General features: G+C 42.4%; 1 protein-coding gene and 1 non-coding gene across 2 annotated transcripts; one reads left to right on the top strand and one right to left on the bottom strand.

Moving 5' to 3' along the window:
* Nucleotides 1-64,399: 64,399 nt before the first annotated feature.
* LOC133787633 (small nucleolar RNA R71) lies at nt 64,400-64,503 on the bottom strand. Its single transcript, XR_009872640.1, has one exon. It is a non-coding gene; the product is annotated as a small nucleolar RNA R71 (small nucleolar RNA).
* Nucleotides 64,504-65,463: 960 nt separating this feature from the next.
* Nucleotides 65,464-66,204, top strand: LOC133785419 (uncharacterized). Its single transcript, XM_062224659.1, has 2 exons — nt 65,464-65,728; nt 65,849-66,204. Exons 1-2 carry the CDS (start codon nt 65,464-65,466, stop codon nt 66,202-66,204), a joined length of 621 nt encoding a protein of 206 aa, XP_062080643.1.
* Nucleotides 66,205-72,089: the final 5,885 nt, after the last annotated feature.

Here is a 72,089-nt window from a genome sequence, read left to right as displayed (position 1 = left end):
CAAAGCGACGCTCCTAAGATTAACGATGATCCTAGAGTGATTTAGTCCGATTTTAATATCATGTTTTTCCTACGTGCACCAAATAAGCAAACGATTATCATCATTTCATTCCTCATTCAGAATCGTGTCCAATGACATATAATATTACCATATTTATATTTCATGTTTCGGAACCTTACCCAAGCAATGCACAATAGCGGTTGGTGGCGGCAGTGAGCGGTGTACTGGACATGTCGATGAATATATGCACGACATGTATCAAAATGATTCCATCAATGAGTACATCACTGAAGTACAGCTCCTTCAGCCAAATGACCTCCGGTGTCGCCAAAAAATTCTTCCAAAGGGACGAAGATACCCAAAATCTCACCATAGAAAAATGGCGAGTTCACTGGAATGACTTAGTGGGCGACATTCCTCCCGTGACGCTAATTCCAATGGTGCCACCCTCTCTCTGAACGGTTGTCGGAGTTCGCCGGAAAGTCACCACAAAGTTTCGACGGCAAAACTTCAGAGTCGCCGTACTGGTGCGTTCTTGCTCCGATGGTCACCAAAATTTGGGGTTGTTGTCATCGCCAGTCGGGGAAGCTGCAGCACCGACGCTTGTCGGAAATGGTGGCCGGTGAGGGTTGGGTCTAGTGCCTTTGCTGTGGCTTGCCAAGAGGTAAGCAAGGAAAGAAAATAAAATAAAGAAGAAGAAGAAGAAGAAGAATCACGGAGGGAGAAGAAAAATAGGGAAAAGAAATTTGAATATATAACTTAAATAAATTTTTTTTCCCTTCTATTTTTGACTTTTTCAACCTGAAAAGTCTTAGGTTTCACATTCTTCCCTCCTTAAAGAATTGTCGTCCTAAAATTTTCAAAGTACAACCTCAAGCTGAAAATTACACAAATGAGGATACCTCTCATACATCTCTGACTCTAACTCCCAAGTAGCCCCATCTTCTCTATGGTTCCGCCATAAGACCTTGACTACGGGAATCTCTCTATTCCTTAGCACCTTTTACTCTATCGCTAGAATTCTGATAGGTTGTTCTTCACATGTCATGTCATCTTGATGAGGTATAGCCTCATAATCAATGATGTGAGATGGGTATGGAGTATACTTCCTCAGCATCGGCACATGGAACACATTGTGAAAATGCCCCAACTGCACTGGTAAGTTCAATCGATAAGCGACCTCCCCAACCCTCTCGATAACCTCGAAAGGTCCAATATACCTCGGGGCTAGCTTACCCTTCACTCCAAATCTCGTCACACCAAGCATGGGGTTAACTTTAAAGAAGACATAGTCACCAAACTCAAACTCAAGTTCTCATGAAAGGAGATCGACATAACTCTTCTGACGACTTTGACCAACCTTAAGTCTCTCTTAAAAAAATACTTTGATCTTCCCAGTAGTACTAGCAATTTGAGATCCAATTGTGACATACTAATCTGGTTCTGCCCAACACAAAGGTGATCTGCATGGTCTCTCATATAAGGCCTCATAAGGAGCCATGCCTATACTAGCATGGTAGCTATTTTGTTATAAGTGAATTCCACCAATGACAAGTGTTCTCCCTAGCTACCCCCAAAATCCGAAAGACAAGAATGAAGCATGTCCTCCAAAGTTTGGATAGTCCTCTCAGACTGTCCATTTGTCTGAGGGTGGTGAACGGTGCTCAAGTTAAGTTCAGTTCCTAAAGAGTTTTTTTTTTTGCAATGCTCGCCAAAATCTTGATGTAAATCAAGGATCTCTATCAGAAAATAAATGCTGGAAGGCAACCTATGCAGTCGAAGTATATTGCCCACATAAATTCGAGCTAGTCTAGAAACCTTATAATCCTTCTTAATTTGAATGAAATGAGCAGATTTTGTCAAACGATCGACAATCAACCGGACAGTGTCATGCGTTAATGGAGTTAATTGTAATCCCATCACAAAGTCCATCGTGATCTTGTAGGTAAAGGTTGAAGCAACCCTGAAGGTCTCTGGTGCTCAACTTTAACCTACTGGCAAACCATACACTTACCTTCAAAGTTAGTCGCATCTCTCTTCATACCTTCCCCCCAATATTGTCTTTTCAAGTCTTGGTACATCTTTGTGCTTCCAGGATGTACAACAAACTTAGACCTATGGGCCTCGATCATAACAGACTCTCTATGATCAGAGATATTTACAACGACTAATCTTCCCTTATGGGATAAGATTCCTTCAGCATTTACCGTCCATCAATCTAACTACTCACCATTTTGGATTGGATTCCAGATAAGTCTCAATTTCTCATCTTGCCACTGACATTGCTTAACTTGTTGAAGTAGCACTGTGTAGCAACCACATTAAAAACACGAGCAATCTCCTTTCCTTCATAGTACTCCTATAATCACCCACTATGATCGTTCTTTTCCAATCCTCAATAGCCAAACTAGCCAAAGTGCCATGAGGTTTTCTACTTAATGCATTAACAACGACATTTGCTTTTCCAGGATGATATTGCAAAGTGAAATCATAATCTTCCATGTACTCGACCCATCTTCTTTGCCTGAGATTCATGTGACTTTGAGTAAAGAGATACTTTAAGCTCTTATGATCATAATATAATTAAAACTTTGCCCCATATAAGTAACATCTCCAAATTTTTAAGGCAAAAATCACTGTTGCAAGTTCCAAGTCTTGTGTAGGGTATTTCTTCTCATGTGAATTCAATTGGCATGAAGCATAGGCAACAAACTTTCCATCTGGCATGAGAACTCAACCTAAACCAGTACCAGAAGCATCACTGAATACCACATACGATTCATCACCATTAGGCACAGCGAGAATAGTCATCGTAGTTAATCTTGGCTTAAGTTCTCTGAAAGCTTCTTTGCAACATTCATCCCACATGAAATATAAATCCTTTTTTGTTAGCTTTGTCAAAGGCATAGCAATTCGAGAAAAATTCTCCACAAAGCGACGATAGAAACCTGCTAACCCAAGAAAAATTTGAATCTCAGTAACATTCTTTGATATTTCCCACTGCAAGATAGAATCTATCTTCGCATGAATCAACAGTAATGTCCTCTTGATATTTTACATGCCCTAAGAATTTGACCTCAGTCATCCAGAAGTCACATTTTTCTTCCTCAGCATTTAATTGATGGTCCCTCAAAGTTTGCAACAAAATTGTTAAATGTTCTGTGTGGTCCTCAGGTGTTTTGCAATACACCAAAATTTCATCAATAAAAACAACCACAAACTTATCCAAATACGGTCTAAAGATTCTATTCATAAGGTCCATAAATGTTGCAGGTGCATTCGTCAATCCAAAAGGCATCACCAAAAACTCAAAGTGTCCATAACGTGTTCTAAAAGTAGTTTTAGGAATATCGTCTTCCTTAATCATCAATTGATGATAGCTTGACATCAAATCAATCTTGGAAAAACACTTTGAATCTCAGAACTAATCAAACAACTCATCTATCATTGGCAAATGATAGTTGTTCTTAATTGTCATCTGATTCAATTTCTGATAATCGACACATAATCGCAAGGATCCATCAGCTTTCTTGGCAAACAAAACTGGAGCTCCCCATGGAGAAGTATTGTTCCTAATGTAACTTTTTTTCCATTTGCTCACCCAATTTCCATTTCAATTCATCCAACTCTGTAGGTGCCATGCGATAAGGTGCAAAAGAAAATGGTTGAGTCCCGAGAATCAAATCAATGCAAAACTCGATCTCTCTATCAGGTGGTAGTCCTGGCAAATCCTCAGGAAACACATCTGGAAAACCACTAACCACTAACATCCAAGAAAACTTGTCTAGAGGCCTAGACTCATCCTCAATTGCAAACAGACTCCCATAACACTCTGAGTTTCTTTTCCCACCTAGACATGCCGTAAGGATAGGATTCTACCTTACTGAATTCATGTTGGCTCGATATATAATGAAATCTCCACATGGAGTTAAAAGAGTCATCCTTCTGCGTGAGAAATCTACAATGGCTTGGTACTTAGACAACCAATCCATGCCAAGAATCACATAAAATTGTACCATTGGTAACACCATCAGTTTCCTAATAAATTATGCCCTTCGAACATAATACAAACTGATTTGTAGATGGTTGATACTTCACCATGCCCTCCCATAGGTACACTCAATTGCAATGTAGGACTAAAAGTTTCCCAACTCAAACCCACCATGCTAGCAAACATTCATGATATAAAGGAATGAGATGCACCAGTATCAAACAATACATGAGCCCAAGAGTGTGAGATAAGAACCACACCATCCACAACTCCCAGGCATGTTCCTCCTTGCACATCATCACCACCAAGAGCTTAGGCTTGACCAAAGGCTTTTTCCTTTGCTTTCCTTTTCCTTGACCAAGATGGCTTGTGCTTACACTAGAACCTTCTCCTTGATTGAACCCTCTCTAACTTCCAATAGAAATAGGAGTTTGAAAACTCTGCGAGTACCCCTGGTTGAATCCTGAACCTTGGGGCTTGAATTGATGTTGATATTGGGATTGCTGCCCTGGTGCGGGTGTGAAGCCACAGGATGAAGTCTGAGACTGGTTACTCTTAGGTTGTCCTCTGAAAGGAGTAGACCTAGCATAACTCCCTATGGGTCCTCGATGTGATGGTTGGAACCTCTGTTGTCGTTGTGGGTAATCTTTCTTCTTATGACCCTGTTGGCCACAACTGAAATACCCATACGACCCAATTCGAGTCTGTCCTGAATATCCACTACTATTTATACCCCCACTATCTTGTTGTCCTTGGGATAACCATCGCCCTTGGTTCTTCTTGTTCATTTTCCTAGCATTTCCTCTTTCTTGAGTAGGATTCTTTCTTTCTATTCCTTCTTGATGAGCCTCAGTCCGTAAGGGTGCTGTCACACACTCATTCAAATTTCCAAAGGTCATAGGGGCAAGTGGACCTAGTATTGAAGGGAGTAAATGACGGAGGAACTGCTCAATTAAATGAGGTTGATCGACCGTACTGGCATAAGTAGGAAGATAACTCTATAAACTTCATGTAGAATTCATTCACTCACATCCATCATTATCTAGTCATTTTGTGATCTCATCAACCTATCATTGATCTCAAGCAATCAAATGATCCAATCAAGTCCTTCTATGAGATGGGTTTAAATGTTGTTCTTCGAAAACTCATCTCAAAATTTCCTCAAGTCATCCCATCAGTTCCACTCATCCTACTTAAGGCTTCCTACCAATCCGATGCGCTCCTTTCCAACTTGGGCACATTAACATTAACATGATACTCTTCTTTATCTGCCTCGACCATCTTTCAGCAACCATGGAATCCTTTCCACCTTTACACTTAGGCATTTGAATCTGATGGAAGATTTGGAAGTGATTGCTCTATCGGGTAGCTAGATCCATCTGTTGGGCAGGAATACCTCTTAAACCCTCAAGAATGGCATTCACAGGGAATGCAACTGGCAGAGAGGGAATCTCAGCCTGAAGGACATCATCTGCAGGCCTTCTCCTTGTTGTCCATCCTTTCGGAGGCATTTTCTTAGGTTAGTAAATCAAAAGCTAACTAGTTAGTGAGGTTTTGATGCTATCTATATACATACGCCTTTATAGATCAAAATAATTTATTTTAAAATAAATTTAATCTACTTGGTGACATACTCCGAGGTATTTAAACTCAGTGCTCTGATACCATTTTTCTGTCACGTCCCGAGCCCTAGGTCGTGGCAGATTTGTAATATCCATAACTTGGGTGGCGAATGTCAAACTTTGACCTTTCTTGGAAAATAGTCTTTATAAATAATTATATTAAATCGTACTATAGTTATAAGTTAAAATAATGAAATAACTCCTATAATTATATATAAAAATATTAGTGATAAAAGCATGATCATTTATCATTATACATAGAACAATAATATTCCCACAGTTATGTAATCACCAAACAGTAAAATTTAATAAGTCACAAACACCCAAAAAAATACTTAGCATCCACCATTCCTCATCCCTAACTATTTCGTAGCTCATTCAGATATATCGATCATTGAATTCGAAGTCGAATACATATAATGTTCAAAAGACAAGACATAGATACTAAATAGAAATAAGCTAAACACATTGTATCCATTGATAATTCATCTTTTCCACATTCGCGTCACTAGGCTCCTGGAATGGGAGAGATAGGGGTGAGCTTATAAAGCCCAATAGGAAAGCAACTAATATCATAGGACGGAAAAAGTTAAATAAAACCCCTGCTTGGTTAGCTTTGAAAACAAAACTTATATCATCATGTATAAACCAAAATAGAGAGAAACCACAAATAATCATAAGAGCATAGCTACAAGTGCACATCATACCGTCCACTAGATCCCTAGTTCCCGTCTCCTACCATAGAAAAACCGACATCCTAAACCGGGTAGCTGGACCTGATAACCACCACAAGGGGAGGATCAGAAAACTTCCTGTATACAGATGTTAGGTCTTTGCACCTTCAGGTGAGTGGACACCTGATCTACCTATGATGACACAGAGACCAGGTCGTGAAACAAGAACATGCACAAATCATGATCACTATGGCTCTCATCGGTATAACCAAATGCAGGTAAACATGAAAAGAGAGAAACATATTCCCTTTATATTTTAGAAATTTTGGTAGCATAACAACTGCATTTGAGTAAAACCCAAAAATCATAATCTGCATAAATAAGTGAACAAAAATATATTTGGCACTCAGTGCCCTCCGAACAGATTAGAAAACATGCAGGTTAAGTTTTCAAATTTTCAAACATTTTATTAATATCAAAATTGGAATATGTTTAATGCAATTCAATACGAGTAAAAAAAGTCCAATAGTCAAGTTGAGTCCCTACCTGCTTAGAATTTTCAATCCAAGTCCAAAGCGACGCTCCTCAGCTTAACGATTATCCTAGAGTGATTTAGTCCAATTTTAATATCACATTTTTCCTACGTGCACCAAATGAGCAAACAATTATCATCATTCCATTCCTCATTCAAAATCATGTGCAATGACATATAATATGACCATATTTAAATTTCATGTTTCGAAACCTCACCTAAGCGGTGCACAATAGCGGTTGGTGGCGACGTCTAGCGGTGTACCGGAAACATCAATGAATATATGCATGGTATATATCAAAATGATCCCCTCGATGAGTACATCACAGAAGTACAGCTCCTTCGGCCGAATGACTTCCGGTTTTGCCGGAAAATGCTTCCAAATGGGCGAAGATACCCAAAATCTCGCCGGAGAAAAATGTCGAGTTGACCGGAATGACTTAGTGGGCGATGTTCCTCTCGTGACGCTTATTCCAACTGTGCCACCCACTCTCCAAATGGTGGTCAGAGTTCTCCGGACAGTCACCCCAAAGTTTTGACGGCAAAACTTCGGAGTGGCCGTATGGGCGCATCTTTGCTCCGATTGTCACCAAACTTTAGGGTTGTTGTTGTCGCCAGTTGGGGAAGCTGCAGCACCAACGCGTGTTAGAAATGGTGGTCGGCAGAGGTTTGGTCTGGTGCCTTTCTCGTGGCTTGCCGAGAGGAAAGCATGGAAAGAAAAGAAAATAAAGAAGAAGAAGAAGATGAAGAAGAAGAATAATCGGGGAGGGAGAAGAAAAAAAGGGAAAAGAAATCTGAATATATAATTTAAATCTATTATTATTATTATTATTATTATTATTTTCCTTCTATATATGACTTTTTCAACCTAAAAAGTCTCAGATTTCACATAGCCCCTCACGCGCCGCCTAGAGTCGTTCGAAGTCGCGATGGTGCTATTTTTCCCAAACTCGTCCGAGTGTTTTCGAACCACCATGAGCCACCCCGACCCAAACGAACACCACCAGTGCATTCCTTTGTTTTGGGCATCAAAACCCACTAAAGGATTGATCATATTCCCAAACCACCACTATGGAGTCATGGCGCCGCCGTTAACGTCGGAGCTCCAACAAGAGCTTTGGCTATCACTTAATTTAAAAAAAATTAAAAATAAGACTTTTTAGGACTCACAATGTGATTCTGAAAAAACCTCAGTTTTTAAGGCTCTCAAATAGAGGACTTGCGCCCCGCAAGTCCTAAAAACTATTTTAGGACTCTCATTTTTGTAGTAGTGCTTGCTGCATATGTACACATTGGCGGTCGATCTGACCAACACATTGCTGGTCCAACTTTCCTTTGGTCCTGGAATGCAATACAGGATTAGCAGACATAAGCACAGAACTTTGGTTATCACACCAAATGGTAGGAGGAGATGAGTTTGAAATCCCAACTTCAGAAAGTAAAGATTGGATCCAAACAATTTCAGCAGTAGCATTGGCAAGACTTCTGTATTCAGCTTCAGTGCTGGACCTTGAGACAGTCTTCTGTTTCTTTTAGGACCATGAAACCAAGTTAGGACCAAGATAAACACAAAAGCCTGATGTAGACCGACGATCATCAGGATCGGATGCCCAATCTGCATCACAGAACCCAGTAACTTGAAGAACAGCAGCAGGCTTTAAAACCAAACCATAATCCAGGGTACCTTTCAAGTACCTGAGGATTTTCTTCACCACTTTCCAGTGAGACTCAAGAGGAGTTTGCATAAACTGAGAAACTTTGTTAACAGCATAAGAAATTTCGGGTCTAGTGATTGTCACATACTGAAGAGCACCAACTAAACTTCTGAAAAAATGAGGTTCAGCAACCGGATCACTACCAAAAGCAGATAGTTTTTCACCACTAGTCATAGGAGTGGGAAGAGAGTTAGCAAACTGCATTTTGGCCCTGCATAAGAGATCCATAATATACTTCTTTTGGCACAAATGAAGTCCCTGAGTAGTGTGCTGAACTTGAATTCCCAAGAAGTAGTCAATAGGTCCAAGATCTTTAAGAGCAAAAGAAGCATGTAAACTAGATATTAGAGTGGAGATAGCAGATGAAGAACTCCCTGTGACCAAGATATCATCGACATAAACCAGTACAAAAGTGGTGTGAGATGCAGTAACACGTATGAACAAAGACTAATCTGACTTAGCACTTACAAAACCCAGGGAAAACAGAGAATTTCTCAGTTTCTCAAACCAAGCTCGGGGAGCTTGTCGCAAACCATAAATGGCCGTGTGAAGTTTACAAACCAATGGAGGATCAGACATTGTAGTGAAACCAGGAGGTTGGGCCATGAAAACCTCTTCATGTAGCTCACCGTTGAGGAAGGCATTATTGACATCTAATTGCCTTATGCACCAATTACTAGAAAGAGCAAGAGTTAAGACAATTCGAATTGTTGTTGGTTTAATAACTGGGCTGAAAGTTTCTGTAAAATCAAAACCATATTGGTGAAGAAAACCTTTAGCCACTAACCTCGCTTTGTACTTAGCAACAGTCCCATCTGGATGTTCTTTGAGCTTAAACACCCACTTACAACCAATAGCCTTTCTTCCATGAGGTAGAGGCATTAAAGTCCAAGTTCCATTTTTGTTCAAGGCCTGAATTTCATTTTGCATAGCTGACTGCCATTGAAGGTGTTGTAGAGCTTCAGCAACAGTAAGAGGTTCCTTGGATGCCATGAAAACCTTTGGTTTATATACACCAGCTTTGGCCTGAGTAACCATTTGATGAGTGTTGGTTGGTTGTTGCACAATGGGAGCAGGTGAAATGGTTGGAGATGAGGAAGGTGAGATGGGTAAAGTAGAGGAGTTACTGAGAGTACCCGTGGGAAGTATATGTGATGGAGAGGGAGAAGAAATAGATCCTAAGGGAGATATATGTGTCTGAGAAGTAGACAGAGATTGGGAAGAGGACATGGACGGTGATGCATGAACAGGGTGATGAGACACTACAGGAATAGTAGCTGACAACGATGGAACTCTTGACTCAACAGTAGGAAAAGAGGAGGAGTTAGAAGACTCAGCAAAAGGAAATGAGTATTCATTAAAGAGTACATCTCTTGAAAAATAAATTCGTCCTGTAGAAGACAAACACTTATAACCTTTATGTTGTAAACTGTACCCCAAGAAAGTACACTGTTCAGACCGAAACTCTAGTTTATTTTTATTGTAGGGCCTAGTGTTAGGAAAACAGGCAAAACCAAACACCCTTAAAGCATTGTATTCAGGGTCCTTTTTGAACAAGAGCTGAAGTGGTGTAGCATTTTGTATAACAGATGAAGGGAGCCTAGTGATAATAAAGGCAGCAGTACGAACTGCTTCATCCCAAAAATGTAATGGCATGGAAGTCTGAGCAAGAAGAGTTAGTGCAGACTCAACTAAATGCCTATGTTTCCTCTCAGCCACACCATTATGTTGATGAGTGGTTGGACAGGAGAGACGATGGTTTATACCATGGTCAAGGAGATATTATTTAAATGCTTGAAACTAACCCCCCAGTTAGATTGTAAAGACTTAATGCTACATTCAAATTGTTTTTCAACTTGGGTACGAAAATTAATGAAAGTTTGCAATGCCTCAGACTTATTTTTCAGCATAAACACCCACGTATACCTGGAAAAGGCATTAACAAAATGAATATAATAACGATATCCATTGGAAGAGATTATTGGGGAGGGTCCCAAAAGATCAAAGTGAACAAGTTCCAATGGTTTAGTGTAAATTATATCAGATGTAGTAAATGGGAACTTATGAATTTTTCCTTTGCAACAGGCAGTACAAAAATCACTAAAAGTTTTATTACCAGTGGAAACATTACCAAATGACATGATGGATTTAACAATTTTGGCAGAGGGATGAACTAAACGACTATGCCACAGTGAAAAAAATGCTTGGTGCAGTGGAATTGCTCGACTGAGCATGATTTATTGAGCAAGAAACAGCAGAAAGAAATGTCTCACACTCGGTGACTCGAGAAGGAACCTTCAGCTAGGTTGGATCAATGACATAGAGACCATTACGAAGATGTCCTTCCATGAGAACTTCCTTGGAAGCCTGATCTTTGACAAGGCAATGGTTAGGATAGAACTCAAAATAGGCATCATTATCTTGAGAAAACTGTGACACACTAATCAAATTTTTAGTGATTTGTGGGACATGAAGCATACGATTGAGAGTGAGAATTTTAGGGGAAAAATGAGTTTGGAAGGAAATCTTACCAACATTCTGAGCCATAGTAAGGTTCCTTCTGAGTGAAATTAGACTCAACCGCAGTACAATGACTGGTCGCACCTGAATCAGGATACCAAGCTGGATCAACAACCGTATCAGATGTTGCCATATTAGTGGATTGTTTGTCTACATTAGCAGCACCAACACCAGGGAAATCCATGTTGAACCTCTGATAGCATCTAGACGCAATGTGACCAAGCTTTGAACAAAGTTGACAGGTGGGACGAGACCCTGAAGGAGTGCTAGAATTTGATGAAGAAGAAAAAGATGATGACTGAGTACCTCTGGAAGATGCAGAGTTGTTGGTGTTAGAGAAGCCTCCACGGGGAGCAACAGCAAATGGATTCCAGGCATTCTGACCTCCACGACCAGAAACTGAAGGAGTAGAGTTGTAGCGAGTCCTGTTATCATGAGAAGCAGAGAAGGCAGGAGTTGTACTCCCCTTGCTTCGGAAAACACAATTAGAAGCCATATGAACAGAATCCAAATATTTATTATGATTTTCCATTCGATGCTCTAGAGACAAGAGCAGAGATTCAATCTCAGCTACAGTATATGGATTATTTCTTGAATTGATAGAAATGACAAATGTATCATAATCGGATAGCAAACCTTTGAATATAGCTGCAACATGATCTTTAACAGAGATATGGTGGCCTACAGAACCAAGACGATCCACCACAGACTTGATACGAAGGAGGTACTCATAGATTGAAAGCGAGCCTTTCTAGAGATTTTGAAGCTGAGTGACAAACTGATCGATCTTGTTAGAAGTCTGAGTAGCAAAATAGACCTCAACTGCCTTCCAAACAGCAACAGACGTGTCATTACCAACAACACGAGTGAGAACACCTTCTGTCATAGACGAAAGTAACCAGGAGTAGAGAAGCTAATCTTAAACCTCCCATTCACAGAAACGTGGATTGACCGTGCCAGAAATGTGATCGGCGTCAGAAAGATACTGTGCAGGGGGAACAAAGTCAGCAGAGATATAATCATGAAGACGATGACCTTTGATTGCAGAGAGAACTTGAGGACGCCATAATAGAAAATTATGTTGATCCAGTTTGACTGAGATCTTATGCGAAAACACAATTGGATGAAACAGATCAGAATGTGTGGAGGATGAACGATTGGTAGTCGCCGCAGTGTCCGTCATCGGAGAATCAGCAGAAGCCGCCATTGAGAAGGAGAAGAAGAAGAACAAGATTATAGAGAAGTGGAAGCAAGAAGAAATATTAGAGTGAAATCTCTGATACCATGTTAAGAAACTATAACAGAATGAAAATGAATCTCATATATTGATTAACTAGAGACATAGCTCTATATATATACAAGAGATAACTGAATACAAATACAGCTGTACAATAACAGAAAAAGTTACAATATGTAACTAACTAACAGACTAAGAACAGTTCATCTAACATTGACAAAGGTCACATTCGGAGTGGTTGACGACATGCGATCGAAATACTCGCTATTTCCACAACAAGGCCATGACTCGCAAAAGAAATAACATAATCAAGGTGTTAGTTTCAGATGATTGACATAGATTTACTAATGACATTCAAATTGTTGGGGAAATTGAGAATTACTTCAAGGGCATTTTTACTTCAATCCATCCATCTATCGAGCACATTCACAATGTTATAAATGACATCGCTTCACAAGTTTAGCCAGATAACAATGATGCTTTTCTTCAACCATTTACTAATGAGGTTGTTTTAGCTGCTGGATGCGAAATTGAAGCCACTAAAGCACCAGGCTCTGATGGTTTTCATGCGATATTTTCCATAAATTTTGGGATATAGTTGGTCCGAGAGTCTGTAATGTTTGTTTACAAATACTAAATGAAGGTACCTCTGTTCGTAAATTTAATAAGACTAATACAGTCTTAATCCTACAAGTTAAGAATCCATAGAAAGTGAAGGAGTTTCGGGCTATCAGCTTATATATGGGACCTCTAATCTCCTTGTTCCAGAGTGCTTTTGTGTCAGGGAAGTCAATTCAGGATATTATCATAGTGGCTTTTGAATTTCTCCATTCTCCCTTTAAGAAGAACAATGGGTGGAAAGGCTTTATGGAACTCAAACTCGATATGAGCAAGGCGTATGACAGGGTTGAATGGGATTTTCTAAGACAGATTATGCATAAGTTTGGATTTGAAGATAAGTGAGTCGACTTAATTATGGATTGTGTGAGGACTCTGGAGTATGCTTTTGTCATTAATGGGCACCCCTGTAGTCATGTTATTTCTACAAGGGGCCTTTGACAAGGGTTTCCACTATCCCCGTATTTATTCTTGTTCTGTGCGGAAGCTCTGTCCTCTTTGATTCGTTTGGCAGAATCTAAGGGTGATCCTATGGGATTTTGTTGCTGTCGTTCAGTATTAGAGTCTGACATTTATTTTTTTGATGATAGTATTATTTTTGCTCGAGCTAATCTTTCAGACACAGCTACTATTTTCCATTTATTGGATTCATTAAACTTGCTTCAGGACAAAAAATAAACATGGAGAAATCATCAATAACATTTAGTCCCGATGTGGGAGATATGGAATGAAACACAATCTTGGGTGTGCTTTGTTTGGATGTGGTTGTTTCTCATGATAAATATTTGGGTCTTCCCATTGATGTAGAGAGGAATAGGTGACGTACTTTTGATGGAATCTGTGAGAGAGTGTGGAAAAGAGTCCAAGGGTGGAGACGCAGTTTGTTTTCTGCTGGTGGACGCGAGGTGCTTGTCAAAGAAGTTTTATAATCAATTCCCACATATTTTATGATTATTTTTCAACTTCCTATCTATCTTTATGATAAGTTGAAATCTATTCTTGTTATGTTTTGGTGGGGGTCATCTAATGATATGCGAAAAATTGCTTGGGTTAAATGGACGAATGTGTGTAGGCCTAAGGCATTGGGTGGATTGGGTTTCTGTGACCTTCATCTATTTAATCAGGCCCTTGTTCTAAAGCCAGTTTGGGTATTCTTCATGATGATCAATCTCTTGCACTGAAGATTCTTAAGGATAAATACGTTATGTCTACTTCTATTTTGGAAGCAAAAGATAAAGTTCGTTCGTCTCACTTGTGGTATAGTTTTATTTGGGGATTAGAGTTGTAGCATTCGACCCTTTGAGGATCCTTGGTTTCTCAACCTCATTCTTTTATGCCTATTGTGCCTAGACCAAACCTGGAGATGCGAGTTAGTGACTTTTTTTTACCTAGATAGGCATGGGATGAAAGGAAACTCAGGAAATTTTTTGTTCCTAGTTATATGGATATAATTAGAAGTATTCCCCTCTATTGGAATGTTGGTGAGGATAAATGGATTTGGCACGTTGGGGTGGATGGTCAATTTAGTGTGAAAACGACTTACTCTCTTGCTTCACAATTTCAAGGCATTGCTAGTTTCTCTAATCCGGCTATGGTCACCAAATGGTGGAACGGGGTGTGGAATTTGGGGATTCCTTCGAAATATAAAGTGTTCTTATAGAAGGTGTTTCATTAGGCGATACCTGTTGCCATTTTATTGTTGAAGCGCAATTTGGATCTTGATTCTTGGTGCAAGAGATGTCGTGTTGCATATGAATACCCTAGTCATGCTTTGGTGTTTTGTACCCACCTACGTAGTATATGGCAGGATCTGGGCGTGTGGGACTGTATTAAGCAATGGCCAAACAAAGACATGGCTGATTTGTGATACATTTGTTCAATGCACGTCACAAGGACACTTTTCGGTTTGTTGGTGACTTCTTAGTGGTGGATTTGGCATGACCGCAATGCTTGTATGTTCAACAATTCACAGTCACAAATTGGTTGTTTGGTAGATTTAGCTATTAATGGTGTGAAGGAATTTCAATCTTGTAGACATCAGTTCAAATCTAAGGTGTCAACTCCTGGTCATATGGCTGCTATGGCTGCTTCTTTGAATGACGACTGGTCCTACAAACAACCACGAGTCTATCCAGCGTGCTTTGTCCTCACTCGCACGCTTCCTGGGAAAACTTCCCAGGAGGTCATCCATCATCAGATTGCTCCAGGTTAAGCACGCTTAACTTTGGAGTTCTCAAGTGATGGGCAAACAAAAGGAAGATGCATCTTGTTGATATAGGTAGTACCCATCAATCTATTTATGCACTCTTCAACTGTGTAGTCCCATACCTACACAGTCTTGAATCATCACACTTGACCTTCCCCAAGCGGTGTGGGATTGCACAGCTTTACCCTGTGTTTCCCCCTACGGATCACGGGATACTGACTGTCACAATCACCCCCCCTTAGGAATCCGACGTCCCTGTTGGCCACACTTCTGGCTGGGACAAGGCTTGTAATGCTCCGGATAGCCAAGACCGTTACACTATGTATTTATAAAGGTGCTGGACTTGCTAATCAAGTAATTTAAGTAAAAATGTGTTACTGAAACTATAATGGAACGAGGGTTAAAATATTTTGGTCTCAAATACCGCATTTCTTATAGATAAACATTTTCTGTTTACACGGGACCCCAAAAATAATAAAATTAAAACCATTTACAAAAGATTCAAGATCTAAGTACAGTAATTAGCCACTCTAAGGCAAAATAGACTGTTAAGCATTCCTTGTCCTGATCCACTCATCGGCCATGGCGGCCGAACTACTGACTATGTACATTCAGCCCCGCAGCTCTCCATCTCAGGATTGGTCCAACTTGCCTTTGCCTTTACCTGCACCACGTAGCACCCGTGAGCCAAGGCCCAGCAAGAAAAAATAATAACAGAGCATACACAATTAAAGACAATCCAATATTTCATATCACATAAACATGTTTTCAACAGTTTAAACATCCATGATAACTTAGTATTTAGCATATCAAACATATTATTTCATATCAATAATCAATTCACAAATGATAACTAGAATCTGCGCCCTTAGGTCGCACCCTCTGTTTATCCCACTGACTCCAGCCGGCTTAAACCGAGCTCAGTGAATATTAAGCTGTCCTCGGCTACTAGTGGCCAAGCCGCGCCCTGTGCGCAAATATTGTATGCGGCACCCTTAGGCCGTTAATTACATGTCCCATGGCATAATACCATCTATAACATTATACAGATATCGGGAGCACTTAGTCCCATCACAAACACATAACCGGGTGCAGTTTTCTTACCTTTAAATTTGGTAGCTACGTTCACTTTGATCCATGAGCACAATCCCCGTTGAGTCCTAGCGCACACCTAGTCACAACCATAGATCAAAATAATCATCAACCTTAATTCCAAATCATAACCTCGGGTCCATCAACGAGCCCTCAGGACGCCCCAATTCCACCGAACCGGGTGGTGGAATCGAACCCCAAACCCCCAGCCAGGAAGCCTTGAAAATAACTCAAAAACCATGTTCTAGAAACAGGGTAGCGCTACAGCGCTCGAAGGAGGGCGCTACAGCGCTACAAACAGAGCCCAAAATCGTCCCAGGGTAAATGGCCTAGCGCTTCAGCGTCCAAAAGCTAGCGCTGTAGCGCTAGTCACCGAACAACAAATGCTTTTTTTTCCCTACTTCAATTTTCCCCGCCCCAAACCTTACCAAACCTTCTCCAAACTTCAACCAAACTTAGAATCAAGCTTATCAACATATCTAACTCATCCCAAGCATCCCCATCACACAAAACTTCAGCACATGCACCCTTAATCCAAGATTTCACCATAGCTGAACCTAAAACTCAGAAACTTAACAAAACCACAGAAATCACAAAGCTTGAAACAAAAGTTCCTTACCTCTGATGGATGAGCTTAGCTTAGGTTATCTCCCACTCTTGCTTAGCCTTCACCTCCTCAAATCCCTAGCTTCAACTCCCTAAGATTCCCATAGAACCTTGCTTAGAAAAACTAGCTCAACACCAACTCCAAAAACTGAATATTAACCTCAAAGTCTTACCTCAAGTGGATGAATTGCTCTGCCAATTCCTCAAGCTAGAACAGGGAGCCTAGCCTCTAGCTCTTGCCCAAACTCCTCCTGAGTTATTGCTCCAAAGGACCCCAAGAAATGGTGAAGAAATCCCAAATTGACCTTGGAAATGCCCTCTTTTCTTTCTTTTCTTTTCCTTTCTTTTCTTTCCCTTCTTTCCTTAAGAATTTCCAGCCTTTTCTACACTTCCCACTAAGGCATAAAGCCTGAGTAATACCTATCCTTTATAAGCCAAATGACCACAATAACCTCCCATAGTTTCCTAATCCTTTTAATCCACCTAGGGGTATTTTGGTCATTTCACCCAATTCCCCCTAATTCCTCGAGCATCTCTAATATTGTCCGCTTTCCTCCCGATACCTAATTAATCACCAATTATATTCCTCAATGTCAAAATTGACCCCAATATATTCTCTAAATTCCCATTTATACCCTTAGGCTCACCTTGAGCTGGGTATAAATCCCCGCCGTGACTTTTTCGCTAACCCACTCACTAGGATCATCTCAAATCACAGATCACATTTATATCCACATAAGAATGTGGTCTCGACAATTTATCACATATATATACAGTTATGCCCTCAGCGGGCCAAAATTACGATTATGCCATTCTAACGTAATAAGGGCCTACACACCTACTAATACACATATTCATGCATCTCAGATATTCAAATAGTCATATAACATACTTTTAATCATTAAATCACATTTAATCTAATTATGCCTTCCCGGAACACTAATCAAGGCCCTTAAGTCTTATTAGTGAATTTGGGTCGTTACAACTATCCCCTCCTAATGAGAATTTCGTCCTCGAAATTTACCTGAACAACTCGGGATATTGATCCCGCGTCGCTGTCTCAAGCTCCCAGGTCACCTCCTCGACCCTACTATTCCTCCACCATTCTTTAACAAGAGGAATTGTCTTCTTCCGTAATACTTTATCTTTTCGATCCAAGATTTAAACTGATTGTGCTTCATAGGCCAAATCTGTCCGTATCTCCAAATCTTTATACCTCAATACATGAGTCACATCTGAGACGTATTTCCGGAGCATAAAAACATGGAATACATCATGGAATCCAGACAACGATGGTGGGAAGGCTAACATATAAGCCACCTGACCGATCCTTTCCAGGAACTCAGAAGGTCCAATGAATCTAGGGCTCGGGTTGCCCTTCTTTCCAAACCTCATCACCCCTCGCAGAGGTGAAACTCAAAGAAACACGTGGTCCCTAACCAGGAACTCCACGTCCCTACGCTTAGGATCAACGTAGCATTTCTGTCTGCTTTGAGAAGCGAGCATTCTAGGTCGAATCTTCTCTATAGCTTCACTTATTCTCTAAACCATATCGAGCCCCAAATACTTCCTCTCACCTATCTCATCCCAATGAATGGGTGATCTACACTTCTTCCCATCAACAACTCATAGGGAGCCACTCCAATTGTTGATTGGTAACTATTGTTATACGAGAATTCAATCAACGGAAGATATTTACTCCATGAACCCTCAAAGTCAATCACACACGCTCTGAGCATATCCTCCAACACCTGAATCGTCCTCTCAGATTGTCCATCAGTCTAAGGATGAAAGGCTGTACTGAACATTAACTGAGTCCCCAAAGCCTTCTGCAAACCACTCCAAAACTTGGAAGCAAAGATAGGATCCCGGTCTGACACTATGGAGACATACAATCTCCCTCACATACAACTAAGCATACTGATCCACAGTATATGTCGATCTTACTGGAAGAAAATTGGCTGACTTGGTGTACCTGTCCACTATCACCCACACCGAGTCATGATGCCACACTGTTCTGGGTAAACCTCCCACAAAATCCATCGTATTGTCCTCCCATTTCAACTCAGGAATACCCAAAGGTTGAAGCAACCCTGTTGGTCGTTGATGCTTAGCTTTCACCTGCTGACAGGTTAAACATCTGGCTACGTACTCCACCACATCCTTCTTCATCCTTGGCCACCAATATAACGTCCGTAAATCTTGGTACATCTTCGTGGTACCTGGATGAAGTGAGTACGGCATCGTATGAGACTCATCCAGTATCTCTAGTCTGATCCCCTCATCAGCTGGAGCACAAATTTGTCCCTGATATTGAAGCAAACCAACCTCAGAAATAGAATAGTCCTTAGCTACCCCCACTAAGACATTCTCTCTAATCCCCTGTAACTGAGCTCTTCCAACTGTCCTTCTCTGATTTGCTCTAGCAGGATCGACTACAAAGTAATATTGGCCAACCGGCCTACCACCAGGCAATCCAGGCAAATCCACAGGAAACATATCCAAGAACTCACCAACCAATCTGGTATCCTCCGGTCCTAAACCCTGGTGGTATCCACCACACTAGCCAGAAAGCCTATGCATCCACCCTGTAACAAGTCTCTGGCTCTCAACGCTGATATCCTGGGTACGCGGGGTCCATGCACTTCTCCCACAAAGACAAAGGGATCTTCGCCCTCTGGCTCAAAAGTCACCATCTTCTTCCTGCAGTCAATGGTAGCTCCATATCTAACCAGCCAATCCATACCTAGAATCATATCAAAGTCCTCCATACTCAACTCAATCAAGTCTACTGATAACTCCCTACCAACAACTGTCACTAGTAGTGCTCTAATCCACCTCCTAAACACTACCAGTTCCCCTGTAGGTAAAATAGTCCCAAACCTTAAAACACAATACTCACTAGGTCTACACAGTCTATGAATCACCTTACTAGAAACAAACAAGTGTGTAGCACCAGAGTCAATCAATACAGTAAAAGGAGTGCCAATGCTAGAAAGCTTACCTGTCACCACCAAGGGGCTAGCCTCGGTCTCTGCCTGCGTCAGGGAGAACACTCGAGCTGGAGTCAAGCTATCCACCTTCCCCGCATCTCCCTTCTTCACTGTCGGGCAATCTTTCCTGAGGTGTCCCACCACCCCACACACATAACAAGCCTTAGCCCGACATTTGCCTGGATGGCGTCTTCTGCACCTCGTGCACTCAGGATAAGTCCTCCATGTATCACCGCCTCCCTGATGGCCACCTTGAGTACCTCGACCTCTCCTATCAGGACCAAGAAAGGTCGATGCATCAGGGGTCTTCCTCTTCAAATCACTAGGGCCTCCGCCCCTACCAGAACAAGAATATGGAGGCACCGCCCTGCGGCCCTCCCGCCTCACTTCACTCTTCCTCCATATCTTATTTTCCGCGTCCTCTGCGGTAAGAGCCTTTTCTATAGACTGGGCATAAGTTGTCACTCTAGGTACTGTTGTAATTCTTACATCTTGGGCTATCATAGCATTCAGCCCTCTGATAAACCTGTCCTACCTAGCGGCATTAGTAGGCACAATGTCTGGTGCGAACTTCACAAGTCTGTCAAACTTTAGGGCATACTCTGTAACTGTCATACTGCCCTGAACTAGCCCCACAAACTCATTTACCTTTGCTGCCCTGATGGCAACATATAATACCTCTGACTGAAGAAGTCCTTGAACCCTTCCCAAGTCAAAGCAGTTACATCCCTAGTCTGCGATGCCACCTCCCACCAGATTTGAGCATCCTCTCTTAGCATATATGTGCCACAAGCCACTCTGTCATGTCCTTCTACCCTCATAAAATCTAGAATGGTAGTAATCATGGTCATCCACTATTCAGTTTTCAGTGGATCTGGTCCTCCCTCAAAGATCAGGGGCTACTGTTTCCTGAACCGCTCATACAACGGTTCCCACTTGATCCCAACCTCAACTGGCTGTACAACAGGTACCACTGCAGGTGGCACAATGGGGGCAACACTCCCTGATGGAGCCTGCTGCCGCAGAATTCGAATCTATTCATCTTGGCTCTGTAGCCGAGCCTGAATGCCTTCCATAAGCTGCTGCCAGTTCTCAGGGACTGGCGGAGGGGTCTGGCCCTGATCATCATCTCTAGTCCCAGACCTGCCGGCTAGTTGCGTAGATTTTATTGGACGCATAATTATCCAAGTCAATCTGCAATCAATGACTCGGCAATCAGACTATGATGACAGGGTAATAATCCTTTCACGATCCATTACTGGAACTCCAATCATTCACAAGCATTCAATTTATAGCAATTTATCAAAATATTCATCCATGTATCATTCACACGCATAGCAGGGCTGATAAGCACGCCTCAACAACATCATGCAATAATCAAGGGCCAGGCTCTATCAGTATCTCATGCTCCCTATTAATAAAACAGATATCAATAGTCATATCTCATATAAATCATTTAAGCACATAATCATGTGCACACAATTACCAAACACTGATTCGAGCTTTTCTTTCGCGGCGAATGTATATGTCCAGCTAGTCTTCAGGAACCCTTAAACCTAGGACGCTCTGATACCAAGTTGTAACGCCCTGGATAGCCAAGACCGTTACACTGTGTGTTTATAAAGGTGTTGGACTTGCTAATTAAGTCATTTAAGTAAAAATGTGTTAGTGAAACTATAATGGAACTAGGGTTAAAATATTTTGGTTTGAAAAGTCGCATTTCTTATAAATAAACATTTTCTGTTTACACGGGATCCCAAAAATAATAAAATTAAAACCATTTACAAAAGATTCAAGATCTAAGAAAAGTAATTAGCCGCTCTAATGCAAAACATAATGTTAAGCATTCCTTGTCCTGATCCACTCGTCGGCCATGGCGGCCGAACAGCTGACTATGTGCATTCAGCCCCGCAACTCTCCATCTCAGGATTAGTCCAACTTGCCTTTACCTTTACCTGCACCACGTAGCACCCATGAGCCAAGGCCCAGCAAGGAAACACAACAACAGAGCATAAACAATTAATACACAATCCAATATTTCATATCACATAAACATGTTTTCAACAGTCTAAGCATCCATGATAACCAAGTATTTAACATATCAAACATATTATTTTATATCAATAATCAATTCACAAATGGTAACTAGGGTTAGCGCCCTTAGGCCGCACCCTCTATTTATCCCACTATCTCTGGCCCGCTTAATCTGAGATCAGTGAATATTAAGCTGTCCTCGACTACTAGTGGCCAAGCCGCGCCCTGTGCAAAAATATTGTATATGGCACCCTTAGGCCATTTATCACATGTCCCATGGCATAATACCATCTATGACATTATACAGATATCGAGAGCACTTAGTCCCATCACAAACACATAACCGGGTGTAGTTTTCTTACCTTTAAATTTGCTGGCTTCGTTCACTTTGATCCTTGAGTACGATCCCCCTTGAGCCATAGCACACACCTAGTCATAACCATAGATCAGAATCATCACCAACCTCAAGTCCAAATCCTAACCTCGGGTCCAATCCTGAACCCCCGGGCAAAAACCCTTAAAAATAACTCAAAAACCCCTTTTTGGAAACAAGGTAGCGTTACAGTGCTCTAAGGAGGGCGATACAGCGCTACAAACAGAGCCCAAAATCATCCCAGGGTAAATGGCCTAGCGCTACAGTGCCCAAAGGCTAGCGCTGTAGCGATAGTCATAGAACAACAAATGATGTTTTTTCCTCCATCGATTTTCCCTGAGCCAAACCTTACCAAAACTTCACCAAACTTTAACCAAACTTAGAATCAAGCTTATCAACATGTCTAACTCATCCCAAGCATCCCAACCACACAAAACTTAGGCACATGCAACCCTAATCCAAGATTTCACCATAGCTGAACCTAAAACTCATAAACTCAACAAAACCACAGAAATCACAAAGCTTGAAACTAAAGTTCCTTACCTCTGATGGATGAGCTTAGCTTAGGTTATCTCCCACTCTTGCTTAGCCTTCACCTCCTCAAATTCCCATCTTCAACTCCCTAAGATTCCCACAGAACCTTGCTTAGAAAAACTAGCTCAACACCAACACAAAAAACTGAATATTAACCTCAAAGTCTTACCTCAAGTGGATGAATTGCTCTGCCAATTCCTCAAGCTAGAACAGGGAGCCTAGCCTCTAGCTCTTGCCCAAACTCCTCCTGAGTTTTTGCTGCATAGGACCCCAAGAAATAGTGAAGAAATCCCAAACTGGCCTTGGAAATGCCTTGTTTTCTTTCCCTTCTTTTCCTTTCTTTTCTTTCCTTTCTTTCCTTAAGAATTTCCAGCCCTTTCTACACTTCCCACTAAGGCATAAAGCCTGAGTAATACCTATCCTTTTTAAGCCAAATGACCACAATACATTCCCATTGTTTCCTAAGCCTTTTAATCCACCTAGGGGTATTTTGGTCATTTCACCCAATTCCCGCTAGTTCCTCGAGCGTCTCTAATATTTTTTTCTTTCTTCCCGATACCTAATTAATCACTAATTATATTCCTCAATGTCCAAATTGACCCCAATATATTCCCTAAATTCCCATTTATACTCGAAGCTCACCCTGAGCCGAGTATAAATCCCTGCCGTGACTTTTTCGCTAACCCCCTCACTAGGATCGTCTCAAATGACAGATCACAGATATATCCACATAATAATGTTGTGTCGACAATTTATCACATATATATACAGTTATGCCATCAGCGGGCCAAAATTACGATTATGCCCTTCTAACCTAATCAGGGTCTACATGCATACTAATACACATAGTCATGCATCTCAGATATTCAAATAGTCATATAACATTATTTTAATCATTAAATCACATTTAATCCAATTATGCCCTCCCAGCACACTAATCAAGGCCCTTAAGCCTTATTAGTGAATTTGGGTCGTTACACTTATGGTAGGCTCCTTCGGTGGGGTGTTTCAAATTGAACTCGGATGCATCTGTGGTTGATTCAAGAGGTTTTATCAGTGCTGGAGGTGTTATTCGAGATTTAGCTCGTGTGGTCTATGCTGCGTGGTCTTCGAGTATCCCAGGTAATTTCGCAGTCAATGTAGCTGAATTATTAGAAATCTGTTATGGTTTACAGGTGACATCTAGGCTGGGATTCAAGATTGATGCTGTGGAGAGTGATTGTAGTGTTGTGGTATCATGACATTCTAACTTTTAGAGGTCTCATATGTTTAGTCATATTCTGTTTGATTTTATTCAGTTATTAGATGGTATAGGTGGTGGTTTTTGTCATGCTATTTCGCATTCTGCAAACGGTGTGGCCCATCCACTCGCATTCTCTATTACTGGTACTATAGGGGAGTTGATTTGGACTGATTCTTGTCCTCGATTGATTAGTTCTCTTGTAATAGTTTATTTGAATTAATGCAATTACTTTCTTAAAAAAACAATATTACAAATCAGAAATAAAGTTTTGTTAGTGTTTTTTTTCCTTAAAATCATGTGATGGAACCACCTTTTTTCTTTATTCTATCTTAAATATAATTAGACATTAATCACATACGCGACTAATTTTTCAACATTAATCGGAATTTTTTTCGGCAATCAATCAAGAATTTTTAATTAATATTTCGTATATATAGATAAATAAATATAGTTTGGTAATATGTATAGGGCACTTCTAATGTGCGGGTATCTTTCTTGTCCCCACTTATTGGGAAACTTTTTCGGTCATCTATCACTAATCAAGTCGTAAAAATGCATAGGAAACGCGATAGTTACGAAAGTGCTTTCTATACCAAAATGTTATTAGATTATTTTCTTAATATTTTAATAAAGACATATTATATTTTACTGTAAAATCACAACATCACTGATAGGAGAATAATGGCATTTTCTATAGAAACGCAAAAACTTAGTTCCAAAGAGAGAAAGTGGGGCCAATGAGTTTGGTTTTTTTTTTCACAGTTGATTTTGATATTTTTCTTATTTTGTCTGAGGATTTTTTTCCATGGTGAGGAGAAACGTACATAGCTTCCTCGTGAAAGTTGTTAGATTCTTCTCTGTAAGATTATTAACAAATTATTTTTCTGGAATTTGTTTCTTAATTTTGTCCATTATGATTTTTTGCTTTTTACTTTTGAATTTTATTTGTATAGAATGGTGGTAACAACATAAATTGAACATTTTTCCTTTCTATTTGCTGTTCATGTGTATTAAATTTTCTAGGAGTCGTCTTTGGGGTTGCATTCAGCCCCACAGACAAACTTCATCGGATAAAAGGTAGATGCAAGAAGATGAAGAAAAGAAAAGAACTATAAATATAAAGATACATATAGAGAGAGTCCTTTCGGGAAAAAATAAAAAGACAGAAGACAGGATGGAAATATTGAATATTCTAGCCATATAAATAATAAATAAAATGAGAGAGTAAAGGGGAGAGAGTATGTAACGACCAAAAATTGCTAATAAGGCTCAAGGGCCTTGATTAGTGTGCCTGGAGGGCATAATGGAATTTATGTGTGATTTTATGAATTTAATGCATGGTTATGATTTAAAGCATGTTATATGACTATTTGTTTATCTGAGATGCATGAGTATGTATATTAGTATGCATGTAGGCCCGGATCGTGTTAGAAGGGCATAATTGTAATTTTGGCCATGTTGGGCATAACTGTATTGATATGTGATAATTGTATTCTGTGAATTGTACCACGTGAGTGTGGTGTTATTATTGTGATGCACGTGCCGAGACGGTCCTAGAGAGCAAATTAACTTAAAAGTCACAACGGGATGTTGTACCCGGCTCGGGAGGAGCCTAGGGGTACTTTAGGAATTTCGTAAGTTGAAGAGAGAACTAATGGTTATAGTTTTGGCGACTGAGTAACTTGTGTAACCATTAGTAACTGCTTTGGGTAACAAGTTTTAAGATAGAAAGTGATAGAATTGAAATAGAAGTGTAAAGACTTAAGTGCCCTTGAAGGTTTAGTTAGGAAGGATTATTAAGAAGGGGGTAAAATGGTCTTTTGGCAAGGGGATTAGACAACTTCAGCTGGGATTTAGGGGGGCCACGGTTTGGGCATTGGGTATTTGGGTGTTTTGACAAAATTGGAAGAGAAGAAAAAGAAGAAGAAGAGAAGAAGAAGTGGGAGCTTGGGAGGAGATCAAGGAAACTTTTAGAGTGGATTCCCCACTTAAGGTAAGGAATTTATGCATAGTTAAGTTTGATTTATGTTTTGATTTGTGAAATTTGAAGCATGGTTTAAGCTTTTCAAGCTTTGGTTTATGTTTTTGGTTTATGGGTTTAGATTTCTTAAGTTGAGATCAAATGGGTGGATTTTGAGTATGATTGTGTTATTAAGTTGGGTTATGATGTTTATGGGTTGATGTATGGTCTATTTGAAGTTTGAAATTGGTTTTGGGGGTTTGGGTATTGGTTTGGTATGATTTGGGAAAGTTTTAGCTCGGTGGAAACGCAAGAGAAAACCCAGAATTCTGGGTCTGCGAAGGCGTGCCGCGGCACAGTTTTTGCGTGCCGCGGCAAGGAGCCCCTGACTTGCTGGGTGCCGCGGCACAAGGCCAATTTCAGGATATCATTTTTGGCAATTTTAGGCCTTTGTTCCGGGGGTTCGGGGGATGTCTCCGGGGTGTTGTTTTAAGGTTTTAGAGGTCCCGAGAGTGCGAGATTGGTCCCGGGAAGTGGTTTTGGGTTGGTTAGTATTAAAAACTGTTTTATGTGTGTTGTGACTAGGCTATTGGAGAGGCTCGTGCTAGAGGGCCGTGCTCGTGACTTTGGTGCATTGTGAAGCTCGGGATACAGGTAAGAAAACTATAACACCTGTAGGATGGGGCATGGGCCCATAGTGTGATTGCGGGGCACGGCCCTATATTGCATGTTGCATGATGAGATGATTGTCGGGCATGGCCCTATATTGCATCACATGTTAGGGTGCAGATTTAAATAAATTGGCATATGTTTGAATGTTGCTTGATTTATGCTATATATGTTTGTAATGAAATGAACGGCAAGGGCCGAGTGCGGCGTAGGCCGGGTACGGCAGCGGAGCCGGAAGTAACACTTAGCTCATGGGATGCTTATAGTCAGGGCAGGGCCCGGGGGATACATATGGTATCCCTACGGTGAGGACCGAAACCCCAAGCTTTGGTAAGGCTTCTGGGGCGGCATGGCCGTGTTTCCTTAGTCTAATGGTTGACTTATATATATGTGGATTATCTGTTATGATAAATTGTATAAATGCATATGTTATGTTCTGCATGAGTTTTCTTGCTGGGCTTCGGCTCACGGGTGCTCTGTGTTGCAGGTAAGGGCAATGACTGAGTCAACCAACCATGAGTACGGAGAGCGTGAAGCGACGCGTACATGTTTGGCCTGCCCGACTGCTTTGGTTGGGGGTTTATTTGAAAATGGTTGTAATAATCTATGATTTTAGAACTGATCAACTGTAAACTTATTTCAAGATGTAAATAGCTTTCAAACTTTATTTTGGGATCCCAAATGTTTATTACTTGAAGTTTTTATTGAAACAACGCATTTTTAAAGATTACAGCCTTAACTTTTAATTAGTAACACTTTCGTTTCAAAACCTCGGTTAGCGAGTTAATTGCACAAAGTTTTCTTTTAAAACTCACTTGGTAACGTCTCTAAGGAAGTAGGGTGTTACAGAGTAAAACAGAGTAGAAGGTATACTTCATTGCATGGGATAACTATGCAGTGACTCTCTCGACTGAAGAATGCATTTTGTAATGTGATTATCTCATTTTTGAAAAAGGAAAATGAGAATGTTTGAATGGTATAGATGGCTTTTTTTATAGGCTGAGAAATCTCATGGGATGATGTCGTGATGGTGGTGGTGGAAACTAAGGGGAGTGGATTTGAAGGGAGTTTTGTGATGATTATGATGTGTATATGGTGAATATATTGTTTGGAAAATTTATACATGATCATAATTATTTTCATGTAAATTATATATTAAACAAATTAACATAAGACAACCTAGAACATGTTTCTACAATTGAATTTAAATAGAGATAGTGATAAGAACACTTACATTATACGCAGCGAAATATATTAGTCTTTCCCTTAGTTTCTCTAACCCTTGAATCTTTTTTATGTCGCTGGGTATCACTAAGAAACTAAACCAATATTCAAATTTTTTCACAGTCTTCTGAAGTATCCTTAGAATCACCTAGACTAGAGTGGATAATTCTCAATACATGAGATAGATACAAAGATAATAAGAATAGAAGAGAAAATTAAGGCTTAGAAAAAGACTTATGTTGTTGAGAGAATCTAAAACCTAGGGTATCAAGACTAGATCTTCTGATCTTCAGTCAGATAGTCTTTTTGTAATCTTTATCATATATTTTCAACTCTCACTTAGCATTCCTTTTATAGACTCAATTAGGTCATTTATTTTAATTAAAAAATCAATAAAATAATAGAGAATATTAGTCTAATGGTCGAAATTATCAAGGGCTTTAGGCCCGTGAAATTTCTCATTTAATTATAACCTCATTGGACTTAAAATCAAGGCTTGTATTATTTTCTATTGATTGAGTGATTACATAATTTTTTAAATCCTTTATCAAATTAATTATTTATAATTTTCACCTTGATTTAAACTTATTTATTAATTTAGACACCAATTTGTCTTAATTAATAAACCTGCCCAAAAATCTATTTTCTTCTCTAAATTGTATAACTCTGTGAAACTATCCAAAATTGACCTGGTCCACTTTGATAATTCTAATTGATAATTAAATCAATAATTGAGACTATCTAGATGATTTATCCAAGGTACAGTGGGGACCATGGGCCTATGAAACCAAGCTCCAATAAGTTATAATAAATTTAACAAATAAATTTACTAACTTATTAATTCCTCGTGACTCCACTAAAGACTCAGAATTTCACTCTTGAATTTATAGAACACTCTATAACCAATATAGATACGTTATTAATTATCCATCGTTACAACCATAATTGTCAATCCTCTATAGACGGTCTACAATGAGATGGGACTAAAATACCGTTTTACCCTCATTCTATTTTATCCTTAAAATACTTAGTTCCTTGTAAATGATATTTCAATAAATTAATATTAATTACTGAAATAAGATCACTATCATTTAGCACCTTGAACCAAACTAAAAGGAAACCATTGTTTTACTTCTTCATCAGAAGCTATAGATGTTCATATCTATGATTAACACTCCCACTTAGTTATACTACTGAGTTCCTAAGATATATGTATGGGCTAGTCCATAGGATAAGCTGGTAACGAACAAGTCAAAGAACTCAAATAATACAATCAGTTAGAATGCTAACCACTCAAAATTGAGATTGAATTAACCTATGGTTAACTGTATGATATGACTAGAATAGATAATAATGGTATGTTTACTTATCTTATCTACTATCAATATCGATCCAGTCCGATGTAACAAATACATCCGATCTTGTCTACTTTTGTAATGTTCTAAAGAACATAACACTACGATGGATCATATCGTAGATTGACAAGTCAGTGTAAATCTCATGCACTGACTAATCTTAGGACTAACTTATGTTTGAACATATAATCATATTTATATTCCACTGTGATTACGTCACGATCAATATGATTGGCTATATGATTACGATTTAATAGAATTTTATATTAAACAGATAATCATGAAAATAAAACATGTGAGCAAAGTTATTGACTAAGTCAAAAAATGATTTCTATTCTTTTATTGATAATAAAATGAGATTACAAAGAAATTAGATTTTAATTAGGGCATAATACCCCAACAAACTCCCACTTGCACTAATTGAAACTGTTGACATGGTTTTTTGCCAACAGTATATTAAGAAATAAAAAGGGTAGATTAGTGGTAGATAATAAACCGCAATGAAATAACAAGTACCCACTCAAAAGCACAGAAATTTTACGTGGTTCAGTGGTTAAAATTCACCTAGTCTACGAGTCAATATTATTACTGTTTCTCTCTCTATTTTGGTAATACAGAAAAATTGGTCCCCTTCCTTGTCCAAAATTCCTAATATTTATAGGGGCATTCCATGAATAGGTTTGGGTAACCGTGTAAATAAACTACGTAATTATATATGGTATATAATTAATACAAATTATTCCCATTTACTTTGGGATATTATTTGATAATAGAATAAATACGCTCCTGCTATCTCGGGTAATAAATTATATATATATATGATACAGCCTGGTCATTAATGAGTGTATAAAGATTTCCCGAGCCTCTTGGGATCCTTTCGTATGCGTTATATCTAGGTCCTAGAGAGCAGAATATCTCACCAGAGCTCGTGTTTGACAGCTATCTAACTCTGAGCTTGTAGTAAATCCAGGACGCCTAATATTGGGCCCGACCATTATGAGTCTCGAGCTGCTCACATGGTTAATAACAAGATATTCAACTTGGTTATTTTTCCATGTATTTACATGCCAACTGTACCTGAGCAGGGTAAGTGATCTCATGCTAAATTTAGGGTACAACATTTCCCCCCAAGCTCCGGCTCGTGTTTGATGTCGTCACTTTTTGACATACACAGTAGCGGCTTTGTAACGACCCAAAATCACTAATAAGGCTTAAATGCCTTGATTAGTGTGTCAGGAGGGCATAATTGGTTTATATGTGAAGTGAATTATGTAATTCACGATTATGTGATAAGCATGCTTATATGATTAAATGGATATATGAGATGCATGATTATGAGTATTAGTATGCATATAGGCCCTGTTTAGATTATAAGGGCATACTCGTAATTTTGGTCTGTTGAGGGCATAAATGTGATTCTTTGTGAAAAATTGTTAAGACTACATTATTATGTGGATGTATTTGCAGCATATGGCTCGAGGCGATCCTAGTAAACAGTTTAGCTGTAACGCCCTCGTTACCCCAGAACAGTTATGGTGAACGGTGGACCGGAAATTTGACTCGCTACCCGAGTCCTTTGGTCAAAAATGTGCTCTACGTGTAATTAACAGGTTAAGGTATAAAACCAGTAAAAAGGAAATGGAGATTTTCATTACAAACTGCTCTGCAGAGCTAAATAAAACATTTACAAGTTCTTCTCAGTACAAAATGGTCTCTACTGTTTAAAATTTACAATCCCGCCGACCTAAGCGGCAAATATAGGGTAAACCCCCTAGTTCCTCTAAGAACTCCTTGGCCGTGGTGGTCAAGCGGCCGCATATGTACACATTACCACATCAGCTCTCCACTCAAGGCTAGGTGAGCTTCTCTTTCCCTTTACCTGCACCACATAGCACCCATGAGCCATAGCCCAGCAAGAAAACATAACACTTTGCATAAACATTATCAAATGATTATCATTATAATCACAATGAGCATAAAGCTTTCAAACAAATGAGTGAACATCACATGAGGTTCCGATAAACCATACTGAGTGATTGTCTAGCATGTCACTAATTCAAGTGGAAGAGTGGCTGTTGGGTAAGCCTCTAGCCTTCAACAGGTTCTGGTAAACCATACTGAGTGATTGTCAAGCATGTCACTATTTCAAGTGGGAGAGTGGCTGCTAGGTAAGCCACTAGCCTCCAAGCGCTTATTTCATTCATCGACCCTCGGGGTCGGTCTGGCATTAATGCTCTTTGAGCCATTCAATGCTAATAGCTGATTAGATCCAATCTTTGTTGGCTTGCGTTACACGCTAAGGCCGTCCTGACTAATGAGTCAGCGCAGTGTGACCAGTGCCCAATACCAGTGCTGAACCTGACTAATAAGTCCCAGCTTCACAGTTGATACTAGCACCTTTGCCAAATCTGACTAATGAGTCAGTACCATGCGTAAGTGAGCAACATATGCTAAACATTCTTTATTCAATCCAAGTCCATATTAACACAACCAACATGCCTCATGAATCTCCATGCATGTCACACTTGGGGTGCATTTTTCTTACCTCTGGTTCAAGCTAGAATGAGTAAAAGAACGACCCTTGAGAACGATCAACCTTTAGATTCCTTAGCGATTACCTAATCATAACCAATTATAATCCATTAATAAAATAAATTAATAAATGGTTCACAATCTAAAATCACACTCCCGGGATCAATCCCCCACTCTTGGGATGCTTAAAATACTCAAACGGGGCAAAGGAACCAAACCCCGAACCTTAAGGATCATTCCGAGCCCTTAAATGTGCTTGCTGAAAAATGGACTAGCGATGCAGCCCCATCAGAAGGGGCTGCAGCCCTGTGAGTGGCGCTGCAGCCCTAATAAATGACGCTGCAGCCCTATTTCCAAGTCAGAGAGCCCATCTCTGAGCCCTGAATAGCGCTGCTGCGCCCAGAACAGACCAGAAACTTTCTGGTTCATCTTCTTTGCGATTTTTCTTGAAACCAAAACCTCCAAACCAATCCAAAACCTCACCAAACACCCAATTCAACCCCTAAACCTCATCTACATCACACCCTCATCAAAACCCAATCAATCTTACACAAAAACTCCCATTGATTCCAACTATCCACACCAAAACTATAAGCTGAAAACTATAAAGTAAAACAGAGTATGGCTTGTTTTTCATGGATGAATCCTTACCTCAAATGGAATTAAAGTCCTTTTCAATGGGTGAACCGAGTCTACAACTCCCAAGCTTTGATTTCCTAGCTTGTATCTTCAAGTTGGGACCAAAAACTTAAAAGAAAGAAAGAGAGAAATGGATGTACGGGAAGGGTAATGAAGTTGCTCTGTTTTTCCTCTGTTTCTACAGCCATCCAAAGCCATATAAATCCAAACCCAAATGACTAAAATACCCCTAGGTCTTTAAAAGTTTCTAAAGCCTTCCCAAGGGCAAAGTTGGTACTTTCGAACCTATACCGTTAATCATAATTAACGCTTCCCGATTCCCGCTACTCTCAAAATTCCCAAACACCAATAATTCATGTCCCGTTACCCTTTTACTCCCGGCAACGTTCTAATCATTAAAACATCCCGAGACTCACCCCGAGCCTTGAACTTATTCTCGTTATGACTAAACCGCTACTCTAACACTTAGAGATCGTCTCATGCCAAATAGCTCGAACAAATCCACATTATAATGTGGTCTCAAATTATATCACCAACATGCGAACAAATAATCAATTTACCCTCAACGGGCCAAATTACCATCACACCCCTGTAATTAAAAACATGGACTCTCATGCATGCATTTCACATCATATCATAATATAATCAACATATACATGCATTTTGTCAATTAATATCATAATTAAGCAAGTACGGCCCTCCCGGCCTACTGTTCACGCCGTTAAATACATCGGAGAATTTGGGGCATTACAACTATCCCCTCCTTACTGAAATTTCGTCCTCGAAATTACCTAAACAGCTCGGGATACTGACTCTGCATATCTGACTCCAGCTCCCAGGTCGCCTCCTCGACCTTGCTGTTCCTCCACAACACCTTAACCAAAGGTATTGTCTTATTCCTGAGGACCTTGTCCTTTCTGTCAAGTATCTGAACTGGCTGCTCCTCAAAGGAGAGATCTGGCTCAAGCTCCAGATCTTCATAACTCAGAATATGGCCCACATCAGATACATACCTCCGAAGAGCTGATACATGGAACACATTATGCACGGAAGACAACGCCGGAGGCAAAGCCAATCTGTAAGCCACCTGACCTATCCTCTCCAGGATCTCAAATGGACCTACAAATCTAGGACTCAGTTTGCCTTTCTTCCCAAACCTTCTCACCCCTTTCCATGGTGAGACTCTGAGAAAAACATAGTCTCCTACCTGGAACTCCACGTTCCTGCGTTTGGGATCTGCATAGCTCTTCTGTCTACTCTGAGAAGCAAGCATTCTAGCTCTAATCTTCTCAATAGCCTCACTGGTCCTCTGAACTGCATCAGGACCTAAGTATCTCCTTTCTCCTGTCTCATCCCAATGGATGGGAGATCTGCACTTCCTACCATATAGCATCTCATAAGGTGCTACTCCAATGGTAGCCAGGTAGCTGTTGTTGTAAGAGAATTCTATCAAAGGCAGGTACTTACTCCAAGACCCACCGAAATCCAGTACACATGCTCTTAGCATGTCCTCCAAAATCTGGATCGTCCTCTCAGATTGCCCATCTGTCTGAGGATGATAAGCTGTACTAAACTTCAACTTTGTCCCCATGGCTTTCTGCAAACTCCCCCCAGAACTTGGAAGTAAAAGTGGGGTCCCGATCTGACACGATCGACCTAGGTGCACCATGGAGCCGCACGACCTCTCTCACATAGAGATCTGCATACTGATCAACTGTATAAGTAGTCCTCACTGGCAGAAAGTGAGCTGACTTGGTGTAGCGATCCACTATCACCCAAATAGAATCATGCTGACCAGTAGTCCTGGGCAAGCCCACCACAAAATCCATCGTGATGTCTTCCCATTTCCACTTAGGAATATCCAGAGGCTGCAGTGACCCTGCCGGCCTCTGATGCTCAGCCTTGACCTGTTGACGGGATTTAAGTAGTAAACGTTAGGGACACTTGAGGAATTAGCGGAAATTGGGAACAAGTGACCAAAATACCCTTAGAGGGATTAAGAGACTTGGATTTAATTGGGAGGGCAAAAGGGCCTTTTGATTTTTAAAAAGGGATAAATGATGTATTCTATTCATTTTAGACTCTAGTGGAGGTTGTAGAAAGGGGAAGAAGCTGAAAAGGAAAGGAATGAAAAAGAAGGAAAGACATAACACTCCATCCCTCTCCCACATGATTTGTTAATTATCTCTCCCTCTCTTGTGAATTTGAAGCTGAGAACTCAGGGAGTTCTAGGCTAGGTCTTAGGACTTTGATCCTTTGAGGTGGTTGAGGAGCTTAACTGGAATTAGCTACTAATTAAGGTAAGGATTAAAGGTTTAATCTAAATTTTCTGGGTTTGTTGTGGTTTATCTCTGAATTTGGATTTTGGATGGGAATTTAAGGACTTGAGCGTGGGAAATTGAGGAAATATAGTCAGGAATGGCATTGAAGGCAACCTAGGGTCGAATTCACTTAGCTATGGTAACAAATTCTGGCTTTGTTTATCTACGTTTTCTTGTTTTTCTGATGAAGTTCTTAAGCTTCAAGCTCAATTTTGGTTTTCTGTGTTTAATGATGCTACTAGCTAAGTTTTGATGTCGTTAGGTCATGTTCGACGAGATGTAGTGGTAGGTAGGCTCAATTTGGAGTTTAGTTGAGGTTTGGAGTGGGTTCATGGAGCTTTGGCTCGGGGAAGTTCGAAGGAAATCCAAGAAATTTTGCATGTGCTGCGTGTAGCGCTAGGATAGGAGTGCTACAACGCTACGCTTCATTTTCTGGGGGGGCCGGCTTTATTACTATAGTGCTGTAGCGCCCTTCTTGTGTCGTTGTAACGCTACCCTGCCTCCAGAATTGGGTTTGGGTATTTTTCTTAGGGTTTTTGCTTGGGGGCTGGGGGGTCGATTCCACCACCCCGTTTGGTTGAATTGGGCTTCCCGAGAGCTTGGGATTGGTCCCGAAGTTGGATTACGGAGTTGAGATTTAATGGTGGTTTTAATTTATGGAATGTGACTAGGTGTATGCTAGGGCTCAGATTGAGATCGTGCTCTAGGGTAATCTCAATTACCCAAGGCACTCGGAATCAAAGGTGAGAAAGCTGCACCTGGTTATGTGGTTATGTTGGGACTAAGAGTTCCCTGTACTTGTATGTGATGTCATATCATGGTATTATGCCATGGGGACATGAGATAAATGACCTAGGAGTGATGGAATTAATATTTGCGCAGAGGACGCGGCTCGGCCACTGGTAGCTGAGGTTAAGTATATAATCATGGAGCTCAGCCAAAGCGAGCTGGAGTCAGTGGGAAAATTTGAGGGTGCAGCCTAAGGGCGTCGACCCTGGATATTATGTGATTTGTTTCTTGTTATTAATCTGATGATTATGGCATGTTTATTATCTGGATGATTGATTATTGATTTGTAGATTGACATCATTGATTATGGGAACAATGTGACCTGCTGAGTATCTGATTGATGATTTGTGAATTATCTGATTGCTTATTATCGTTTATGCTCTGCATTATGGTTCTCTTGCTAGGCCTTGGCTCACGGGTGCTACGCGGTGCAGGTAAAGGCAAGGGCAAGGTGGACCAGTCCTGAGTTGGAAAGCTCTAAGGCAGAATGTGCATAGTCAGCTGGTCGGCCGCCACGGCCGAGCGATGGTACAGGGATAGAAGAACCTAAAGTGCCCTTGGTTAAAACCTATTTTGGGATCCCATGTGTTAAACACTTATTTTAATGAGAAATTTTCTGTTTATGACCAAAATATTTGAACCCTAACATAATTACAACTTTAGGGACACATTTTCAACTATATAACATGATTAACAAGTTTTGGCACCTTTATAATCACACAGTGTAACGACCTTGGTTATCCAAGGTGTTATAACTTGGTATCAGAGCATCCTAGGTTTAAGGGTTCTTGAAGACTGGTTGGACAAGTACATTCACCACTATAGACAACCTCAACTCAGGGTTTGGTAATTGTGTATACATATTTATATGCTTAAATGATTGGAAAGAAATATGAATGCTAATATCTATTTGGGTAATAGGGAGCATGAGATACTGATAGGGCCTAGCCCTTAACTATTGTGCAATGATATTGAGTCCTGCTGATTAGCATTGCTGTTCATGTGGATGAATATTTAGATAAACTGTTATACCTTGACTGCTTGTGATTTGTTGTGTTTCCAATGGTGATGCATGGAAAGATTGTTACCCTATCATCATAGTCTGACCGCCAAGTCATTGATTGTGGATTAACTTGGATAGCTATGCATCCAAGAGGATCTGTACAAATAACCAGCACTAGGTCTGAGGCAAGGGACGATGACTAGGGCCAGAACCCTCCACTAGTCCCTGAAAACTAGCAGCAGATTATGGCAAATATGCAAGCACGGCTTCAGAGCCAAGATGAGCAGATCCGACTTCTAAGATAGCAGGCTCCATCAAGGAGTGCTTCATCCATTGTGCCCCCTGTAGTGGCACCAGTTGTATAGCCAGTGGAGGTTGGGAATAGGTGGGAACCGTTGTATGAGCAGTTCAGGAGACAACATCCTCTAACTTTTTAGGGGGGACCAGATCCACTAAAGGCTGAATAGTGGATGAGTATGATTACTGCTATTCTAGATTTTAAGAGGTAGAGGGTCATGACAGAGTGGCCTATGCTGCATATGTGCTGTGAGAGGATGCCCGAATTTGGTGGGAAGTGGCATCGCAGACCAGGGATGTTACTACCGTGGGTTGTGATGGATTCAAGGATTTATTCAGTCATAAATATTACAATGTTTCCATCAGGGCAGCAAAGGTTAATGAATTTGTGGGATTGGCTCAAGGCAACATGACAGTTACAGAGTATGCCTTGAAGTTCGACAGACTTGCAAAGTTTGCACCAGATCTTGTGCCTACTGATGCAGCTAGGCAAGACAGATTTATCAGAGGGCTTAATGCTATGATAGCCCGAGATGTGAGGTTTATTACAATACCTGGGAGGACGACTTATGCCCAGGCTATTAAGAAAGCTCTTACCGCTGAGGAAGTGAATAATAAGATCTGGAGGGAGAGTGCTGCAAGGCGAGAGGGTCGCAAAGCAGTGCCTCCATATTCTAGGTCTTGTAGGGGCGGAGGCCCCAGTGATCTGAAGAGGAAGTCCCCTGAAACTTCGACCGCTCCTGGTCCAGACATGAGAGGTTGGGGTACTCAGGGTGGTCGTCAGGGAGGCAATGATACATGGAGGAGCTATCTTGAGTGCACGAGGTGCAGAAGATGCCATCCAAGTGAATGTCGGGCTAAGGCCTATTATGTGTGCGGTGTAATGCCTTGGATAGCCCAGGCCGTTACACGGTGTGATTATAAAAGTGCAAAACTTGCTAATTAAGTCGCATATTTGAAAACGTGACCCTAAACTCGTAATCAGGTTAGGGTTAAAAGGTTTTGGTCGTAAACCATAAATTTCTCATTAAAATAAGTGTTTCATACGTGGGATCCCAAAATAGGTTTTTAAAGGATGGTTTACAAAATTTCAAATTTTATGTACAAACACAAGCCACTCTAATGGAAAAATAGGCACTTTAGGCTCTCCTGTCCCTGTACCATTCCTCAGCCGTGGCGGCCGATCAGCTAACTAGGACTGGTCCACTTTGCCCTCGCCTTTACCTGCACCACGTAGAGCAAGAAGGCCATAATACAGAGAATAAACGATAATCAACAGTCAAATAATTCACTAATCAGCAATCCCATATTCAACAGGTCACATTGCTCACATAATCAATGATATCATTCTACAAACCAATAGTTAATCATCAATTAAACAACAATAAACATATCACACAATATTCAGGGTCGATGTCCTTAGGCCGTACCCTCTGATTGTCCCACTGACTCCGGCTCGCTTAGGCCGAGCTCAGTGACTATACACTTGACCTCAGCTACCCGTAGCAGAGCCGCGTCCTGTGCGCAAATATTAATTCCGGCACTCTTACGCTAGTTATCTCATGTTCCCATGGAATAATACAATCATATGACATCACATACAAGTACAGGGAACTCTTAGTCCCAACATAACCACATAATTGGGTGTAGTTTTCTTACATTTGATTCTGATTGCTTTGGTTAATGAAAACAACCATCGAGCAAGATCCCATTCGAGCCCTAGCGTTCACCTAGTGACAACCGTAAAGTAGAACCCTCATTAACGTTCAATTCCATAACCCAACTTCGGAGCCAATCCCAGGCTCTCGAGAAGCCCAATTCCACCAAACAGTGTGGTGGAATCGACCCCCAAGCAAAAACCGTAAAAGAAAACCTGAAAACCAACTTCTGGAGGAAGTTTAGTGCTATAGCGCCACTAGGTGGGCGCTATAGTGCTACAAACAGAGACAAAATCCCCCTGAAAACCAAGCATAGCTCTACAACCAGCACATGCAAACTTTCTGGGTTTTTCCTTCAAACTTCCCCGAGCCAAAGCTCCACCAAATGACTCCAATTCTTATCAAACCCCAAAATTGTCCTTACAACTCACTATAACTCAACCAAATCAACCCATCAACATAAAAAACCTAGCTAAAAGCATCATCAAATACATAAACCAAAATTGAGCTCAAAAGCTCAAGAACATCATCAGAAAACAAGAAACCCAGAACTTCAAAGTTAGAATTGGTTACCTTAGCTGAGTGAATTCGACCCTAGGTTGCTTCCAATTCCTTTCCAGACTTTAATTCCTCAAATCCCCAAGCCCAGGTCCTTAAATTTCCATCCAAAATCTGAATTCATATATCAATCTCCACAAACCCAGAAAATTCAGACAAAAATTTAAACCTTACCTTAATTCGTAGCTAATTCCAGCTGAACCTCCTATCTTCACCAAGAATCAAAGTCCCAAGCTCTAGCCTAAACTTCCTCTGAGTTTACAACTTCAAAATCTAGGAGAAAGGGTGAGAGAAGAAGAAATCGTGTGGGGGAGTGATGAAGTGTTCTGTTTTTCCTTCTTTCATTTCCTTTAGTTTCTAACCCTTTCTACAACTGCCACTAAGTCTAAAAGAACAGAATAACACTTATCCCCCTTTTAAACATCAAAAGATCCTTTTTTCCTCCCAAATATAACCAAGTCTTTAATCACTCTTAGGGAATTTTGGTCATTTGCTCCCAATTCCTGCTAAATCCTCAAGTGTCCCTAATATTTACCAATTAAATCTTGTCATCTAATTAATCACCAATTATTTTCCCCAATACCTAATAATCCCCCATATATTTCCCAAATTCCCAGAAATACACCCAGGCTCCCTCGAGCCGGGTATAAATCTCCACCATTACTATAACGCTAAACCGCTCAGTAGGATTGCCTCGAGCCTTATGCTGAAAATACATCCACATAATAATGTAGTCTTAACAATTTATCACAAATAATCACATTTATGCCCTCATTGTGCCAAAATTACAAATATGCCCCTATAAGCTAAATAGGGCCTATATGCGTACTAATACTCATAGTCATGCATTTCACATATCCATATAATCATATAAGTATGCTTATCATATAATCATGCAATTAATCATTTAAATCACACATAAACAAATTATGCCCTCCCGACACACTAATTAAGGCCCTTAAGCTCAATTAGCGATTTGGGTCTTTACATGCGGGGTGGTAGGACACCTCAAGAAGGATTGTCCAACACTAATGTAACTCCCTGGATAGCCAAGACCTTTACACTGTGTGTTTATAAAGGTGCAAGACTTTCTAATCAAGTCATTTTAATCAAAACGTGTTACTGAAACTATAGTTGAGCTAGGGTTAAAAGATTTTGGTCTCAAAAGCTTCATTTCTTATAAATAAACATTTTCTCTTTACATGGGATCCCAAAAGTAATAAGTTTAAGACCGTTTACAGAAGAATTAAGATTTAAATACAGATACTAGCCATTCTAAGGCAAAACAGACAGTTAAGCATTTCTCGTCCTGTTCCACTCCTCGGCCATGGCGGCCGAACAGCTGACTAAGTACATTCAGCCCTGCAATTAAATGATTATAAGCATGTTTATGTGAATTATATTATAATATGATGTTAAATCCATGCATGTGGGTCCACATTTCATTACAGGGGTGTTTTGGTAATTTGGCCCGTTGAGGGCATAATTGTATATTTGTATGCATGTCGGTGACATATTGTTGAGACCACATTATAATGTGGATTTTTTCGAGCTATTAGGCATGAGACGATCTTTGAATGTGGTTTAGTCATAACAGGTTTAAGTTTGGGGCTCGGGGTGAGTCTCGGGGTGATTTTAATGATTAGAGCGTTGCTGGGAATTTAAGGGTAACGGGATATGAATTATTGGTGATTGAGAATATCGAGAATAGCGGGAATTGGAGAACGTTAATTATGATTAACGAAATAAGTGGAAATGTCAATTTTTCCCTTGGGAGCCTTTAGAAATCCTTATTTGACCTAGGGTTATTTTGGTCTTTTCACCCCTAGGATAGATTAAAGCCATTGAAGGCTGTAGAAAGAAGAGAAAACATAGCAATTTTAAACAGTTCTCTAGTACCTATTTTTCCTCATTTTCTCTTTGGATTTTTGAACACTTCTTGAGAGCTTGGTAGTGTGTTCCACCATTGAAGAGCATCATAATCTGAGCTTGAGGTAAGTTTCTAGCCATTAAATTTCCTGGTTTGCTCTATTTTAGCTTTGGTTTTCAGTTGAGATTTCAGTGTGTTCCACCATTGGTTTTGTTGGGAGTTTTTGGCTAGGGTTCTTGTGGTTGTGAAGCTTAGGGCATGTGAGGATGGTCTTTGGATTCATTTGGCACCAAAAATGAGGTTTGGAAGCATTGGAATCGAGTTGGAATTGGAGGCGAAGGAAGAGGTTTCAGGGGAGGATCTAGCTGGGTGTAGCGCTACAGCGCCCACCAGAGGGCGCTGTAGCACTACCAAGTGCTCTGTTGGGCAGTTTGGGATTCTGAGAATAGCACTGGGGCGCTAGTGAGCAGCGCTGTAGCATTACACTGTTCCTTCAGAATCCCCTTTTGAGTTTTTTTAAGGGTTTTTGGCTCAGGTTTTCAATCCTTAAGGTCAGGGATCGAATCTACTCACCGTGTGGCCACGTTTCGAGGTGCCGAGAGTGGGGTTTAGGTCAAGACCCTATCATTGTTGATTTTCATTAATGGAGGTTATATTTGGTTATGATTAGGTAACCACTAAGGAATCAAAAAGTCAATCGTTCTCAGGAGTCGTTCTTGTTCTATTTATCGCTCGAACCAGAGGTAAGAAAACTGCACCCTGTGTATATGACATGCATGATAGTTGTTGAGGCATGTTGGTTGGTAAATGTGGACATTGATTGCATATTAAATGCTTAGCAAAGCTTTCTTACTTGTGTATGGCACTGATTAGTCAGGGACGGCACTGGTCTTGTATTACTGACCTTAGGGTCAAAAATGGCATAAGCGTCCTGAACGCAGGGCCAATAAAAGATTGGATCTAATCGATATCAGCGTTGAATGACTCTAGGAGTATTAATGCTGGACCGACCCTAAGGTCGATGAAACTTATAAGCGCTTGACTAGTCTAGGACTAGTTACTCAGAGCCAGGGCCTAAGGCCTAGGTGACTGCTTGTCACATGGCTAGGGAGCGAAATCCCACAGTTATGACTCTATGGTCATGTGATAGGTTATATTGGTGACTAGTTCATCGAGCACCTATCTTGATAAGCTAGTGAAAGGATCACTTATTTGTAATGCCCCGGTGACCCTATCGTCACATGGCTGATGGGAACAGAACCCACCTTAGTGACTTTTCAATTGTCACTCATCTTCTTTGGATTGAAAGTCCTGAATGATGATTATGATCATTGCTGATACTATATTCATGATATATTGTGTTTTCTTGCTGGGATTTGGCTCATGGGTGCTATGTGGTGTAGGTAAAGGGAAAGAAAAGCTCACCCAACCTTGAGTGGAGAGCTTAGGTGGTGTTGTGTACATATGCAACCGCTTGACCACTAGAGCCAAGGAGTTTTCAGAGGAACTAGGGGGTTTTCCCTATTTTTGCCACTTAGGTTGGCGGGTTGTAAATTTAAAATAGTAATGACCATTTTCAGTTGTAAATAACTTGTAAATGTTTTTATGGGCCCATGAGCAGTTTTATGCGTTAAATAAAATATATCATTTCCTTTTGATTGGTTTTCCACCTTAGCCTGTTAATAACACTAGAAGCACATTTTTAACCAAAGGACTCGGGTAGTGAGTTAAATTTCTGATTCATCGTAACTGTTCTGTGGTAACCAGGGCGTTACAACTTGTTATCCAGATTTCCGGATAGCGTTTAGATTGATGTCCTCGGGGAAGCAGAATTATCGATGTCTTTCACGGTAGGTGACCAGAGCTCGCGGATGGACAGAAAGGCTTCGCCTCTCCTGTTTAGTGTCCGGATTACTCTTCCAAGCAAACACGACACAGAAACCCGTCAACCCTCTCGGACTCCCGAAGGAGTATCCTTCGGGGAAGCTCCTTCCAGGAGAAGCTCTTCGAGTGTTCTTCGCGGAAACGGTTCCGTGCCTCGCACGGAACAACACCAAGCGGTCGAGTCATGGAGGAGGCATATTTGGAATGATATCCACCTGACGCAGGATCCCGCCTGACACGCCCAACAGGTCAAAGCCGCACACATCCCAGCACGCCTAAGGGTACCTATTCGCCTACTGTTCCGCTGACAACTTGGAAAAGACGGCTGACTTTGTGTGTTCCCCATACTTTCATGTAAATATACCCACATAGAGTTTTGTAGCCATGCTACTACAGTAATTGTATTCCCCATTTATGGCTGGAGTAATTAAGACTCATGTACGTAGAGAAAAACCCTAATCCAAAACCCTAGCTATAAAGACCCCTTCATTTTACAAGAAGAGGGACGGCCAAGAGATCACATAGCAAAAACTCTACAAAAATCTCTTTAGCTTCATCTTCTTCAAGAGAACCCGAGAGAAACACTGTGAGTGTGTGAAGATCTTGTACACCAGCCATCTTACTGTAGTCCTTTCCAAGTATAATAACATCGACTCGTGGACTAGGGCTTGTTAACGCCTGAACCACGTAAAAACACTGTTTGTTTAGTTATATTTCAACACTTTTACCGTTCTTATCTTTTTATTATTCTGTTTGTATTCGTTTCCGAAAAACTCGGTAAACATTTTGGTGCTTTCATTGAGAGCTGTAGGAAGTTGTTAGTCAGCTCTTTTTCTGTGTACGTTTTTTGTATTCACTTCGTGCTGAAGAGATGGTGACTACGAGAAAATCCGCGGTTGACAAAAATTCTAGGGTCAACCCCGATACTGTGATGGAAGATGCGGTGCAAAACGAACCCTTGGACTACTAAGGTGAAGACCCGACATCCCGCCAGGATCGGGTCAGTACTGAAGACACGACATACTTAGAAGACGAAGAAGAGTATGTCCAAGACGGTTATTACAAGGACGGCTGCTACTATGAGAAGGACCCAGAACTGGTCCAAGTAGCCGAAGAACTGGAGGTCACCAAAGCCAAGCTTGCTGAGCAGGAGCGCCTCTCCGAAAAAATGCAGCGCATGATGGAGCGCCTCCAAAGCAAGTTCGGAGACCTAGGCGACTCGGACGAGGACGCCTCTGTTTTAGGTGGTGCTGATGCCGCTATGCCGGATCCAGCCGCTGCTGGACCATCCAAAGCCGCCCCTAACAAGGGCAAAGAAAAAGTTGGAGAGCCTGTACGCGCTGACGCCCCTGCACCTCCTAAAGGCGTGAATCACCAGGCCGACTGCCCACCCCGCGCGCAGAAGGTCTCTGGCGCTCCTAAGCCCAGACGTCCTTCAGCCCCAAGGGGGCACTCTGTGCCTAAAGGGCACAGTGCTAAGGCACCCAGGCCTAGGGGAAGGAACAACCGCCCCAGTGATTCCGTCAACCAGGACGGTCGGGCTGCGAACTCGCACTCCGAAGATAGCTAGTCCACGGTGGACCTAAGAAGAAAGTTGGAGGCCAAGTATGAAAAGGCCAAAGGAGAAAAGGCCCGACCTCGCGGAGCTGACCTCCGAAATCATATCAATGACAAGCTCCGGGGACGTGACCTCCCGGAGATTGATACGAAGAGGCTCGAGGAACAGATTGTTGCCTTGACCAAGCTGGTCTGGAAGCAAAGTGGGGCCCTGTCAGACTCTGAGGAGGAAGACCCGGAACCATGTATTCGGAGGATCGCGGAAACGTCCCTCCCGGATAACTTCAAAATGCCTCACATAGAATTATATGATGGGAGGACAGACCCGCGTACCCACCTAGCTAAATACAACAAAATGATGCAAGTGGCGCGTGTCAGTGAGGACGCCAAATGCATGTGCTTCTCACTCACCCTTACCAAGTCCGCGGAGGACTGGTGGAAAAGATTAGCTCCCGGATCAATCCACAGTTGGAAGGAGCTACAGTCCGCGTTTAGGAGGCAGTTCATTGCTGCCCGCGACCACGACATGGAAGTTGGTTCCTTAACCAACATCAAGTAGCAGCCCAATGAGAACCTCAAAGCTTTCATTCAGAGAATGATGGAAGCTGCTGCAAAGACCAAGGTCAGCGATGACATGAAGCTGATCGCCCTTCAATCGGGCCTTACTGTCGGCTCCCTGCTATGGGGGGAAATGCAAAGGAGACGGGCAGAAACGCTGTCCGAATTCATGTCAAAAGCTCAGGGAATCATCAACCTTGAGGATGCCTACCAGCAGGCCTTTGGAGTTCCCCCAGCTCCAACGCCTTCCGTGATTGCGCCGAGCTTTGCTTCGCAAGCTCCCGCACCAGCCCTCACCCTTCCAGGAGCCCAATTCACTCCAAGTGTGTATGGGCCTTCCGCGTCTGCTCAGACGCTGAGTCAAACCCATTTCTCTGGGTACGGAGCTGTACAAACCGGATGTAGTATCGCTCCTGGCATGCCGCAACCGCAAGCAGAAGCCCCAGAATGAAATTTGAGCCAATCGCGGAGCAAACGAAGCGGAAGAAACTCCAACCGGGGAGACCATTCAAAGAAGCCCCGGAAAGACTATGAGCCCAAGTTCACGGAATATACCACTTTGATAGACTCGCGAGAGAATGTCTATCGGGCGACCTGTAATATGGTCAACTACAGGAAGCCCCCGAAAGTGTCTCACGGAGGAAGGCATCCGCGAGACTCCAATAAAAGGTGTGAGTTCCACGGAGACGTGGGGCACACCACGAACGAGTGCCTTCAGCTGAAGGATGAGATCGAGTCCCTGGCAAGAGCGGGACACCTCGGTCAGTGGGTGAGGATACCCATTATCTATCCTGGACAGGGGGTAGTTCACGGTGCTGCATATTCCCCGGGACAGAGGGGGACCGCTAGCGCTCCTGGAGCCGGTCACCCCCAAGCTCCCGGGTCTCAGTTCCCAGCGCTTCCTGCTCCAGCCGCTCTGGCACCCATTGCCTTGTTGGCTCCAGGGCCTGGCAACCCATATCCACCCGGCCTTGCTCCGCCACCCGTTGACGGACACGTAGCCACCATTTCCGGAGGACCGCACCTTGCCGGAATCACCTGCAACTCCCAGAAGAGGTACTTGAGGGAGTTAGAACACACCGGGGAGATGTGCGCCTTGGTTCAATCACCTGCTCAACGTCCCCGAATGATGGATCTTCCAATCACCTTCACGGAGGACGATGCTCGACATGTGCACTTCCCCCACAACGATCCCCTCGTGGTGGAAGCCCAGATTGCCAATAAGAAGGTCTCACAGATCTTGGTCGATAACGGAAGCTCCGTAAACATCCTCTTCAAAGTGGCCTTCCACGCGATCGGATTAACCGAGACAGACCTGGCCCCATGCCCCATCCAGCTTCAAGGGTTCAATGGGGACGCACTCATGCCATTAGGCAAAATTCAACTTCCAGTCACCCTCAGAGGAGAAAGCGACGCTTGCGCCTTCAAGCATAGCACATTCGTGGTGGTCGACTGCCCCACGGCGTATAATGCCATCTTAGGCCGACCGGTCCTAATCGATTGTGGGGCCATAACCTCGATACGCCACTTATGTTTGAAGTTTCCATGCGACGATGGGCGTATTGGCACCCTCCGAGGAGACCAACGAAGTGCACGGAGCTGTTATAACGTCTCCGTCCGATCCGTCTACACGGTCCAGGAAACGTTTGCTGCCATTCCTTTGGCGGAAGAATTACCAGAAACTGGGGGTGCTCAGGAGGCATACTTTGACGAACTCGACCCAAGAGTGGGAATCGAGAAAGCAATAGAGCCGATGGAGGAAGTCGAAGAGGTGATCCTCAACCCGGGAGAACCCACCAAAGTCATTCAGGTGGGGAAAAACCTGCCGTCGGCCATTCGAGATAAGATCGTGGCCACTGTGAAGGATAATCAGGATATCCTGGCATGGTGCCACGCTGATATGACGGGGATTAATCCTAATGTTGCGTGCCACGCACTCAACATAGACCCATCTGCAACTCCAATTCGCCAAAAGAGGAGGCTGTTAGACCCAATGAGGGCCGGAGCCGTCAAAGCTGAAGTGGACAAGTTGATGTCCATAGGCTTTCTCCAGGAGTCGCACTATCCCGTGTGGTTGGCCAACCCAGTTCTGGTCCCGAAACCTGATGGGTCCTGGAGAATGTGCATTGACTTCACGGACCTAAACAAGGCCTGCCCGAAAGATTGTTTCCCTCTTCCGCGAATCGATCAGATGGTAGACGCTACTTCCGGATACGAACTCTTATCCTTAATGGATGCGTACTCCGGATACAACCAGATCAAGATGCATGTCGCGGACCAGGAACACACCAGCTTCCTCACGGACAAGGGTGTCTACTGTTACATGGTCATGCCTTTCGGTTTGAAGAATGCTGGGGCGACGTACCAGCGTCTAGTAAACAGAATGTTCAAGGACCAACTGGGGAGGAACATGGAGGTGTACGTGGACGACATGTTGGTAAAGTCCAAGACCTCCGGGGACCACAGTGACGACCTTGAGGAAGCTTTTGCCGTGATCCGAATGTACGGGATGAAACTGAATCCAAAGAAATGTACTTTCGGGGTCTCGTCTGGGAAGTTCCTCGGTCTCATTGTCAGCTCCCGCGGAGTGGAAGCCAACACTGAGAAAATAAAGGCGTTCATAGATATGCCTTCCCCCCGGAAGCATAAGGATGTCCAGAGCGTTACCGGAAGGATAGCTGCTCTCAGCCGCTTCGTATCCAAGGCCACTGACAAGTGTATCCCCTTCTTCAATGTGTTGCGAGGAAACAAGAAGTTCGAGTGGACCCCCGAATGCAAAGCAGCCTTCCAACACCTCAAAGAACATTTAACCCGAGCTCCCATTCTGTCCAAACCTGTCAAAGGAGAGGCGTTGTTCTTATACTTAGCTGTGACTGAGCACGCAGTGAGTGCCGCTCTCGTTCGGGAAGACGGCCGTATCCAGCTCCCTGTGTATTACGTAAGCAAGAGGTTATTGGACGCCGAGTCCAGATATTCAATGATCGAGAAACTCTCCCTCTGCTTGCTAATTGCTTCACGGAAGCTGAGGCCATATTTCCAGGCGCACACCATCAAAGTACTCACCAACCACCCTCTCCGACAAGTCTTGCAGAAGCCCGAGTCTTCTGGCAGATTGCTTAACTGGGCCATGGAACTGAGCCAGTTCGATGTCCACTACCAACCACGTGTTTCCATAAAAGGTCAAGCTCTCGCGGACTTTATTGTGGAATGCTCGGGAATGAATGACCTCCCGGAAGATCCTGTCCCGGAACTTCCCACATGGAAGGTCTATGTAGACGGAGCCTCAAATGAAAAAGGAGCTGGAGCAGGGGTCATCCTAATATCTCCCCAAGGGCATCAGCTCCAGAGCGCCATCCGTTTCGCATTCCCAGCATCCAACAACGAGGCAGAACACGAAGCCATGTTAGCTGGATTACGACTGGCCAGAGAAGTCGGAGCCCAAAAAATCGAAGTATACAGCGATTCCCTACTTGTAGTAAACCAAATATCCGGGGAATACCAGACGAAAGGCGAAAGAATGGCTGCCTACGTGTCTCTCTCCCGCGACCTACTGCAGCATTTCAAAGGCTACCAAATCCTCCAGGTCCCCCGGGACCAGAACTCACTCGCGGACACGCTGGCCAAGCTTGCAACGGACCCGGAGATTGAACAGTATGGCTTAGTCCCCATCGGGCACTTAGAAGCCCCCAGTACTGAGACACGAAGGATAAACGCCATCATCGACCATTCCCACTCCTGGATAGGACCCATCCTCAGATTTCTCACCACCGGAGAGCTCCCCACTGATAAAGCTGACGCAAGGAAGCTCCAATATCAAGCTCCCCGATACGTGGTTATGGATGGAAAGCTTTACCGCGGGGGGTTGTCCATACCTTTCCTTAGGTGTGTTGCCGGAACCGAAGTCAGCACCATCATCCATGAGGTTCACGGAGGCTTCTGTGGCGATCATACCTCCGGGCTGAGCCTCTCCAAAAAGATCCTTCGACAAGGATACTTCTGGCCCACCATGAAGAAGGATTGTGTGGATTATGTCAGGAAATGTGAGCAGTGCCAGAGGTACGCCAAGGTTCCGCGAGCGCCGCCTACAGAAATTACCTTAATGACCAGCCCCTGGCCGTTCGCCGTTTGGGGCATTGACCTAGTAGGTTCCCTCCCAACTGGAAAGGGTGGAGTGAAGTATGCCATAGTCGCGGTAGACTACTTCACCAAATGGGCTGAAGCTGAACCTATGAACACGGTCACATCTAAAAAAGCACTCGACTTTGTCATCAGGAATATAGTGTGTCATTTTGGGCTTCCACGAAAAATTGTGTCCGACAACGGAAAGCAATTTGACAGTGAACACTTCACGAACTTCTGTGCTTCGCATGGAATTATCAAAAGCTTTTCCGCAGTCGCCAGACCCCAGGCTAATGGGCAAGTGGAGGCTGTAAACAAAATATTAAAGACCACGTTGAAGAAAAAACTCCAAGCCTGCAAGGCTCACTGGCCGGAAGAACTTCCACGAGTACTTTGGGCCTATCGCACAACAGAGAGAACTTCGACGGGGCACACGCCTTATTCCATGACCTTCGGTTGCGAGGCCGTCATCCCAGTAGAAACTATGATCCCCTCTCACAGGCAAGATACCTACGACCCTACCCGGAACCATGCCCTTCTCCAGGAGTCCTTGGACATGATCGAAGAGCTCCGGGAGCAGTCGCAGGTCCAACTAAAAATGTACCAAGGCAAGATAGCCCGACACTTTAACACGAGAGTCAAGAGCCGTACATTCGAAGTTGGGGTTCTTGTCCTACGGAGAGTATTTCCTGCTACGCAGGATCCGGGAGTGGGAGTCCTCGGACCCAACTGGGAAGGCCCCTACGAAGTCCAAGAAAAAGTGGACCATGGGACGTATCACTTAAAGAGACTCGACGGATCTAAAGTCCCGCGCGCCTGGAACGCGGAGCACCTCCGCCGTTACTACCAGTAGGCCCCGGACCATCCAGTCGGAAGTCCTTGGTGAAATTAGCAAAATTGAAAAATGTGGAAATAATCCTCCCTGTTGTAAAACTCACGCCTAGCAGGCTAATTTAATGAAACACGGAGAGATTCACTCCGCTTTTACTGCACTTTTTATCCCTGTGTTCAAAGCTGCGTTTAAACAAGTGACCACGCGGTCCGGAGACGTCCGGACCCCACGCTCACTTGGGGGGGTATACATGGCTAAGGCATAGCCATACGCCCCTTGAACAAAACATACACAGAACACCACTTATGTGCTAGCATTGTGTTTGAAATTTTTAAATTGTTTGAAATGTTTAAATTGTTAAGGTTTATTTGTTGCCATGAACATGCTTGCATTACGTGTCATATGTGCATTATGTGCTTATGTGAAAATTGCCATGGAAATGCCTGCCAGTATGTATCATGAAAATTATCTCCTGTGTAGCCCAGCGATGGACAGGACTGGGGGTTGAGGCACGTTCATAGAGCTACGCCAAAACACCCCCAACTCCCTGACAAGTCCTTTCCAGAATACTCCGCGGTCGCTGTAGAGCTTTGCTTCGCAAGCTCCAGCTCCGGGTCCCGCAAGGCGAAAAATGGCAAGATCCGTCATCACTGTAGAGCTCTGCTTCGCAAGCTCCGACTCCGGGTCCCTCAAGGCGAAAGATGACAAGATCCGCGACCGTTGTAAGCCTTGCTTCGCAGGCTCCAGCTCCGGATCTCACAAAATAATGCATGGCGAGCTCCTCGACCATTGCAAGTTTCAGCTCCAGGAGCAGACATGATCGATCCCACCCTCACAGCAGGCCTTGCTTCGCAAAGCCCCTGCTCTGAGATCACACCTGGTGGGCGTGGCGATTTCCCCGACAGCAACGAGCCTTGCCTCGCAGGGCTCCATGCCAGGTCCCTGAAGTCAGCCACCATGAGGTTCGCAACAACAGTTAGTTTTGCTTCGCAAAGATCTAACCTTAAGTCTAGCGACGCTCACCAAAAGAACTCCCGTTCCAAACCATGGAACGGCTCACCTTAGCAATCCCAGCGAACAGTATAACTACAACTCCCGGGATTGGCTATTTGCCTTAGGAAAGCTAAAATACGGTGAAAGGAGCCTGGCCGTTGGAACCAGGAAACCTTCGTAACCTAGAAACTACGTGGGAAAAGACATCATCCATTAGAGCTTCAAGTGGGAAGTGCATAGGTTTTGGCCGTTGGAACCAAAACCTCATACGCCCCTACAACAGTTTCTACCGTATAAAAGTCTACCCTAAGCGCAAAGATAAATAAAGAACTCGGCAGAAAAGAAAGGAGAATGCTATAATTATGGCAAATATGTCCGCAATGAAAAACTCAAAATGAAAAATAATTAAAGATAAAACCCCTTCAAGCATTGGGGGTAACTGCAGCTTCCACGACCGCGGCTTCGGGGGCATCGGCTTCAACTGAGGCTGGCGGAGTCGGCTCATTGGAAGGCGGAACTTTGTCATGAGAAGGTTCAGAGGTCCCCGCCTCTCTAGGATCTCCCACCTCAGGGGCTCCAGCACGTTCGTCAATGTTGTAAGTTTGGACGTACGCCTCTGGGCCTTGATCCCACACAAGTAGCTTCTCCCTCATGGCTTCGGCATCATCTCCCAGATAGCCTAATACCTCCGGGTTCACTTTCCAGAGTTGATGCATGAGGACTACATGCGATATATTAATCGTCCTGTTCAGTATCACCTCAGCATCCTCCTTCTCCTTCAAGCGCTCTGCCTCGGAGGTTGCCAGCTGTGCCTCCGCAACAGTTAGTTGAGCCCTCAATTTTTCCATTTCGGCCTTGGAGGCATCCCGCTCCCCCTTAAGAGAATCAATCTCCTTGCGCTGCTCCCTATTTTGGTTCAGCACGGATTGCTTCTCGGTCACTTGCCCCCTGGCAGTGAATTGCAAGGCCCCGATCTCTTTATCCTTCTCGGCGAGCCCCAACTGCAGCATAGACACGAGATCCCTGCTCCTCTTATGGAGTTGCTCCTCCTCGTGCAGCTTACTCTGAAGAGTGGAATATTCCTCTTGCTGCTTAAGGAGGAGATCATTTTTTGATTGCAAGCGAGCTTCCAAGGTATCCTTCTCCACCCTGGCTTGGGACAGCTCTTCCCGGAGCTTGGAGTTTTCGGCCTTCATCCCATTCGACCGTTGTCTAAAGTCATTCTCTGCCTTGGCCCGGTACTCTTGATATTTGGCAAGATATTTCTTGTCCGCCTCTTCCTCAACCGTGCGCCGGGCCTGATCAATCTTCTCCGAAGCCTCCAAGGCCTGTTGGGTCAGTTTCTGCTTCTCCGCCTCCAAGGCCTGGCGAGCCAGCTGGCTCTCCTCCAGCTGAACCAGAACTGCACCCACCTCCCGGAACTAGCGTTCCGCGACCATAGAAGCCTGCAAGGAAAGACAACAGAATGAGCTAAATCCGGACCAAAAGACAGATGATCCCAAAAAACAACAACTGACGGCTTACCCCGGACAGTTGCTGCTTCACAGCGTGTGTCAGCAACAGCGGATCCTTACTGCTAATGATGGCCCATTTCTCAAAAATGAGCTCGCACAAGCTCAGGGCCATGTCCTCCATCATCTCAGCTCCGAACGGCGTCAATGCACGTCCGAGCCTAGGCACCAGCCTCTTCTCCAAGGCTGGACCATCCAAAACCGCTCCGGCCGGGTGAAGGGATCTCACCCCCTCGGCCAGCTCAGCTCTCTTCACGGCAGACAAGTTATCTGCCCTTCCCTGAGTAACAGCCTTCTCCGCCTCTAACCGCCTCTTCAAAAAACTATCGGCCCGTCTTACACCCTCCAGGAGGGCAGTGGGGAAACTGGTTGGCTTCCGCAGGAAGTGGAACTTCAGGCCAGGCAGAGGAAGGTTGGTTGTCTGAGAAGAAGGAGTCCCCGGAAGGGTGGACCCCCTTTGGGCTGGAGGAGGAGGCAGACGGGGTATTAAGGCCCCGGTCTGTTGCTTTTGCTGCTGCGGCAGCGGAATTAATTGCCCTTGTTGCTGCTGCTGGTTTGGATGTTGTTGTTGCTGCTGCTGAGACGTTGGTGCTTGTCTCTGTTGTTCTTGTTGCTGCTGTTGTTGTAGTTGTGGTTGCTGTCGTTGCTGTTGTTGTTGCCTTCGACCAGGAGAAGAGTGTCTAAGGCGTTTCTTCTTAGCGCCCTCAGCATCTTCTCCGGGACGCTTGCTCACCCCAGTTGTCTTCACGGGGAACACAAGCCCTTCCCCGTCGCTGCTGCTACTCGAGACCATCATAGTCTCGGAAGGCCCGTCAGCAGGAGACTTCTCTACCCCCGGAGACGCTTGCGCCTCGCCACTTGTCTTCTTGGGGGAGGCAGCTTTACCTCCCCTACCAGCCTTGGTCTTCCGTCCTTTCCCCGTGGACGGGTCTTGGCTGGTGGCAGCCTTCTTAATGAGCAAAGTAACCCTCCCCAACATCTTGGCTTCTAGATACTCTGCAAGAAACGTACAAAGCAAGGTTAATGAACCAACAAGCAATGAGAAAGAAGATAAGCGGAAGACAAGACAATCAACACCAGAAAAGCACAAGCAAGCCCGCCTGCAGGGAACAAGGAACAAGAAAAAGAAAAGTTTGAAAGGGACGACCATGCACGAGAAATGTGGATGGCCTTCCCCGAGCAAAACAAAACACCGCTTCCTGCTCCAGGAAGCTCCCGTACTCCTTGAAGTCCGGGAATGACATGCTGAGGGAAGAAGGGTCAACCATGATGACACCTTCTGGCAGACTACCGTCACTCAGACACCCGAGGAGCTCATCTACCCTATCGCAATATCTGTCGAAGGGTATCCTACGCGGATCTAGCCTAAGGAAACGGGGATCAAACCCATCTGAGAGGTCCGGGAAACCTCAGACAGGCTGGGGGTGTGGATCAATCTAAAACTAGTCTTACCTCTCCCGGAGGTACTAGCCCCCAGAGCCCCTTCGTTAGGGTAAGCCGCGGCGTGGCGAGCCTCGATCTCCTCTTCCTCCGGCTGGGGGTCGGGGAACCTCTCCGCCCAACTAGGAGATAAGGTATTTTCGTCCCGGGCAGCTTGGGTGATCACCTTGGACAACTCCAGGGAAATCTGCTCCCGGATGTCAGCTGACACCTGACTTTGCCCCCTGCCACTCACTGGCTCGATATTTTGGAAAAAGGCGAGTAGCCCATACTCCCTCAACGATTCGGAGGTCACAAGTCCCTCCACTTTCAACTCTTCCTCAGAAAGCCCTTCGTAGAACTTGGCCCTCCTTATCATCTCCGCGCAGCGAGGTGTCCGCGGAACGACTTCTGCAAAATTCAAATACGAGCGTTAGAGATCCTACCAAAAGGCAAATCAAACGCAAAGAAACAAAGTTAAAAAGGAGAGGAAGGAGCACTTACCAGGGATTTTGAAGTCCAAAGATAGGGCTGGCACCCTCTTCAGCGGAAAGCCAGTCGTCAGGAACCAGTACTCCCGGAGGTTTGGAACCCTCGCGATATGACAGGTGGGGCACATCACGTCCGGATGCCTTTCCAACCTGTAAAACCCCACCTTGTCTGAATGACCCCTCATAGGCTGAGACTTCAACCCGTAGAAGTACAGCACCTCCTCCGGGGTAGGAGCTTCTAGTTTCTGGGACTTGCAAAAGATGAACCACCCCGCTAGGAGCTTGTAGCTGGGGGGAATCAACTGGAAGGGGGCAATCCCCGCCTTCACACAGAAATTGGCAAAATAACTCCTTAGGGGCAAGTGCGCCCCGCACACTATGTGTGCCCAGCTCCAGGCACCAAAGCCCTCGTGACTCTGGCTAGCCGACTCGCCCAGCACCGACAGACGGTGCCACATCAGACCTGGGATGTTCTTCAAGCCTGCCTCGGAGGAATACAGCTCCAGCATGCCATAATTCCTGAAAAGGTTCGGCTTTTGGTCCATCTCCCAGATGGAACTATTGGAAGTCGGTGGACTAGCCGCGACCACTTTCGCCTTTCCTTTCCCCTTTGCACCAGCGACAGGGGAACCCTTCTCCTGGGCAGAATCAGCCTCCCCCACAGCAAGGAGTTGTTCCTTTGAGATGTTCGTCACTGGACAAAAGAAAGAAAGAAGAAAACACTCTAAGCAGTCAGCACCCTTGTCATACCCTAGTGGTATCAAAGGCGTCGGGGAGACCCTCCCCGAAAACTGCTTGGAGAGGCTCCCACCGAGCTTACCGAGGGATTGGCACCATGCCACCCGAAGGGCAGCAAGGAACCAGACTCAGACTCTGAGCCTAAGCCCACCAAAAGAAGTGTTTTTCCAGAGAAAGACACCCTAAAGGCGTTCATGCTTATGCCCTAAAACAGCAAAACAAGGAACGACTTTCCAAACGCAAATCGCCAAAGCATGCAAAAAAGGCTACTTATCGACTCACATCAATCACATGCCTACCAAAGCCCTATTCACACATGCACATAAGCGATAAAGGCAGAAACCTCTACTCTAACAACTACCAACAACCTAAGGTTTGGGAGGAAAGAGCAAAGTAGAAATACTTACTGATATTCGGGTAGTTGGAGGTTGAAGGAGTAACTGGATCACTGCACAGCACGATCGCGAGAAGTAAAAGATGCAAAGACGAACGGCGATTCAAACCAGAAACTTCGGCGAATAAATCCACTGCCAAATCAAAAGAAAAGTTTCCAGATCCTTACCAAAAGAAGTGGCAAGTTCGGAGGAACGGAAGCTGGGAAGCCTGAGAGTTCGAAGGTTTGGAAATCTGAAAATCCGAAAGATAGAGAATTTGAAAGCGTAAAGAGGAAGAAAGGTCCTTTCCCTCGTTTTTATAGCAGGGAAGAAGTCGTTTCGAATTCCTCAAATGGACGGTCCCGATCTTCCCATTCCGTGTGCATCAGATCCAACGGCTGGAGATGAAGCGACGATCCTATTTATGACTCCTCGGATGGGAATAAAGTATTTATTTCCCATCATTACACCACCTCGGGCCCGGAGTACCATTAAAAATCATCAAATCATTACTCAGATGACTGACGCACGCATACCCAACCAGTCGCCTCACGCACACGTCTTGGTCGCAGAACCATTCCCAGCATGACACGTGGTCCTTGCCGCACTTGAGTACTTGAGTTCAAACAGAAGAAATTCCCTTTCTTTTTTATACTAACACTCAGGCGGGAAAAAAGGAACCCTTCCGGGAACACAGAAGGTGGCCCCTCGCCTAATCTAAGAGACCGAAATACCCGGAGGACTGTACAAGCTCCCGGATCTCTCAAAGCTCCGTGACCTTGGGGGCTAAATGTTATCCAGATTTCCGGATAGCGTTTAGATTGATGTCCTCGGGGAAACAGAATTATCGATGTCTTTCACGGTAGGTGACCAGAGCTCGCGGATGGACAGAAAGGCTTCGCCTCTCCTGTTTAGTGTCCGGATTACTCTTCCAAGCAAACACGACACGGAAACCCGTCAACCCTCTCGGACTCCCAAAGGAGTATCCTTCGGGGAAGCTCCTTCCAGGAGAATCTCTTCGAGTGTTCTTCGCGGAAACGGTTCCGTGCCTCGCACGGAACAACACCAAGCGGTCGAGTCATGGAGGAGGCATATTTGGAATGATATCCACCTAACACAGGATCCCGCCTGACACGCCCAACAGGTCAAAGCCGCACACATCCCAGCACGCCTAAGGGTACCTTTTCGCCTACTGTTCTGCTGACAACTTGGAAAAGACGGCTGACTTTGTGTGTTCCCCATACTTTCATGTAAATATACCCACATAGAGTTTTGTAGCCATGCTACTACAGTAATTGTATTCCCCATTTATGGCTGGAGTAATTAAGACTCATGTACGTAGAGAAAAACCCTAATCCAAAACCCTAGCTATAAAGACCCCTTCATTTTACAAGAAGAGGGACGGCCAAGAGATCACATAGCAAAAACTCTACAAAAATCTCTCTAGCTTCATCTTCTTCAAGAGAACCCGAGAGAAACACTGTGAGTGTGTGAAGATCTTGTACACCAGCCATCTTACTGTAGTCCTTTCCAAGTATAATAACATCGACTCGTGGACTAGGGCTTGTTAACGCCTGAACCACGTAAAAACACTGTTTGTTTAGTTATATTTCAACACTTTTACCGTTCTTATCTTTTTATTATTCTGTTTGTATTCGTTTCCAAAAAACTCGGTAAACACAACTTGGTTTCAGAGTATGCCAAGGATAGGGTTCCTGTAGACTGGCTGGGCATGTACACTCATCACTAAAGTCAAGTTCAACTCATGGTTTTGTAACTATTTATGTAGTTATATGTATAACTACTTAAATATAGTATAAATGTTGTACCTGTATGCATGAGACACCATGTTAAACCTGTGGCCTGAAATATTATATCCTCAGCAACTGTGTGCTAAATAGTAATGAGATTGCTGGAACATACTTATTAGTATTGTTGATTGTGAATTATTATGTGATACATGCTAAGTGCTAAATGTTGTAAACATGTATCTGCTTGTATAATTGTATGACTGTGGAATATGATAATTGTCTGCTTGTTCTTGGACCGTAAGGCGGTAAGAGGTTTAGTTATTACTACCCGACAGACCGTATTGATCATTGTTTCAACAAGGTATCAGTAATAAGAATAAGTCCAGGGCAGACAGATTTGTCAGCTGGCTAGAGTGATCAAGGCCAGAATAATAACAATCAGGGTCAAGAAAATGACCAATGATAGATTACACAGCCAGCTCCTGTAAACTGGCAGTAGATAATTAGTGACCTGTAGGCTACAGTGTTGAGACAGGGAGAAGAGCTTCGTCTCCTGAGAAAACAGGAAGCACCTGCAGTGGCCAGTGTATCAGAGGCACCTCCTGTGTTGATGCCAGCAGCTGGGCAGCTACCTAAGGTTGGAAATAAATGGGAGCCTCTTTATGAAAGGTTCAGGAAGCACTAACCTCCAATTTTTTAGGGCAATGCAGATCCTGCCAAGGCAGAGCAGTGGATGAGTATGATTACCACCATCCTAGATTTCATGAGGGTGACTGGTAATGAGAGGGTGCTTGTGCCACTTATATGTTTCGGGAGGAGGCCCGAATTTGGTGGGAGGTTATTATCCAGACCAGAAATGTTAATGCCCTGAGTTTGGAAGAGTTTTATACTATGTTCAGCGAGAAATACTACAATGATGCCATCAGGGCGGCAAAGGCTGAGGAATTCATTAGGCTAATTCAGGCAAGTTTGTCAGTCACTGAGTATGCCTTAAAGTTTGATCGTTTGGAAAAATTTGCCATGGAACTGGTGCCCACTGATGGGACCAGAAGAGAGAGATTTCTTCAGGGGCTACAACCTAGATTAGCTCATGATGTACGTATTACCACTATGGCTGGGGTTACTACCTATGCACAGGTGCTTGAGAAGGCACTCATAGCTGAGAGTGCAAAGAATAAGATCTGGCGAGACAGTGCAGCCAAAAAGGAGTTTAGGAGGACAGGTCCTCCATTTATGGGTTCTGGTAGGGATGTAGGCCCCAGTGAGAAGAAGTGGAAGGTTCCTAACACCTTCCCAGTTCCAGGTCTTAATAGGCGGCCCCGAGGAATTTTAATGGGTCGTCCAGGTGGTAATGAAGCCTGGAAGTCTTATCCTGAATGCCCTAGATGCAAGGGCCTGATTCTCATGTGGAGCAGTGGGTCATCTTAAAAAGGATTGCCCTAAGGCCAGAAAAGAAGAACCCAGAAAAGTGGACAGCTCGGCCCCAGCTCAAGTGTTCGCATTGACACAAGCAGAAGCTGAGGCTTCTCCCTCAATAGTTACAGGTCAGCTTCTTAGTGCTGGAACCCCTTATAATGATTTGATTGATTCTGGTTCTACACATTCTTTTGTTGTTAGTAGTATTATTGATAGACTGTGTAGACCCTGTGATTTTTATGATGTGGGGTTTGGAACTTTGTTACCCACTAGAGAGTTAGTGGTATCAAGGAGATGGGTCAGATCTTTGCCAGTGATAATGGAGGGCAGAGAGTTATTAGTGGATTTGATAGAGTTGGTTATGACTGACTTTTATATGATATTGGGTATGGATTGGTTGGCAACGTGTGGGGCAACTATTGATTGCAGAAGGAAGATGGTCACCTTTGAGCCTGAAGGTGAGGATCCTTTTGTGTTTGTTGGTACTGTGCATGGACCTCGCATACCTATGATTTATGTATTGAGGGCTAGGGATCTATTGCAAGGAGGTTGTATTAGATTCTTAGCAAGTGTGGTTGATACTGCTCAGGTTGTGCCAGTGAGGCCAGAAGAAACCAGACTTGTTTGTGAATTCCTGGATGTGTTTCCAGAAGATTTTCCAGGGTTGCCACCGCACAGAGAAATTTAATTCGTTATAGAACTTGCACTAGGAACGGAGCCAGTGTCCAAAGCACCTTACAGAATGGCCCCAGCTGAGTTGAAAGAGGTTAAAGTACAATTGCAAGAACTGTTGGATTTGGGTTTTATCAGACCTAGTTTCTCACCTTAGAGTGCGCTAGTTCTGTTTGTAAAGAAGAAGGATGGTTCTCTGAGGACGTGTATTGATTATAGAGAACTGAATAAGCTGACAATTAAGAATAAGTATCCTTTGCCAAGGATAGATGATTTGTTTGATCAGTTGCAAGGTAAGAAGGTATTCTCAAAGATCGACCTTCGTTCTGGTTATCATCAGTTGAGGGTCAAGGAGGAAGATATACCGAAGACTGCTTTTCGTACTAGGTATGGGCATTATGAGTTCTTAGTCATGTCTTTTGAATTGACTAATGCCCCTGCTGCTTTTATGGATTAGATGAACAGAGTGTCCAAGGATTATCTGGACCAGTTTGTGATCATCTTCATTGATGATATTCTGGTATATTCTCAGTCTGAGTCAAAGCATGAGCATCATCTCAGGTTGGTTCTATAGAGATTGAGGGAACACAGATTATTTGCCAAATTCAAGAAATGTGAGTTCTGGTTATCTCAGGTATCCTTTCTTGGGCACATTGTCAGTAAGGAGGGGATTAAGGTAGATCCAGCGAAAATTGAGGCTGTCACAGATTGGCCAAGGCTAAAGAATGCTTCTGAGGTTAGAAGTTTCCTTGGATTGGCAGGTTATTATAGGCATTTTATGGAAGGGTTCTCAAAGATAGCTATTTCATTGACTGAGCTGACACGCAAGAGTCAGAAATTTGTGTGGTCAGATAAATGTGAGAACAGCTTCCAGGAACTGAATCAGAGATTGATTACAGCTGCGATTCTTAGTCTTCCGACAGATCAGGAGAAGTTGGTGATTTACTACGATGCTTCTCATCAGGGTTTGGGTTGTGTTCTGATGCAATTAGAGAGGGTAATTGCTTATGCTTCTCGTCAATTGAAGGAGTATGGAAAGAGATATCCCACTCATGATCTAGAGTTGGCGGCTGTGGTCTTTGCTTTAAAGATATGGAGGCATTATCTTTATGGGGAGAAGTGTGAGATTTATATAGACCACAAGAGCCTGAAATACTTCTTCACTCAAAAGATTTGAATATGAGACAAAGGCGTTGGCTGGAGCTAGTAAAAGATTATGACTGTGAGATTTTGTATCATCCACGAAAGGCCAACGTGGTAGCTGATGCTTTAAGCCGGAAGGGTCCGAGATAGATTTATGGTATGAGGCTGATAGCCAGGGAGCTAGCTGATGATATGACTAGAGCTGGTATAGAGTTGTTGGTGGGCCAGTTGGCCAATATTACGCTACAGTCTACGCTGTTGAAGATTATTAAGGAGGGTCAGTTGAGTGATCCCCAGCTGATCAAGATCAGAGAGGATGTTTTGGCTGGAGCATCCAGAGATTATACAGTGTCTGAGTTAGGCTTGTTAAGATACAAGGGGCGGATATGTGTTCCGTTAGACACTGCTTTGAGGCGAGAGATTCTAGATGATTCTCATAACACACCTTACTCTTTGCATCCAGGCACCACGAAGATCTATCAGGATGTGAGATTGTTGTATTGGTGGCCGGGGACGAAGAGGGATGTAGTAGAGTATGTGGCTAAGTGCTTGATATGTCAATAGGTCTAGGCTGAGCATCAGAGGCCGGCAGGGTTATTGCAGCCTCTGGATATCCCAGAGTGGAAGTGGGAGGACAGCACAATGGATTTCATCGTGGGCTTACCCATGACTGTTGGTCAGCATGATTCTATTTGGGTGATAATTGATCGCTACACCAAGTTAGCTCACTTCTTGCCAGTGAGGACTACATATATAGTTGATCCGTATGCAAATCTCTATGTGAGAGAGATTGTGCGCCTCCATGGAGCGCCTAGGTCCATCGTGTCAGATCGGGACCCTACTTTTACTTCCAAGTTCTGGGGGAGTTTACAGAAGGCCATGGGGACACAATTGAAGTGCAGTACTGTTTATCTTCCTCAGACAGATGGGCAATCTGAGAGGACGATCCAAATATTGGAAGAATTGCTACGGGCATGTGTGCTGGACTTTGGTGGATCTTGGAGTAAGTATCTACCTTTGATAGAGTTCTCATACAACAACAGTTAGTAGTCTACCATTGGAGTTGTACCTTATGAGATGTTGTATGGTAGGAAGTGCAGATCTCCCATTCATTGGGATGAGACAGGTGAAAGGAAATACTTGGGTCCTGAGGCAGTTCAGAGGACCAGTGAGGCCATTGAGAAGATTAGAGCTTGGATGCTTGCTTCTCAGAGTATGCAGAAAAGTTATGCAGAACCCAAGCGTAGGAACGTGGAGTTCCAAGTGTGAGACTATGTCTTCCTTAGAGTTTTGCCATGGAAAGGGGTGAGAAGGTTTTGGAAGAAGGGCAAGCTCAGCCCTAGATTTGTAGGTCCATTTGATATCCTGGAGAGGATTGGTCAAGTGGCTTAAAGATTGGCTTTGCCTTCGGCGTTGTCAGCCTTGCATAATGTGTTTCATGTTTCAGCTTTTCGGAGGTATGTATCTGATGTAAATCATATTTTGAGCTATGAAGATCTGGAGCTTGAGGCAGATCTCTCCTTTGAGGATCAGCCAGTCCAGATACTTCACAGAAAGGATAAGGTCCTCGGGAATAAGATGATACCTTTGGTTAAGGTATTGTGGATGAACATCAAGGTCGAAGAAGCGACCTGGGAGACAGAGTCAGATATGCAGAGTCAGTATCCCGAGTTGTTCAGGTAAATTTCGAGGATGAAATTTCTATAAGGAGGGGATAGTTGTAATGCCCTAAAATCCCTAATGTGGTTTAATGGTTGGATTAGTAGGCCGGGAGGGCCATAATTGTTTAATTATGCCATTAAATGATTATATGCATGTTTAGTAATTTGGCCCATTGAGGGCGTAATTGTATATTTGTATGCATGTCGGTGACATATTGTTGAGACCACATTATAATGTCGATTTTTTCGAGCTATTCGGCAAGAGATGATCTTTGAATATTAATTAGCGTTTTAGTCATAACAGGTTTAATTTCGGGGCTCGAGGTGAGTCTCGGGGTGATTTTAATGATTAGATCATTGCCGAGAATTAAAGGGTAATGAGATATGAATTATTGGTGTTTGAGAATATCGAGAATAGCGGGAATTGGAGAGCGTTAATTATGATTAACGAAATAGGTGGAAATGTCAATTTAGTCCCTTGGGTGCCTTTAGAAATCCTTTTTGACATAGGGGTATTTTGGTCTTTTCACCCCTAGGATAGATTAAAGCCATTGAAGGCTGTAGAAAGAAGAGAAACAGAGCAATTTTAAACACTTCTCCCGTACCTATTTTTCCTAATTTTCTCTTTGGATTTTTGAGCTTATGATGGGGATTCAAGCTTGGGAAGTAAGTCTTGAGAGCTTGGGAGTGTGTTCCACCATTGAAGAGCATCATAATATGAGCTTGAGGTAAGTTTCTAGCCATTAAATTTCCTAGTTTTGCTTTGTTTTAGCTTTGGTTTTCAGTTGAGATTTCTAAGTTGGATGATTGGAATTGTTGGGAGTATTTCGCTAGGGTTCTTGTGTTTGTGATGCTTAAGGCATGTGTGGATGGTTTGCGGGTTCATTTGGCACCAAAAATGAGGTTTGGAAGCTTTGGAATCGAGTTGCAATTGAAGGAGTCGAAGGAAGAGGTTTCAGGGGAGGATTTGGCTGGGTGTAGCGCTACAACGCCCACCAGAGGGCGCTTTAGCGCTAGCCAGTGCTCTGTTGGGCAGTTTATGGTTCTGAGAATAGCGCTCGGGTGCTAGTGAGTAGCGTTGTAGCGCTACTCTGTTCCTTCAGAATCCCATTTTCGTGTTTTAAGGGTTTTTGGCTCGGGGTTTCAATCCTTAAGGCCCGAGATCGAATCTACTCACTGTGTGGGCACGTTTTGAGGTCCCGAGAGTTGGGTTTAGGACAAGACCCTTTCATTTTTTATTTTCATTAATTAAGGTTATATTTGGTTATGATTAGGTAACCGCTAAGGAATCAGAAGGTCGATCGTTCTCAGGAGTCGTTCTTGTTCTATTTATCGCTCGAACTAGAGGTAAGAAAACTGCACCCTGTGTATATGACATGCATGATTGTTGTTGAGGCATGTTGGTTGTTAAATGTTGACATTGATTGCATATTAAATGCTTAGTAGAGCTTGCTTACTTGTGTATGGCACTGATTAGTTAGGGTTGGCACTGGTCGCGTATTACTGACCTTAGAGTCAGAAATAGCATAAGCGTCGTGAACGCAGGGGCGATAAAAGATTGGACCTAATCGATATCAGCGTTGAATGACTCTAGGAGCATTAATGCTGGACCGACCCTAAGGTCGAAGAAACTTATATGCGCTTGACTATTCTAGGAATAGTTACTCAAAGCCGGGGCCTAAGGCCTAGGTGACTGCTTGTCACATGGCTAGGGAGCGAAATCCCACAGTTATGACTCTATCGTCATGTGATAGGTTATATTGGTGACCAGTTCATCGAGCACCTTTCTTGATACGCTAGTGAAAGGATCACTTATTTGTAATGCCGCGGTGACCCTATCGTCGCATGGCTGATGGGAACAGAACCCACCTTAGTGACTTTTCAATTGTCACTCATTTGTTTTGGACTGAAAGTCCTGAATGATGATTATGATCATTGCTGATACTGTATTCATGATATATTGTGTTTTCTTGTTGGGCTTTGGCTCATGGGTGCTATGTGGTGTAGGTAAAGGGAAAGAAAAGCTCCCCCAGCCTTGAGTGGAGAGCTTAGGTTGTGCTGTGTACATATGCGGCCGCTTGACCACCACGGCCAAGGAGTTCATAGAGGAACTAGGGGGTTTACCCTATTTTGGCCACTTAGGTTGGTGGGTTGTAAATTTGAAACTGTAATGACCATTTTATGTTGTAAATAACTTGTAAATGTTTTATGGGCCCATGAGTAGTTTTATGCGTTAAATAAAATATATCATTTCCTTTTGATTAGTTTTCCACCTTAGCCTGTTAATAACACTAGAAGCACGTTTTTAACCAAAAGACTCGGGTAATGAGTTACATTTCTGGTTCACCGTTCACCGTAACTGTTCTGGGGTAACTAGGGCATTACAAGTACTTTCCTCCTACAAAAAATGCCAAGATTCGCAATCAAATCATGTCTTTTCAGCAGCTACAAGATGAATCCTTTTGTGAAGCTTGGGAGAGATTCTTGGAGTTATTGAGAAAGTGCCCACACCATGGGATTTCGCATTGAATACAAATGGAAACATTCTATAATGGGCTCCATTCTTCCACTCGCATGATGTTGGATGCTTCAGCTGATGGGGTTATTCTCTCTAAGTCCTACAATAAAGCCTATGAGATTTTGGAAAGGATTTCAAGCAACAATTACCACTGATCCAATGCTAGAGCCTCAACAAGTCGAAAAGTGGCTGGTGTACTTGAAGTGGATGCATTGACAACTTTGATCTCTCAAGTTTCTTCAATGACTAGCCTTCTAAAGAACATGAGTTTGGGGGGAATGGTACAACCAGCTGCTATGGGACAAGTTGTTGATGTGTCTTGTGTTTATTGTAGAGGTGGACATACATTTGAGAGTTGTCCTTCAAATCCCGCTTCGGTTTGTTTTGTGGGGAATCAAAATTCCAATCGTAATAATCCATATTCGAACTCTAATATTCTCGGGTGGAGGCAGCATCCAAATTTCTGATGGGGGGTCAAGAAGCTAGTTCAAGCGGAGCACCAATGCAAAACAAGATTACATATCCACTGGGTTATTCTCAACAACCACCAAGAGCTCAACCACCTCCTCCTCAAGTATCTCAATCAAGCTCGTTCGAGAGTTTAATGAAAGAATATATGGCCAAGAACAATGCTGTGATTCAGAGCCAAGCGACAGCCTTAAGGAACCTAGAGATTCAAATGGGGCAGCTAGCTAATGCGCTAAGGAATAGACCACAAGGCACCTTTCCTAGTGACACCGAAAATCCAAGGAGAGATGGTAAAGATTAATGCAAGGCGATCACTTTCAGAAATGGTAAAAATCTAGAGTTGAATGAGGATAATCCTAAGAACAAAAGTGAGCCCACTTCAATCCAAAGTAGTGTGGAAAAGGAAAAAAGAGTTGGGAGTTTGAATATGTCCAATACTGATCCTAAAGCAAATGCTTGAGCAATTCCTCTGTAAAATGCATGAGAGAAGCCAATGAGCAAGCCACCTCCATCATTTCCTTGGCGGTTTCAAATGCAGCAACAAGATAGCCAATTTCAAAGATTTTTGGATGTTTTGAAGCAACTGCACATCAACATACCTCTGGAGGAAGCTTTGGAACAAATGCCTAATTATGTGAAGTTCTTGAAGGATACTTCGAGAAAGAAGAGGAGGCTTGGTGAATTTGAAATGGTTGCTTTGACTAAAGGTTGTAGTGCTATTTTGAAGAATAAAATTCCTCCAAAGTTGAAGGATCCAGGTAGTTTCACAATTCCAATTTCTATTGGGGGACGAGAAGTTGGTAAAGCTCTTTGTGATTTGGGGGCATGTATTAATTTGATGCCCATGTCCATTTTTAAGAAGTTGGGTACTGGAGAAGCAAGGCCAACTACACTAACCTTGCAATTAGCTGACTGTTCTATGGTGCATTCGGAGGGAAAGATTGAAGACTTCCTAGTACAAGTTGACAAGTTCATTTTTCTAGCTGATTTTATTATTCTTGACTATGAGGATGATAGGGATGTATCGATCATTTTGGGGAGACCATTTCTTGCTACCGGAAGGACATTTATAGATGTTATAGAAGGAGAGCTCACTATTCGAGCTCAAGACGAACAAGTCTCATTCAATATTTTTAATCCTATATGCTCTCCTAATGAAGTTGAAGCTTGCTTGGCCATGAGTGCTTCTAACTTCAAGTTGATGGAAAAGATGCATGAAAGTCATAGCAAATGAGTGAAGAAAAAGGTCTCTTTTGAAAAAATTGAGAAAGGTAGTGATCCATGGATAAGTAAGGAAGAAGAACCATCTCATCCTCCAAAGCTACCGAAGAAGAAGAAGCATTGAGGAATACCTCAATCAAAAATGTTGGAAGTGGGGAAAAGAGTGTTTTTCTCAAACTCTCAAGTGAAATCATGGTGTGATGGTGAGTTCTTAGTGAGCAAGGTGTTTCCTAATGGTGTGGTGGAATTATATGATGAGCATTTGGGGAGAGCATTTAAGGTAACAAGGAAAGGAGCAAAGTTTGGGGGAAGCGAGGTTGAGCAATACCAAACCTCGGTCTCCTTGAAAGATCCTTAGAGAAAAAAAATTAAGTTTGGGTTGCTATGGTTTTTGGAGGATTCATTTGTAAAGCAACTCAAAGAAAGAAAGAATAAAAATGCATTGAAAAAAAATAACAAAAAAAATATATACATATTAGTGTTTTTAGTTATTTTAATTTTAAGTTTTGTTATGTTAATTTCATTTTATTGTAATGTTATTTTTGGAGTGGTATTATGTGTTTTTTGTGTTTTAGGTGTTAAGAAAGCAAGCAGGTGGTGTTCTGGAAGTAATTTTTTGGTTTGATGGTGTTGCGAACTTTTTTCTTCAAAAAACAGGGAGCAAAAATCTCCGAAAAAACAGAGGGGTTCCGTCAAAAATTTTGGTGAAGCAAAATTTTGGCAACTTTGAAGCAGGCACAATTTGAACGGGGCGTGATCTCACTCAAAAAAAAAAAAGGATAATAATAATAACCCTAAGCTACTCAAGACCATACCCTAGCCCGAATGCCCTCATTCCTTTTTCTCTTCATGCCTCTGTCTTTATCCCAAGCCACCACCACCATTTTCCTCACCTCCAAGCACAACAGCCTATAAAATCAGTACCAAACCTAGCTCCACCTTCCTCCTTCCTGTGAGATCCCCAAACCCAGACTGAGAGTCCCCAGGCATCTGCCTTTGCTTCCCATCGCCCCACGAGCCCCATTCGTAGCCACTCCGAGCTCCCTGTCCCAGAACCAAGCCACACCTCGCCTTCCGTGAGCTCTGCCCTTCTGCAAGAAACCTGATCCCACCATTCCTAGAAATCCCAGAGAGAATCTAGCACAGAAAGTGAGAATCCCAGGAGCTCTATGAGCATCATCGAGAAATCTCGATCTGCAACTAGCTATGCCTCACCCAAGAACCGAGTGACCAAGCTGCGCATCCCTTGAGTAGAGCCTGCATATTCGTTGAATGAGCATTTCTGAACTCTACTCCCCAATTTGATTTTTTTTTATGTCTGTTTCTTTGTATTCTTTGTTTTAGGTGTAGTTCTTGCTTATTGGAAATTTTGTGTTGTGTTATACTTTGGTTTCAAGTGTTGATGATGAATTTTGTGTTTTGTGTACTGGGTTCTCTGTGTTGTACTTAGTTAGTTATGTTTCTTTGGTGAATTTTGTGTAGTGAGCATCGAAATTTGAGTCATTTGCCTTGTGTTTTGTTGCTAGGAAGGTACTTTGTTAGTATAGTTATCTTTGTTCTGTTTTTAGTTTGTCTTTGTCTTGTTGTGTTGTCATTCTTTTGAGGATATTCACTGTCTTGGCTACTGTTTAACTAGGGGGCTCGATGACATTTTAAAAAAAATTACAAAAATATAATAAATCTAAGTTGAAGTTGAATGTCTTTCTCACTTAAATTTTAAACTAAATTCTTTGGGTGTGAATTTTTCTAGCAATTGATTGATGAGAGTGTTTCTCTTTTTATTATGTGCATAGCTTGACTAAACTTTTTTGAGACCCTCGAAAGAGCTAGTTTCTTGTGAGAGCTTAAGTTTCTAGAATTAAGTGATTTTCCTTGAGGCGAAATCCTAGACAACAACACAACGATGACATGATTTAGGCCATCCTTGGACTGTTTGAGCCTTTGAAGCCTCCCTTTTATGCATTTTATCCCTAGTCACCCCGTTAAGCTTAAGTGTCATTTTCTTGTTTAGCCGCTTATTAGCCTAGCTTTATATAAATATATATATATATATAATCACCTCTTTTTACCATACCCTTTAGCACCTTGATCCTTACAGGATTTATTTGTTGTTGTATTTTGGGGGGTCGAGAGGCGTAGAGAGTGCGAAAGGCATTGAGTGAGCGTTTTTCATTTTTTTTCTTTTCCTTGTTTTCACCATTGGCGACAATGTTGATTTTATGTTTACGGGGATAGTGTATTCTCATTTTTCTTGTTCTCTTGCCATCTAGTTGTTTATTTTAATTAAAAAAATATATAAAATCCAAAAAAAAAATCAAAAGTAAAAATTAAAGAGTGCACTCCCTTGCATCAAAGTAGAGTTAAAAAAAAAATCAGAAAACAAAAAGAAAACAAAAAAGTAATTATGTTTGTAAATAATTTTGGGGGTGTAACTCTTCAAATTAAAGGAAAATTTTGTTTTAGTTTTTGTCTTTGTATGTTAGTAATAAAGGCTAGTGGCAAGATTTATATTTTGTTGTGGTGTATTCTTTGGGAAAATTCATGTGTGCATTGATTTAGGTCCTAGAAAGATCGAGGTGTTTAGGGTGATTCGAGCCAAACTTAATATCTCATATCTTACCTTCACCCTACCCTATCATTACAAGCATGATAGTCTTATTGATTTTTGGTGTGGTGTTCGTCTACATTAGTGGAGAAGGAATCACTAAGTAACTTATGGAGGCATTATGTAAGCTTTAAGACAAAGGTCTAGTTTGATTTTTGGTGATTGAAATTTTTAAGGAAAAGCTATTAATGCATTAAAGGGAGAGACACTTTACTCATATTTTGAACGCAACATTAATACTTGAAGATTTTGGTTTAAAGCTTGTGTAAGTTTGAAAGTCAGCTTCTCTTATTCAAAATAACATTTCCGAGAGCCTTCCCCTTTTTAACATTGCCAAAGCAAAGGTTATCCTCTCTTGTTGTGTCTTGTTTTTGTTCTTCAGTTTGTGTGTCTTTTGTATCTTTTGTTATTTTCTTAGATTCATCACTCGAGGGTGAGCAATGTCATAAGTTTGGGGGTGTGATAACTCTATGATATAGAGTTATTTAGTCTTCTTTTACACTTGATTTTATAAGAAAAAAGTGTTGAATTAAGTCTTTAATTGTTAATGTTTTAGTTAATATGATCTTTTTTTCTTGTATAGTTTAATTTTAGAGTTGAGTTTGTTTTAGCTATTTGGACTTAAATAATTATTTTGATTTCATTTTCTATGACAAAGGAGCTCAAGCTATTTTGGGAAGCAAAAGCAGTGGCAAGAAGTAGTGGAAACATGCTGAAATATGTAGTTTTGCTAAGAGGATTGCTGCAGCAATCTGGAGCTGCGTGGTCAACGATAGCCCCGCTAGAAAAATTCATTGCTAAGTGGCTTTGCCAGCTAGCGTGAGGTATAAAAATAGCCACATGGGCACTCTTATGTCAGAATTATGGTGGACTAAAGAAAGGTGGGCCAAAAAAGGGAAAAGTAGTGGATTGGGCTTACAAATTTTAGAAGGGTAAAAGGAGGAGAACATCACGTGAAAGAGGAGAGGCAGCCATTTATTTGGCAGAGAGAGGGAGGCTGCCATTTTTGGGAAAGAAAAAGCAAGAAAGAAAGGAAGAAAAACCAGAAACCACACAAGAAAATGAGGGGGGCGCATAAAGAAGCTCAAGCATCATTTGGATTTGTTCTTTCTCCTATTTCTAAACTTCATTTTATATTTTATATTATAGGCTGTATTGAATTTGAATTATTATTCTTTAACTCAACCATGAACTAATTTTTTTTTTTGTGGCTTGAATTATTGATGAACCCTATGTTATAGTGTAGTAAATTCTTGCACCTTATTTTAGTGAAATCTCTCTTGTTCATTAAAGTGTGCTTATTATTAATCTCTTGTTGTTTTTTGTCCAGCAATGGCAAGGTATTTAATTATGTTTGATGGTGGAAAAATTAAATGTAATGGGAAGAACTTGGATGACACAAGTCATAATATATGTTAGGTTATCTTAGTAAGTAACATAAGGATGTGATATTTACCTTGTGTAACTTTTGAGAATTGAACCTTGAATTTGCATTCTTAAATCTGATTAGGCATAGGAATATCTTTAATTAGGTAAAAGAATTAATATCATAAAATTTGGGAAAGTTTTATGAATGTTTATTGAATTCTTGTTAACCTATGAGTTTTGCTAAAATATTGGTGCCACAATCTGTTCAGGATAATTAACATAGGGGGAATTAATAATCCAAGTCCATTTTACAATCAATATATTTCTTTCAAAATTTCTTTGTTTAGTTAAGTTTATTTTCAGTATTTTTATCTCTTTAATATATTGTTAGCTTATAAACAACCCATTCGATTGTTAGTACTTTTAAGTTGTTTAGGGGTTGATTTGTAGGTGATTTGGATACAAATTTACAAATCCAAAAACATAAGAATAATGGGTCCCACAAAAATATGTGATTTGTTGAATGTATTCAAAAATAAAATCCAGATCCAAACTCAAATTTTAAGCCAAAAATTGAAAACATCATTTTAACGTTTTTTGTGGATTTGAATTTATATATCCAATATCCCAAGATTTGCATCATGTACTCCTGCTTCTCAACTTTCACTTCTCTTCCTTGTGGTTTTATGTTCCAACAGCCTTAAATATTTTTATTTTTGAAAAAAAAAATTTTATGATGATGGCTGATTGTATATCTCTTTTATATAAAAAGTGTGTAGATAACGAAAATTCTTGATTTTAATGACAATGCAATATTGTTATGAATTTAATCAAGGCACTATTATTAAATTTTAATTTATCAATATAATAAAATTTTACTTAATTAAATCTATTTATAAAACAAAATTTAATAGTATACAACCTATGTATATAAAATTAAAATAATATTCAAATTCAGGTGAACCAATCACGTATTCAGTTTCTGTTATATTTTCAAATTTAATACCAATCACAGATTCAGTTTTTTAAAACTCAAAAACAATTTATCGACATTGAACCAATCACATTTTCAGAAATATGTTTTTAGACATTAAATTCAGATTTTCTTTTCAGAATCCCATTTTTCAAAAATAAAGTTTTCTAATGGCGAACCAATCAGACCTTTAGTAATTGTTTTGCCTATTTTTCTATTTTGCAATCCCTATGGAGATGATCTACTTATCACTGTATTACTTATGTAATTATGTGCACTTGCGTATTTGAATCGAATATTAAGTTTCACAACAACCTGCCATGGCATCTACCAACTGGTCAATCCTTTGTAGTGGGAAACAGTCCTTGGGACAAGCCTTGTTTAGGTCGGAGAATTCGATACAGGTTCTCCACTTCCCATTCAGCTTCAGGACTAGCGCGGGATTGGCAAGCCAGACTGGGTATTTTGCCTCCCGGAGAAACCCACATTTTAGTAACCAAGCTACTTCTTCCTCTAGTGCTTCAGCTCGGACGATTCCCAAAAGTCTCTATTTTGTGGATTTTGTAGGCACGTTCTTGTCCAAATTTAATGCGTGCATTATTATATTCGGACTAATTCCCACCATAACCCCATGCGATAAGGCGAAAACATCCAGGTTCTTCTGTAAAAAGTCGACCAACTCCTTCTTTCCTTTGCCTTCAAATGCCATCAGGGCGGGTCGACCCAAAATCGCATTGTATGCGACCAGACAATCGATTACCACGAACTCGAGTACTTTGGAGACAGTTCGTGACTCTTCTCCCATTGTCACCATAAGTCTGATTGTCCTTATGGTCGTTGTCCCTTCACCCAAAAACTCGTACAGAGTCATCAAGGTCACCTTCAAATCGGATACTGACAGTCCCATTTTTTCCAGGTGGACCTGAAAAGTAAATTTACAGAGCTTTCGTTA

This window comes from Humulus lupulus, chromosome 6 (assembly GCF_963169125.1).
Source record: "Humulus lupulus chromosome 6, drHumLupu1.1, whole genome shotgun sequence".
Taxonomy (NCBI): Eukaryota; Viridiplantae; Streptophyta; class Magnoliopsida; order Rosales; family Cannabaceae; genus Humulus; species Humulus lupulus.
The sequence above is the reverse complement of the archived record's forward strand: the minus strand, read 5'-3'. Positions and strand labels throughout refer to the sequence as shown.

What these genes read in the sequence shown, in the direction of transcription:
- LOC133785419 (XM_062224659.1), top strand. Translation starts at nt 65,464, where the DNA reads ATGAGCAAGCCACCTCCATCATTTCCTTGGCGGTTTCAAATGCAGCAA. An exon ending in TCCAAAGTTGAAGGATCCAG is followed by an intron (nt 65,729 to 65,848) that starts GTAGTTTCACAA and finishes GTACTGGAGAAG; the next exon opens with CAAGGCCAACTACACTAACC.